The sequence below is a fragment of the Sabethes cyaneus genome, chromosome 3, assembly GCF_943734655.1.
Source record: "Sabethes cyaneus chromosome 3, idSabCyanKW18_F2, whole genome shotgun sequence".
Lineage (NCBI taxonomy): Eukaryota > Metazoa > Arthropoda > Insecta > Diptera > Culicidae > Sabethes > Sabethes cyaneus.
This window is the reverse complement of record NC_071355.1, coordinates 38729918-38802006: the sequence shown is the minus strand read 5'-3', so window position 1 is coordinate 38802006 and position 72089 is coordinate 38729918. Positions and strand designations below refer to the sequence as shown.

The 72089-nt window shown below is 37.7% G+C and overlaps 2 protein-coding genes across 2 annotated transcripts; one reads left to right on the top strand and one right to left on the bottom strand.

The window, feature by feature from the left end:
* The first annotated feature begins 15441 nt into the window (after window positions 1-15441).
* LOC128742239 (UDP-glucosyltransferase 2) lies at window positions 15442-44250 on the top strand. The gene is made up of 6 exons (XM_053838530.1): window positions 15442-15581; window positions 22767-22950; window positions 23026-23322; window positions 43220-43881; window positions 43946-44068; window positions 44124-44250. Exons 1-6 carry the CDS (start codon window positions 15442-15444, stop codon window positions 44248-44250), a joined length of 1533 nt encoding a protein of 510 aa, XP_053694505.1.
* Window positions 44251-56057: 11807 nt separating this feature from the next.
* Window positions 56058-65128, bottom strand: LOC128740904 (sensory neuron membrane protein 1). Its single transcript, XM_053836480.1, has 7 exons — window positions 65009-65128; window positions 57741-57898; window positions 57275-57671; window positions 56924-57220; window positions 56666-56869; window positions 56428-56606; window positions 56058-56358 (listed from the first exon to the last, which is right to left on the bottom strand). Exons 1-7 carry the CDS (start codon window positions 65126-65128, stop codon window positions 56058-56060), a joined length of 1656 nt encoding a protein of 551 aa, XP_053692455.1.
* Window positions 65129-72089: the final 6961 nt, after the last annotated feature.

Below are 72089 nucleotides of genomic sequence, written 5' to 3'. Positions count from 1 at the left end.
GTCGAAGCCGCAACATATTTGCTTGTTAAATGTTGCACCGTATACTCTTTGCCGAGATTTCGGTTGCATTTCGTAGAAGTGCACAACGCGCTCCCGAAATGCTTCTTGTTTCGACGCCATTTTTAGCAAAACTAGACAAGCATAAACAAAACAAACAATATAACAAAAAGAGGAGAGAGAGAGAGAGAGAGAGAGAGAGAGAGAGAGAGAGAGAGAGAGAGAGAGAGAGAGAGAGAGAGAGAGAGAGCTAACACATACAAACTCTCATTTCTCTCTGAACTCGTTTGTTGTTGAGCATAAGGGCCACGACAAAAAATTCAAAATTTTAGTTGCCACCCGTTACTTTCAACCAGGGATGGCACAATCACTTTGACTCAATTCACATTCATTTGAAAGTACCGTCTCAGCCAAGCCGTATTTGAAAAAGTTATATATGGGACGATTGAAGAACAAATTATTATCTACAACTTTTCTGAATAAAGTTGGGCTGTATCTTTTGTATTTACGAAATTAGACGAGAAGTAATACTGGAAATTTGAATTAACATTTTTCGTGTTATTCTCTTACACGTTTTATATCTGATTAATTCTCCCTGAAACGGAGCCACTACTGGACACGAGGTGTTCAAATATTCGAACTTTTGCGATTAATTGGTTGAAAATGGTTAAAAAATAAGAATTACACTCTTAATACCTCGAAATAGTAGACCCTCGTTCGCCATGGGGCCTAACAGTTTCAAGAAAAGTTGAATTTTGAGCAAACCTTGAGATCTATATCATGTGATATTTCATAAATTTGCCATGCCAACAACTAACAAATGGCCCGCTTCTGTAAAGAAGAAGAACAGGGCTTTCAAATGTAGTAAAAAATTGTTTGGCGGCCATCTTGGACTTGGTCGCCATATTGGATTTAATCAAAAAATCGCTGTTTTCACCATGAGTTCCCCCAACCGATTTTCATTTTAAGACCGCCATTGGAAATCTGAGAAAAAATGCTACATGAAACATTCATAAAATTCGGTGTGTAATGGCATTAACTGAATAAAACAACCAATTATTTGTAGCAAGGTTCACAATTTTCATATAATTATTGTGATATTTCCAAAATTTGCTCTGAAGCAAACTACAAACGACACTAGTTTGTAAAGAGGATAATAGGGTTTATGAACAAAGTGGAAAAAAATTGGCGGCCATCTTGGATTTGGCCGTCATGTTGGATTTTATCAAAAAATCGCCGTTTTCGCCATGATCCCCCCAACCGATTTTAATTGCAAGATCACCATCGGAAAGCTGAGAAAAAATAATATAAGAAACATTCATCAAGTTAGGTGTGCAATGGCATTAACTAAATAAAACAATTAATTTTCTGTATGAAGATATTCCATTATATGAGAGTTCTAAACCTCAATACAGATAATTAATTGTTTCGTTTATTTAATGCCACTACACATGCAATTTGATGAATGTTCCTTATAGAATTTTTTCTCTGCTTTCCATTTGTGGTCTTAAAATTAAAATCGGTTGGAGGGATCATGGCGAAAACGGCGATTTTTTTATAAAATCCTACATTGCGGTCAAATCCTAGATGGCCGTCGATTTTTTTTCACTTCGTTTATAAACCCTATTTCTCCTCCTTACAAAACCGTGTCGTTTGTAGTTTGTTTCATAGCAAATTTTGTAAATACCACATTAATTATATAAAAATTGTGAACCCTGCTACAAATAACAGGTTGTTTTATTCAGTTAATGCCATTGCACACCTAATTTTATGAAACTTTCCTGTATCATTTTTTATCAGCTATCCAATGGTGGTCTTAAAATGAAAATCGGTTTGGGGGGCTCATGGTGAAAACGGCGATTTTTCGATAAAATCCAATATGGCGACTAAATCCAAGATGGCCGCCGGAAAAATGTTTACTCCATTTGAAAGCCCTGTTCTTCTTCTTTACAGAACCGGACCATTTGTTAGTTGTTTCATGGCAAATTTACGAAATATCATATAATATACATCTCAAGGTTTGCTCAAAATTCAACTTTTTTTGAACCTGTTAGGCCCCTTGGCAAACGAGGGGTCTACTATTTCGAGGTATCAAAAGTGTAATTCTTATTTTTTAACCATTTTCAACCAGTTAAGCGCAAAAGTTCCAATATCTGAAGACCACGTGTCAGTAGTGGGCTCGTTTCAGTGAGAATTACTCATCTACTTCCGTTTTTTTCCTTTTCCAGCTCCATTGCTCCACCTTTTCCTCCGTTTTTTATTCCTTTTTCATGTCGTCTCTTTTTGCTCTCACTTTTCTTTCGTCTTCCTCTTTTTCTATCCCGAATTTCGTGTTTCATCTTCATTTCCTATCCCATTTTTTTTTTGTTTCCAGTCCTTATTTATCTTATGTTTTTCACTCTTTGTTCACTTTTGTTATTTTATTTCCCGTTTTCATCTTTTCTCTTCTCTTTTGCTTGAACCCTTTTCGTTTCCAGTACTCATCTATTCCTAGCTATTTTTATTTCCTTTGTTACTCGTATTCGTTCTCGTCAATTCTTTTGTTCCTCTTTTCAATGTTTCGTCTTTTCTGTCACGTTTATTCTTTCTGTTTTTGCCTCCCTCTTTTCACTTTCCCCTCAGGCTTTCCTCGCTTAACTCTGGTTTTTCGTCTTTATCTGTTTTACATCTTGTTTAGTCTGTTTTTCATTTCTTTTTTTTCTGTCCCATATTTCCCTTTTTGTCCCGTCTGTCTCCTTTTCTACCACGTTGACCTTTTTTCCTCAATCGATTTCCTTTTTTCTCTCTCGTAATTCTTCTTTTCCATTTTGGATTATCTTGTTTTCTGTTCGTTTTCGTTTCTCTTCTTTTCCGCTATCATTTTTCCTGCCAATTGTTTTCTCTTTTCTTTCTCCCTTCTTTTCCTGTCCAGTTTTTCGCTGTTTTACTGAGCGCTATGTCTTCTGTTTTGTTTTTTTTTGTTCTACCGTTTTTCCTTATTCTCTGGACAATTTTTACTTTTTCTGTCATGTTTTTTGCCATTTTCTGCCCCGTTTTGATGTGTTTTCCGTCCCGATTTTCATCTCTCTTGCTCTTTTAACTCTTTCTCACTCCCGTTTTTCATTTTCATCTCATTCGGTGTCAATCTTATTATGTCCTGCTGTTCCTCCTTTTCTGTCACTTTCTATTTTCTTTGCCGCTTTAACCCTATTGTCTTCCGTTTTGATTTTTATTCATTCCATTTCTTCAGTCCTGTTTTTTCTCATGTTTGTTCTCGTTTCTTCATTTTCTTGCTTCCGTGTTTTTTCCTTCTGTCTTTTTTCTTTCCTATCCCGTTTTTCCTGTTCTGTACAGTGTAAACTAATTTTCTTTGTTTTCTTTATGGTTTTTCCTTCTTCTCTATCATTTTCCTTTTTTGTCTTCCGTTCTTCAGCTTTTTCTGCCCAGTTTCTTCTTTTCTTGTCTGGTTTTCCCTCTTTTTTCACCCGTTTTCTGTTCTTCCATTTTTTCGCATTTAACGTCCTGTTTATCGTTATACCCTACATTCCGTCTTGGTTTTCTTTTCTTTTATACCAGTTTTTATGTCTTCCCTCGTGTGTTTTTGCCTCTTTTTTGTTTAGTTTTTGTCCCGTGTTCTTTCACGCTCTTTTCTGTTTCTGCTTTTATCCCGTTTTTCCATTTTTCTTCTTTTCCTGGAGAGCAGTATGAGACGAACTACCTCTATATCCATTAGCAATCCATCTGCGAATATGTTAAGCAAATTTACTAACATTTTCATAAGAATCAAACAAATCCTGATCAAAGCATCGAGCATTAGGCAATTAAAAACCGAAAGAAATAAAAAATCAAAATCAAAAACTCGAATAGTCATGCTGTCAAATAACTAAAAATTAGAACGCCGGCACGTCAAAGTGGAAAAGTTAAAAGTTACAAGCCACACGTTAAAAATCAAAACTCAATTCAAAAGTAGAGTGAAAAGCCGAAAATCACAGGTCAAAAGACAAATCAACAGTCAAAAAGTTGAAAGTCAAAACATAAAACTCAATTCCAAAAGAAAAAATCTAACCCCGAAAATCGAAGGTTAAGTTAAAATTCGGAAAAGGAATGAAATAAGAAGTTAAAAAATCATGTCAAAACTCTATTTAATATAAATCTCGGCTTCCAGATTTAGTTACCTAAAGTCAAGAACCTTAGAACCAGTTTAGAAACCTAAAGTCAAAATTCAGAGGCTGAATAGTCAAAAAGACGAATGTCAAAACTCAAACCAAAACGAAAAAAATCAAATATCCAGTCAATAACAAAAAGCCACAAAATTAAATTTCAAAAAGGAATAAAATCAGATAATTTAAAATAATGAGATACAAGACAAGCCAAAAGCCAAAAGTGCTATATGAGAATCAATAGTCAGAAGTTTAAAAGCAAACCTTCAAAGGCAAAACTCAAAACTCAATTCAAAAACAAAGTCGCGAAATTGAAAATGGATTATTAGAAAATTGAAGCAAAGTCAAAAATTCAAAATCAAAAGTCAAAAGTCAAAAGTCAGCAGTCAATTATCAATAGTCAACAGTCAACAATCAACAGTCAATAGTCAACAATTAAAAGTAAGAAAGTCAAAACTCAAAGTCAACAGTCAAAGGTGAAAAGTCGAAAGTCAAAAGTCAAAATCCAAAAGCCAAAAGTTCTTTCGCCCTATAAATAAAAATCAAGGGACACAAGTACAAAATCAAACTCAATAATCAAAAGTAAAAAATCATAAGATCAAAGCCAAGTATCTAAAGTCAAAAAGGTGGAAGTCAATTTCAAAGTAAAAAGTCGAAAGGCAAACATCAAAGGTCTAGTCAATAGCAGAAACGTGTAGAAGTAAATATTATAAACAGATTCATTCCGAAAGTTCAAAAATCAGAAAACAAAATGGAATCAAAGCAAAGCAAAACCTACGTACATTGCGTTATCGAAACTTAACTTTCTGACTTCGCAGCCAGCTGTTAGAGTACAGAACAATTGTGGGGCAAGTGCTACGACCCTATTGACTCGTAACAGCATCTCCCAGCCGAGGGGGAGGGAAAATTGAATCACTCAAGTCAAAAAGCCAGAAAATTGAAAAGCTGAAAAGTTAAAAAGTTGAAAAGTAGAAAACCTGAAGTGTTAAAAAGTTGAAAAGAAAATACAAATAGGGTACTGTTAAAAAATAGAGTGAAAGGCAACAAGTATAAAGTAGAAAATAATAAATGCAAAGTAACAAGCAAAAAATAAAAACTGATAATTTGAATGCAACTATGAAACGAAATTATTCATTTCCTTTAACGTTTCCCTTTACCAACACGGAAAGTTCATTTTGCATAGCATATTTACTCCGCTATTTCTCTATTCAGCAATCAAGAAAACTACCTTGAAGAAAATTTTCTTCATTACTATCGACCACAAGTTTAAACCGAGCACTGTTTCATTCTTTTTGTTCCATTCAGTATCAAAGAATAAGGACTAAATTGAAACCGGTTCTACTGTAACAAAACCGAATTAATTTTGAGCACACAAAGACACACCAATCTGATGAAAAATGATTTCAAATCCCGGACAAAAGTTGAGTAAACATGCAATAAAAATAAATCAAGTCATTTCGATTTAATTTCAATTCAGTTTTAATTTGATGTGCTAACAATATTGTAAAAGAAATGCTTTTCAACAAATCTAATCGGGAGATTTTAACACGTAAATAATGCCATTCTTTCACCGACTTTATGCTGACTAATCCAAAAATCCGATGATATTCATCGTGGCTCAGATTTACAGACCTGACTGAGTCCGGTAACACTGAAGACGGCTGGTATAGTTTCTGTGTCAAGGAACCAATGCTTTTACTACCGCTCCACCGCACACCGCTGGCGCTGCCAGGCTTCCATCGCCATCAGGTGGCACGCGGTTACAAATGAGATGCTGGCTGGTTTGGTGGGTGCCAAATTCCGCTACCCAGACCTTGATAATGAGCGGCAAAATGTGCAATAAATTTCCTTTCTTGAATAGCGACCACCATAATCGGGCTGACGGCCACGGGTGGGTGGGTTGGTGCGTCCGGCTGCAATGGACCAAAACCCGGTGAAGGTTGAACTGGTCTGGTGAAGTGAATCATGGCGTGGTTTGACCGGTGCGGTTGGGAACCACTTCTGTTTAAGCGAATTTCTAAAAATCTTATAATTTTTTCGAAACGATTTCTGAATAATTTAAAAAACATAAGTTTTGGTTCTTACAAAATGTTTTTCTCCTTTTTGCAGAAATCAAACCCTAAGCATTGAATTGGTAAGTAGGTACCAGAGATGCGTTCAGCAATAAATCATGAACTTTAATAAAAAGTAGCTCAGAAATAAAAAAAACCGACAAACTCACCATGAACTGAACTGAACTTCCTTCACTGTGCAATTATCTACCATTACTGATAACCATTTTGGGTTCATCGGAATCAACAAATCAATTACGAACTGATTTCCCTTGCGTTTTTCGTCCTCAATTTTCCCTCCTTGGCCGCTATTGGCAACGCACAAACCAAAGGGCCTCTTGACTTTAAATCCAAAGAGCCGCTTCAGTCAACTTCAATCGGTTCGTTGCTGCTGCCCGGAACCGTTTTGCCCCCGGAGGAAGGGCTGTTAAGGTTCACTGCCGACCTTGATGATGGAGTTTAATAACATTCGCCCAACAGTCAGTCACCGGTGGATTGTTTCTGACTTGTTTGTGCTCTGCGGAGCTTTTAGCGAACGTTGCGTAGCTCTTCCCAGCATAACCGGTAATCATCACGATAATTTCCTTTTCCTACACAGTCACCGCCCATCACGGTGCTGCGGCCGGTGATGCTCCCGGTCGTTCGTAAATTGGTAAGCTACCAAGCTGTCTACTATCCAGTCATAAACGATGAACATCATCAACCCTCTAGGGTCAATTGGAGTGAAATACCTATCAACGTACAGCAACTAATCGAGTTTCATAATAAAAATGCAACTTAGTTTTTGAATTGTTTACACCTTGCATACAGATTAATTAGCAAATTCTACACCATGCCGGCCGCGGCCATTAGTCTAATTAACTCTTACCCCAGCAACCCAGTCGAGCAGAACGTTGCCTAGGCTACGATTATCATAATAGTAATATAACGGCTTTCGCTGGAGTTGATTATCGTTTCTACCAGCGTTTGTTTATTTTTCATATTTTTCGCCAAACAAAACGACCACCGCGCCGCGCCGTCAAGAAGCCGGTCCAACTGTGCTGCCTGTGGCGGGCGGCGGCACGTGAGACAATCACTTTCGCTTTCCGTTGCCCGGTAACGTCACAAACGGAGTCGGCGCGGCACAGCACGGCCGGCACGGCGCGGCGGTAGCCCGTTCGTCGATCGTCTCCACCGTGACGGGAAAACCGGTTCCGGTGGCGCTTTATCATCGGTGTTTGCTTTTGTAGGTATTTACCAAGCACAGATACCGCCGAACGTGACCTAGCACATTATTCAACTTCTTGTACTGTTAATATCATCAGTCGACTGTGACCTGCTTGGATGCAGGTGAGTCTGCGGTCTTAAGATTATGGGTCTTTATGCGGAACAGTTTCGAAAAATATCAGCTATTTTCATTCTGGAAATTAAATATGCACATGGATGCGATAAAATGCGCCGAATTCTGCAGCAACATTCGGCACGGTGTTTAAAATACCGTTTTACTATTTATGGTCTTCGGCACTTTTGTATTTATGAATATCCCCCTTAATCTAAAATGGTCAAAAGTTAGTCATCGCTTACTATAATGAAAAAAAAAATAACTTTTTTATGTTAGGAAATATAGACATAGTTTCTTTGGCAAAGTTGTAAACAATATAAAAACAAGCAACTATTTTGAAGAAATAAAATTTCTGTCTTTATCGAGTGCTGAACTACAGGGCATATTCTTTAAAACTTCTTCAAAAATTGGTTTTTCATTCTTAGCTTTTCTTAGATGTGTTTTACAAGAATAGAATGTTCTAGGCAATTATCGAAGCAATCAAAATACACATTTTTGCATAAGTCCGCAAATCTCTTGGACCTTTACTTGCTAAATTATCGCATATTCAAGCTTTAAATTTCCATAGATTTGCGAGCCCATGGGGTAAAATGGGGCAAATGGATTCATGAAATCAGTACTTCATCTTAAAGCTTAAGTCGAGTACAATAAACTTGTATGGGTTCCGCTTGTCACCAACCACCCAAATGAGAGTTCGGCAACCATAAGTTTTATGTGTTTCGCGTTCGCTAAAGGCTCGATACACGTCCATTATTTTGTGTTAGAAGATAGACACATGGTTTCTTCGGCAAAGCTATAGAAAATATAAAGTTAAACAAGTTTGCTAAAGAAATAACATCTCTATCTCTATCGAGTGCAGAGCTATAGAGCGTTTTCCTTGGGAATTCTTTAAAAATTAGTTTTTCATACTTAGCTTATGTTGGTTGCATTTTACAAGAATATATAGTTCTATGCGATTATTGAAGGACTCAAACTACATGTTTTTTCAGAAGATTGCAAAACTTTAGGACCTTTCCTGACAAAGTTATCACTTATTTAAGCTTTTTTTTCCCTTAACTTTACAAGCCAAAAGTGATAACTTTGTCAGGAAAGGTCCTAGAGATTTGCAATCTTCAGCAAAAACGTCCAATTTGAGCCCTTCAATAATCGCCTAGAACTATATATTCTTGTAAAATGCACAAACATAAGCTAAGTATGAAAGAGACCACAAATATATAAACTCATCGACCACTTCCAGCTCGTCGCCGTCAATAGTCACTGTCCGTGGAACTGGGAGGCAAACGTTGCTTTCTCTGGAGCCTTTACATACCATATATTTGGTTTTTGACGCATTGATTTGTAATCCAATCTTCCTAGCCTCCACTTGTAGTCTGACGTAAAGTACCTCCACCGGTTCAAAGTTTCTTGTAATACTATCAAGGCCATCTGTGAAGGCTAAGAGTTGGCTATTTTTACCGAAAAACGTTACTCTCGTTTCGATACCGGCTCGACGGATCACAGCTTCAATAGCGATTGAACAACATATAGGGGAAGTCCATCCCCTTGCTCCTCTACGCGATTCGAAAGAACTCAAAAGTGCCCCCAAAACATACGTTGCAGAACCTACAACGGATGTTTCAATGTGTGGGGCGTAAGCCAGCACTCTACAGCATAGTGTAAAAGTCAGTGTTAGTGCCTACAAGTAAACTGGAAAACTTTTGCGCAGTCAATTCAGCAGATCTCTAGTTTTATTTCATCTGCTACTTATGACGTCAAAAAAATCCTACCGCGATCTGCAATATCTCTGGGAAAATGGAAACATAATTTACCAGCCCAGTTGTTCATTAAAGGTCAATCTAATGTGGTTCTTTTAAGACTAGTTGCATAAAAATCGATTGAAAATCAGTGGATATAGAGCCAAAAGTGTAACTGAAAGTACCTTCATTTATGTTGTCGGGGACGTAAAGAAATGAAATAAAAATGTTGAGTACTCAAAATGTAGGTCATTTATTGTATTTAAAGAACAAATACGGAGTCAACCCTAGAGTAGGGCCCAGCATTCACGTTTCTCACGCCGAGAACCCGGGTTTAAATCCCAACCCCGCAGAAGTCACAAATGATCCAAGCGGTTAAAGTAACTCTAACAATTTAAAAAAAAATAGCGAAAAAATTATTCCGATTTAGTTTTGATAAAATCTGAAACTTTTCTTAGAGTACCACCCTTCATTCTTCATCTCTGCCGCATCCCGGGTCACCTTTTCACTCTTCTTCAATAACTGTTTGACAATTGCCCAATATTTCTCAATTGACCGGAATTGAAGATAGATGAGTGGATATATTTATAGAAGAAATCCACATCGTTGTTTCGATACCACTGTAGTACTTCCCCGCTGTCGTTGCCAAATCAGGCCAAAACTTCTCAGGTCCATTGTGAGTCCATTGTACGGAAGAATATGTTTTTTTCAGGCACTTTTGTGCAAGATTTCTTAGAAAATCTGGGCTTTTTGTCCGAAGCTGCAAATACTCTGCCAGATCGTGAGCTTTCTTGAGAAGTTATCGCCAAAAATGCATTTGAACTGAAGCTAGAGACAACACTTCGACCCAGTGATTCGACCAGAGATTTTATAGAACTTTTTTCCGGGAAACTACCCATAATCCATTTTCACGTGTGCTTCGTTGTCCATGAGAATGCATCCTTTGTCCTTTGTATAGGAATCTCGCTGTCCAACTTTCGAGCACATCTTGTTGTCACTGGATTCTGCTTCAGTGTCCTGGTTGCTTACTGGCCCAGAAAAATGACTGACATTCTATTTCGTGGCGATATCTGAATCAGACAGTCCTGCGTTTTTCCTAATTGTTTTAAGCACCTTAAAATGCAGTTTCCGATTCTTAGTTTCACTACGACGCTTGCTATGCGGAAATGTTTGAAAATTGTCAATTTAGCCAAATTCAACTACCTCGCGATTTTTGAAAGCTTCTTTAATACAAAATTAAACATGACGAACTTTTCAGCAGTGAAAAAGTAAATATTTCAAAAAAAAATTGCTGGAAAAATATTCTATATCCGACCACTACAGTAAAATAAACAGTGCTTCCAGATGTTAAATGGCTCGAGCTTTGGCATAATTAACAATTTAGGTATTTCCAGTTATGGCCACGTGAAAGCGCTAGGTAGGAGCTTGGGATGAGCAGAGCGATGTAGGGCACCCCTTCACAGTTTGCACATCGTCAGTTTTATGCGGCGGAGCGTACTCCTTGATCGAAACGTCACGGTGAAGGGAAAATCAGGTCCAACTTTCAGTGTTATGGATCCTTAGCTGAAAATCGCTAAGAAACCCGCTTGCTATATCACATAAAAGTGTGATGTTATAAGGTACAGTACAGTCCATCCTCCTGCCGCAACTTTCTGCGCGTTTCGAAAAGTCCCGAAACACGAACGTAGCACGATACTTGCTCTAGAACAGCTTTGAACAGCTGCGTCAGTTTGTCCGCAAAACCATTTTCGTGGTAAAGCTCTTTGCGCTCGATTGTATCATATGCTGCCCTGAAATCCAGGATTACATGATGCGTGAGCTTTAGTTGTCAATCTTTCCACAAAGAAGATCATGACGTGGATATGGATGACGTGGTTTCTAGCATAGTTTCATATGAAAAGTCCGTCTTAATTATTTACACATAGATGTAGTGACGATGGCGATAATTGAAGAAAAAGTTTGTTTTCTTACATTTTATTCTGCACCGGCTTACCACTGTAAGGTATTTCAACAGGATATTTTACAATGATATCACGAATATCTTATCCTTGGGGCAGAAGTGTGGAAGACTCCTGAATTGTGAGTTGTGCTACTCTAAGGTTAATAGAACGTTACAGAGGTTATGAAAAATACAATCACCAAAATACCCATCAAAAACAGGCACTGCCAAGGTTTTATAGCAAAATTTGTAAATTTGTAAAAATTTAAACAATTATGTTTGAATTTATAGTAAAATTGGGGTTAACGTAACTAGTTGTTTTTACTATTTTATAACTACTTGATCATTAGCATAAGCTCAATTGAAGTTCAAGAAAAAATTATGCAAACAAATCCCTGTATGCCTGTTATATAGCAGTCGTTTTCAGTCTAAATTCGTTAACTCTAGCTATAATACGATACGACAAACTCTCCCAGTCACGTTTTAACTAGAACCGCCATCACCACACTTTGTCCAACTGCGGCGCGGGTCAAAATAAGTGGGCGAGCAAACAAAAAAGTTGGATTCGACAGAAATTTGCCGCTGGCTTCGCTATTATTCTCCGCTTCCCGAGTACTCTGGTAACACAGATCAGCAAATCAGCGAATGTATAAAACAGATTTCGTCTTAAAAGTTACGCCGGTGAAAAAAAGACCAAAAGTCTTATATTTGAAAAAATAATTGGCATTTAATGAAACAACGAATATCAATAAATTCCGTAGTGAAACCGCAGACTATAAGATTTATTTGTAAATTAACGGGTGGCAACTAAAAGTTTGGAAATTTTTTCTCAAGCTGTCAAAACAAGACAAAGATACATGAAGAAAATCTGATTTACCGAAGTTAAAGATACATTATTCATTGTTGAAAAAAATAGTGTATATTTGAAAACGGTCCGTTATCGGCTGTTCGACGAAGCTTTCGTTTGACGTCGAAACAGAAACGTTGTACGGCCGTCATGTCAACTTTGCGAATGCATATCTTGATTCTACCAATCAACTGTTTGCAATTCGTGGCTCTCCTGTTATTTTTTGTACACCAAGGAACTCATAATCCCGAAGAAATCTTTAATTGGGAACACTGAGACAGATTTTTCGGGTCGTGGTTTTTGAGTAAAAATGGAATCGAATGAGTATTCAGGAACAATTCTGTTTTTTTGGTGTAATGCGATGATGCTCTATCCGGCAAAACACGCGTTGTCCATCTGCATGATGTTTTTGTAGAAACGAGATCAACATTTTCTTCAAACATTCGTCTGGTGCATCTTAATTGATAGCCAAACCAGAGGGCTTCTTGTTGAAGAAACGAGAAAGAGAACGATGTCTTTCTGCGTCCATAATTTTGGCTGGTCTTCCACTATTTTGCTTGCGAATAGTTGTTGGGCATCTTAGGATATGGTAAACAGTCGAAGCCGCAACATATTTGATTTTTAAATATTGTACCGTATACATTTTGCCGAGATTTCTGTTGCAGTTCGTAGAAGTGTACAACGCACTCCCGAAATGCTTCTTGTTTCGACACCATTTTTAGCAAAAACCATAAACAAAACAAAAAATATCAACAAAAAAAGGAGAGAGAAAGCTAACACATACATACTCTCAATTCTCTCTGAGCTCGTTTGTTGTTGAGCATAAGGGCCGCGAAAAAATTCCAAAATTTTAGTTGCCACCCGTTACAGCGACAGCCGTAGTCGAAGTCCTTGTTTTCCCTGTAGTAAATCATAAAACGCCTCCATTGAGTTCCCAATTAGTAGAAAGGATAAAAGTTTTAAATTCAAAATATTGAACTCGTTACACTAAAAAATTCAAGGTCAATCATATTTTGAAAACGTTTACTTGCATTTATCCTCAATTGGTGTTACAAAACATTTGTGAGTTTTATATGACTCAAACTACGAAAAAATGTTTTGTAACAAGCTGAGAAATCAATCAATTTGAATCATTCTTAGGAAAAGCCACAGAAAGTTTAAATACAAAATTTAATATTAAACTCCTCTCGGGTTTTCAGCGCTAATCCATAGGTTATAACGTACATACGAAAGTCGAATTAACGAGTGTACTTTGTTTGGATCAAAACTGTGAACGTATTTTTTGTAACTATTTTGTTTTTCGTCTGACAGAGCTTAACGCAATCACCTTCATGATTCTTAGAATTTCACACTGGTACCAATTTACAGGCCTGTTTAAAATGCAATATTTAACCAAATAATGAAACGAAATTTTGATACTACTCTCAATACTAGACCCTGTCCAATTGCCAAAAATGTTTTGTTCTGAGCCTACGTACCCATATCCTTTTAAATAATCCTAAAACTATGACTATGCATAGTTGAGAAATTATCGTAAATCGATAACGTAAAAGATCATGTTTTGTGACATCCCCGATATCCCGGAAAATTTTCGCAAAAGGGCACATCAGAAGAGTCACGTTGCTCTGACTAACATAGCACAACCCGTGAGAATTGCATTACACCAGTATGTGCTTTTGAGTTTTTTTTTCATCCATTCGTTTAGCTTCCGGTACATAGGTAGGGTTTATTTCTAATTCCTGTCGTAGTAAGTAAAGCCATTCTAATTTTCATCATTTGTTGGATGGATTTAATGGATAATACTCCAAAAGTTCTTGTGCTGATTTGACTAAAACACACTTACCTTCCGATCCGTGAGCTTTGAAATCACTGAAAAGCGATTTATTGAAATTGCGCAACTGACTTTCTTTGTTAAATTCGTCGTACCGTTTTAAAATCCATCAATCAAAATTTTTCAAAAGTTTTCCTGTCTGTAGAATAACGACAATGCCTTGCGTGAGTTATTTTTATTTATGAATGACGGAAATTAAAACGCTGAGTCGACATTTTCTTCTTCGTCGCACGAAAAAAACGTAGGAAATTTGGTAGTACTTCTTTAATGATAAAAAGCATTTAAATAGATAGAGAATAGAATAGAAATAGAAAAATAGAGAAACTTTAAAAGTTTCCATAGCATCGTCCGAGACAACCTTTCGATGCTTTTAAGGACTATTAAAGATGACCCAGGATTAGCAATAATAAAAAAAATCGTTGATATTTTCAATGAAATTGATAATTGCTTGATGGCACAGTGCTGCAATTTTTGGACTGAAAATTCAAACGCCGAACATTTTTTAATCTCAATGTAAAGGATTACGTTTGACAGAATTATTTTTTCCCTCTCGACTGCTTGCATCTGTTTCACTTACACACAAAGCCTTATGAACATAGCTGCCATTCCTATAAATTGAGCAGTGATTGACATACAATACCAATATCATTAAGATCCTGTTGATATTGAAATAGCAATATCATTGAGATGCTGTCAATATCATGAATGTTTAATATTAAATGCAGAAAAATTATTGTATGATTCAATAATTGAGTTAGATAATATCAATGAAAATGATAATATTTGACTTTTTAATTTCAGGCATTCAATATCATCAGCGTATTAGTGATATTGACAGCACCATTCAATACGTGATAAAACCTAGTGAACCTAGTCACTACCAAAATAATTTTGACGGATTGAACTGAAATAAACCTTCACTCGGGTTCAGCGCGTTATTTTCTTTTTCGATTAGTGTGCTATGATGCCGATTTTGACTAACAGTTGCATTCATTTTCAGCGGAATTTTGATGTTGAAATTGAAAATTTGCAGCCCTGAGCACAACAGTCTGATTGCAATTGTAAACAAAAATGATTTTATAATTTACACCGCTGGAAAAAGTTTTATTTATTTATATAAAGTTTTGATTGCAAATAAAACGGGTTTGGTGCAATTCGATTGAAACAGAAAACAACCCGAGTAGGTAAAAGCAAACACCAAACCAACTGTGTTTATCATTCTGGAGAATCAGAACACTATGAAACCGTACAAATCATGCCATTTGGCGGAGCGTAAAACTGTTATCATTTCCGACGAGTTCGCACGCTCAACGGCCAGGTAATTGACCGCGATTGGCGATTTTCGTTTTCGGCCAGCAAAAACCAGAACCATGCAGGTGCAACCGTTAAATAATTTTGCTTTTTGAAATGGGTTTGCTTTAGAAACAAATTGTACGTGCTGAAGCACGCAGAACAAAGACACAAATAATTATCTGCTTAGTTTTGAAAGCTTTGAAATATATATACCGTGATAGTGACTTACTATATTTACTTACCTATCGTTATTGTTTCTCTCTTGTAGAAAAAGACACATCCCGTACGCGATGCGGGTCCTAACGATGTGGGCGCTGGTGGCGCTATGTTCGTCGCTCTGCTCGGCGGCGGACATACTGATGATCACAATGGGTGGCACCAAATCACACAAGATCCCGTTCTGGGAGCTGGCCAAAGGATTGATACCGAGGTGAGTCTTGAACAATGTAAACTGTTTCGATCTACCTTGAACGTACCGTATTCTGCGCAGTTAAGACATTTGTATGATTCTTCCGCTATTCTAAGTATTCTAGATGTAAATTAACAACGTGGATAGCAGCAACGTGTAGTGCTACGGTCTATAATATCTGGTAAAAAATAAGGGAATTATAAGTCGACCAACAATTGAGTATATTTTTCGTTTTGTAAACTTATCCATGGTGCCTAGTTCTGCGCACTTCCTTGCCCATGTTCCTAATTCTGCGCATGTTTGCTCCTAATTCTGCGCACCCAAAAAGTAAAAATAAATACTCCTGCCATGCTGTTTATGTCTTTATACGCTGAAAGCACACCAAAAAATCCAGCATTAGCCATTACCATAATTAAATCCATGATCCGGCCTTCTTGTGCTGTCCGGGTGGCAAAGGAATATTGTTATCATTTTGATTGCCTCATTTTAAATATTTTATTCTCGATAACGTGAATAGCGAATTGATTCAGGTTTTCTGCATACTGAACATTACACTTTAGCCTAATACTAAAAATTGTGTTTTCATATAGAAACCACTTCCCCACTCTCTGACAGCCCCATGAGGTTGGACATTCAAAAAAATAGAAGACTTGGTTTCATGAATTGGCGCTCGTAGGTTCGGACCCCGAGACACGGCACAGGATTCCAATCAATGCAAGTTAAAGATTCTTCTTGAATTTTCATGCCTCTATACCTCAGCCATTTGGATGAGATTGCGTATTCTTTCGCGATTTCTTCGTATAATATATTACTGCGCAGAATTTGGAACATGAATAAAAAATCTGTGCCTAAATCTGCGCATTATTGCATCGCATTTTTCTAAGGAAAGCAATGTATGCAAACACTTTTTGCCTAAAACATGACTAAAACTAATTATTCTTTCTAATTATGCTGGGTAATTTGATCATTGCAAAGAATGTCGATCATAAATTTGTTAAGTTTCTAGAAGGACAATCTTAGCGTTGGTGCTAACGACGATGTTTTCTGCCATATAAAATACTTTCAGTTTCACGTTAAATTATTTCGCTCTCAAATATTATGGCCCGTTTGTGAATGATGGCGTAATATTCAACAGACATTTATAAAAAATAACGCAATGATGAGTTATGCACAATGTTAAAAAAATACTTATATAAAGAAAAATGCGCAGAATTAGGAGCGGTCACGGTACAATATTCAAAATGAAACTTCAGTTTCTCCCGCAATGATTTCCATTTAACGAAGCATCACTTAATCATAGATTAAATTATACCTAGTAATTTCAAATCGGCTGCACGTTGAAATGCTATATCATACGATTACGAGTCAAGAGGGTTGTTTTACAGCTACTGTCGCTGGTTCTCGTGAACCGAATCCAGGCAATTACTCGGAAAATGTATGGCGAAATGGATGTTTTCAAAATTATGGTAGCGGGAATGAGCCTGTACGGTATTTCTGAAAACTGCCCTCAGTAAACTGCGAATTTGCAAACTACGGTATTTTAGTTGGCTATATATTCCATAGAAAACAATGTTCGCATCTGATTTCACTTCACCTGGATTAATTTGTTACCACGCTTCGCAAACGAGCGCATGGTTTATGAATTTCTCAACTATTTCAAATCGTAGAGGTTTAACTCTACCTCGACATGAATAAAAATTGGACAACCACGTTATCTACCAGCTACCATGTATGTACTTCTTGGCAGTGTTAGTGTTGTTGTCAGTGTTGATGATGAGCCTCAATTTAATAGACCTGCACTTAATTTGAACCTATTCAATGTCAGTTTTGTCAAAAAACCGTTTTCAAACATTATTTGGCATTACACATTTTGCTTGACTGAACCGTATGCTGCCTTGAAATCTATAAACAGATTAATAGTCCGTAAGTTGTACTCCCGAAATTTATCTACGCAGTCGGTCAAATAAACGAAAATTATTTAAGAGTGTTTAAGCAAAATCTCCTATGTGAGAAAAAATTTTTTTGCTATTATCATTATTTCACAAAATATTAACATGCAATTTGTTGAGCAATTTGGTCTTAGCCGTCAAATATCTCCGGCAATGATATGAATCTTAAAAACGGGATACTGTAAATGGCAAATTTAGCAATGTAAATGCCTCGATTGATGCTACTAAATTGATACCCATTCTAATATGACCTTCCAAATATTCGTTTGGCAGTTGTTCATCCGTCGCAATTTCCAGAATTATCCAGTGGATTGCACCTTCACAAGTTCGGTTGGGTTCCTTCCCAGCAGCTTTTCCATTCTTCAGCTCACTGACAAAATTTTTAACCTACTCCTGTGTTGGTAACTCCACAACTCCTGCTATTCTCATTGCCACATGAGAAAATTTCTACTTCTGTCACTGTTTTTGACTGTTCTGTAAAACGTCGTTCCTACCGAAACTATCTACTGCAACCGGTTTGCATTTGCTCGTCGTGCTCATGCTTCTTTCAGCGATTCAATGTCTTCTATTTTAATTTCCCTATATATCGCTCTTTTTATTCTTACGCATAGCGCTGTAAGCATTTGACTCTTGACCAGTGCTTGAAAAAATTGACAATCCTGCATGAGGGCGAACCTAAAACGCATTCAGCGCATACAGTTTTACCCCTGGTAGTATTCTTTTATTTGTTAGCCCATGGACATAGCAACTGAACTGCTGACAGTGTTTGTCTTTCTCAATTTTCTACGCGTCAGAACAATTCATTTATGAGTTGCAGTGCTGAATTATTGCTTGATTGATTGATATTTCAGATCTCAAAGTTTGGGAGCAACATTAACGTTTATTGTAATTACATAGTCAGCAGTTCAAAATGAATGAATGATTCACATTTGATTTAATTCACTATTATCGAGAATGAGTGAATGTAGAGAACAACCAGGTTGACCAGGTTCTTCTTACTTGTCACTTCCTGGCATTCCGCAACAAATCAGCTGTTCCGCAGGCTGGCAAGCTTGGCATGCAGGTATTTTTACCATATCAGATGATTTGGCTGGGCAAGTTGCTGGTAGCGTGTAACTAGATGAACAGTGAAAAAATGTCGGAATTGGTTGACAGTTTCCCGCAAAAATAAGGCTGGGAGTAAGTGGTGCTGATGGCGAACCACAGAGCATTACATTGGCGATCCCTTGCCAAATTGAACCTTTGGGGTGAATTTAGAAGTAAAATACGAGGTAATAAAAATAGAATATATTTTGCAGTGCAATATACTGGCCATTCGGGTGGAATTCTGAATGCAAGTGAGTATCGTCGAGTATGGAAAGGGATAGATAATTGCATTGGCAACAATAAATGGAACTGGAGGGATTCCATTAGGGTAGACGCACCATTAGTGGTGGTAGTACCAGTAGTGGTGGAAACTCGAATTATTCCATTATTTTTGCAAATTTTGGTACAAGCTTGATGCTTATCAAAAAATACTATTACTAGTAGTTCAATATTTATCAAACTTGTACCAAAATCTGCAAAAATAATGGAATGATTCAAGTTTCCACCACTACTGGTACTACCACTACTACTGGTGCGTCTACCCTAGTGATTAAAATTATACATGATAATAGAAATTGCCAGTAGGTAGTTTTCAACGTATATACATGTATTAAGATAAGCCCAAAGAATTCATATTAAAGTTGAGCAGGTGAAAGGCCATGGTCAACGTATAATAAGATTGAAACGAGAAAAGCCTATCGTCGTCGTCGTCGTCGTCTGCAGTCTAGAGCCGGAGTGGCACGTGCTGTTTCAAGTAGTCGTCTCAGAGATCGCAAATCATTTTCATCCTGGTCGAGCTTTCTTGCACGCCCCTGTCTTGCACCCCCCCTGTTCCTACTCAACAAACATTTTTATTCAACAGTAGCTCATTCAACTATTGTATAGATAAAACCAATTGAATAAACGCTTAATAAGCTGCTATACAACAAAAATGTTTCTTGCGTAGTGTCGATGGGGTTGTTGAAGAGAACTGTTTCCGTAGCGCTGTCGTCCGGCATCCTTAAGCGGTGTCCGGCCCACCGTAGTCTACCGACTTTCACCAGATGTACGATGGGAATCTCTTCAAGCTGACTGGCAGTTCGTGATTCATAAGCCTCCGCCACTCTCCGCTTTCAGTTTGTACTCACCCAAATACCATCCGCTCGAACACGGCAAGGGTGCGTACGTCCTTCGTGAGCAGCGTCACGGTTTCAAGTCCATAAAGAACTACCGGTTTACTAAGGGTTTAGTGCATTACATTGTCAGCTTCGTACGGCGGGAAGGGAAAAGTAGGCTGTGTCCACGAGATGCTCACGAAACACGTCACTCGGTCTAGTGTAGCTCTGATCAGTCGCGTCAGTTTATCCGGAAACTCGTGTTCGTGTATTATCTGCCATGCCTGGTCTCGATCGACTGTATCGTATACTGCCTTGAAATCAATAAAGCTGTGATGCGTGGACACGTTATACTCCCAACATTTCTGCAAGATCTATCGGATGGTAAAAATCTGATCCACAGCTACGCGAGCCCCTAATAAGCCTCTCCCTGTGCTATCGGTGACAGCCGGCGTAACAGAAACTGGGAGAGTACCATGTAGGCGGCGGCTACCAGCGTTATGCAGCGATAGTTGCTGCAGTCGAGCCGATCACCCTTTTTGCCAATGCACATTAAAGTTGAGCCAGCAAAAGGACATAGCCGACATGTATTAAAGGCGCGTCGAGAAAAGGGCCTGGCAAATGCAAATTACGATTCAGAGAGAGAGGGAAAGTCCATGGCAAAACCATATTAAGGTTGAGCCAAGAAAAGTCCACAGCCAAAGGTATATTGAGGTTGAGTTTGGAAAAGCCCATAGCAATCATTTGTGAGGAATCAAGAAAGGGAAAAGCCCAAACCCAGCACCTTTGAATATTGATTCGAAATAAGTCTAAGGTCACTGTTTAGAAAAAGAGATAGATAGGTAGAACATTATGATCATTAACTTCAGAAAGGTAAGGACCATAGATCCCTACTAGCACAGTTGTTATAAACTAGTTGTGGTAACCGATTAACGACTAATTTCAGTCATAAATAGGTTGCAGTAACCAGAAATGACGAAAGAGTGCTACTTGGAATGTACGATATCAATGCGAAGATATAATAGATACTGGGGCGACTATGCGTATTCTAACAAAGATCTTAGGACAAGAAATATTTTCTATTTTATGTCGTCGCCTTACAAAACGTAGATCAATTTCTCTACTGCTTATGTATAAGAGCCAACAATGTAAATAATCTAGAATTTATCTGAAATAACACCGCACATTGAATTCAATTCAAATGAATCAATTCAATGAATTGTTCATTTTACGCAGGGCAGGGGGAGGATGTGGCACCCTGGTATGTGTGCCATATTAGAGGATTTGCCTGGAATGTGTAATGTGTGATGTTTACACATTATTTGGATAGTTGCCGGCGAGACAGTATTGAAGTTGGCTGACAGCTTCCCGCGTAAATATGGTCGGAAGTCCGGTGCAGATGGCGAACCATAAGATATAGCAGCAAGCATCATGCTTGCCACGACTCTCGCATGTCTCAATGCACAATTCACAAAAGGGTGAAAAGTGAAACTTTTTTTCCTAGCGGAAAAAACTTTTACTTACGTTTCAGCTGTTTATAAAATTTTCTTTCTCCATCAGATGCAGAATTAGTGAACATTTTCTTTGAACATTCCTTAAAAATTATTTTTTTTTACTTAACTTTCGTCAGTTGCATTTTACAAACATACATTGTCCTAGGTAATTATCGAGGCATTCAAAACGCCCATTTTTGCAGAAGGCCGCAAACCTCTAGAAACATTTCCTTGCTATGTTATCGCACATTTAAGCTATATTTTTGCTAAACTTCAAAAACCTATAATATGGTTAGGTGGAGACAGGCGGCACCTATACAAGTTTTAGTAAAGTAGTTTATAGTGGTCCAAGCTTCAGGATGAAGCACCGACTTGTTGTCTCCACTTGCCTCATTCTATTGGCTGAACTAAAGTTAAGGAAAACCAAAGCAAAACCTGGGTGCAACATTTCGTTCAAAACTTGATCTTCTGTTTATATTCAACAGACTTCCTTGGGCAGCTGTACGAATACAGAACAATTCTTTTCCTAATTAATTTACTAGATTGAAATAGAATCACAATCAAGTGCAATCATTTCTTTTATTTTTCGATGTTGCATTTTATCGTCAGTTTATTTGTCATTGGAACATCTACACAAACGTAGGCTGGTTTAACTAATATAGAACGACCTCAAAAAACGTCCATCAATAAATCATTGCCCCTGCAATGTCAACCCGAAATAGGTGATCTTCCGAACTATTTATAGATATCAAAAACCTGTTAGCCCAAAAAAACCAACCGGATGACCAGCGATCACCAAAAAAGGCTATAAAGACCCATTTAGCTGCTTCCACGTACCCATCGTTAACGGGAACGATTAATTAAAAGTAAATTATTATTTTTCGACTCCACTGAAGGTTGTACCTCTTGCTGCAAAGAAACAATGTGCTACTTTACAATTAGCACCGTGTCGGTGCAGCGGATGATAAGAATAAATGGCTTTAATAACAGTGCTGTGTTTCGAAAGATAGCACCGTCATCCGAGTAACTAAAAGTCTCACGACGTACCTGCTCATGGGACACATGCAATGGGCTGCGAATCCGACGGATTAAATGCCAATGTCAGTTCAATGTCGAGTTCTTCGTTAAAATCGGATTCCTTCCGCAGGATCACGGGTGAAACTCGATTGACACACGATAGTCACAGACTTGGGTACAGACGTAACACACTTAAAATCACTGGCAAGGATTTGCTTTTTGACTACATCATGCTAACACGTCATTCCAAAAGGATTACGACTGCAGCTAGCTACGGACTAGTCATAATTCGCTTGTATCCTCGGCATAAGCATCGTTACCTCGAAAGCTTTCCCCAGTTGGTGACATTTTTTGTATTACGAATTTTCACTCTTGTCAGTCGATAATCCGGTAGACCTACATGGCTACATCCGACTGCCAGATTTATAATCCAAGTTCATTGTCACGAAGCGAAACCCGCTGTTAACAAAAGGGATTTAATCTCCTGCTGGTCTGTTGATCAGTAAAAAACTACATTTTTAGGCGTCTTAACTAAAGCTGACTATTATTTTTTATGTTTCATTCCAGGGGTCACAACATCACTTTCGTAAGCGGCTTCCCGGCCGATTTTGCCCTGCACGGTCTGCAGGAGATTACCCCGTCCGGCCTGGTAGAGTACATCCGTAACTACACCAACTGGGATTTGCTGGGGGCTCGCATGCGAGGCGATCTGCCCCTGTCGATGTGGGACGTCTTTCGGTACGCGTGGCAAGTGAGTGTTCCGAAACGATGCAGCGCTTCCTACCAATGTTATGCCAAGCTAGGATACTATTTCTTCCACTTGCAGGCCTGCGATGCAACCCTAGAGGACAAAGAAACGATGGACCTACTGGGGCGGAAGTTCGATTTGCTCATTCTGGATGGAGCCTATCCCGAATGTGCGCTCGGACTGGCCTACCGGTTGGGTACTCCCTACATGTACATTAACACGGTCGGTTTCTACACCGGAACAATGTCGCTGGCTGGAAACCCTTCACCTTATTCGACAAATCCGGTTTTCTATCGACCACTCACCGATGACATGAATTTCTTCCAACGGGTCATGAACAGTTTCTTCAGTGTTTTCATCCTACCGGTGCAAATTGTAAGTGTTTCACGCTAAATTACTAGTAAATGCAGCGTGCGGAACCAAATCAAAAATCGCTTTATTACAATCCAATCGTAAACTGAGATCAAAGTGCAAATTCGCACGACCATTTAAACCTCACCATCAATTCAAATTAATAGGAAGACCACGTTTCACATGCACACACATCGTTGTCGTCAGTCGATAATAGTCCAATCACAGCACCAGGTGATGGTACCAACGCAGCGACAGGACCAGCGATGGTACCGTCATCAAAGATATGCAATTTCCCTTCAATCAATCGGTCGGTAGCCAACGGGGGGACGTGGGCAAGTGACGATGCTTGCTGATCATGTAAACAGTGCAAAAACGTCGATTACGCTTATCACCCAACAACAGAAATGACAACAGTACGAACGAAAAGGAAACAGTATTATCATCATCATCATCATCACCATCACCATCATCATCAACGGCATCGCAACGTCGAAATGATAAAATTGTAAATGTCACGGTTCTCATCTCTGCCGGTCACTAGCCGGAGTGATTCCTAGAGTGATATGCAAAACCCTAGGGGAAACGATTGTATCGCAGTTTGGCGATTATTTTGCGATTCTCCTGTTTGGCAAACTTAACAGTCCTATCAATCCCTACTGGTTTCATGATTTTATTTGGTTTAGACTAACGACTAACCTGCAGTGTCAGAAGTTCTACAAAAAATCATAGAAAACTGGAGTTTTTTTATTTTTGATACCATATTTCGTGATAAAACATAATAAAATGACGTTTTCTTAAAAAACAACATTTGTTTATCGATTGAATTACATCTTTATTTAGCTTTTGTATAATGTTCAGCTTTCATTCAACAATTGTTTATATCCAATGTAAAAAGATATAAAAATAGAAGATATTATGTATCAAAATGAAAATACTAAAAAATTGATACTCTTGAACAATCCGTGAGAAGATAAATTGCAATTGGAATTTTGATTTCATTACCGTCAAACAGGGTAACTAGCAACAGTTCTCAACTTTGAGTGCAAATAAAAACTCATGTGCAACGCATTTGAGGACATTGAATTACTAGGGCGTTATTAGGTCTAGGAAACAGCAATTCTCTGTAACAAATAACGCACTTTGAAGCTGCTGCTGTCAATTTTCTTGTTAGAAAACTACTCAGAATCAAAGTTTGTACACTCTAAGGACATTTTGAGTAGTTTTAACCACGTTTTGAGTAAATCCATTCTATTTATAGGTTAACTCATTTATGAGTGCACACTGAACTTGCCGCTTCGATTGTCGGCAACTGACTGCTTGCTTCTGCCGCGCTACAGTTGATAGCCCTCTACCTTCTCGGTGATAGAAACAAAAGGTAATCATACCAAAATAAATAATTACCGGCGGGGGAGCGGATGGTACGAATATGGAATGATATAAAATTGGGTAGCAGAGTGGTTACTGGTCATTGTCCAAGCAAATATCATCTGAAGGTAATAGGAAAGCTTAATGATGATAAATGTCGTTTCTGCAATCTAGAGTGTGAAAGTGCTCATCATATACTGTGCGAATGCACGGCATTATTCAATAAAAGGCGCAAATTTCTTGATAAAGGACTGTTGGAGCCTTCGGAAATATGGGCTAGTTCTCCTCAGAAAGTAGTACAATTTATTCTCAACATATTACCGTGTTGGGATGATGCCTTCAATTAAAATAACAATTACTAAACAACATAGTAGCTGTTCATAAGTAAAGGCATACAGCAAAAAAGGACACAATAGATCAAAGAACTGGTCGTAGTGGTCCAAGGTCCCCAACAAGGAAAAAAATATAAAATTGGGAGAACAAAATAAGATATCAGACTATCTAATATAAGGGTGCGGCAGTAGTTTAATTGCATAAAACCGTTGGGTACCAACCAAAAGCGTGTGGGTTGGTGTCCCACCTGCCATTGAAAGACCCGATATATTTTTAGCCCACATATTGTAATTTTCCAGTTCATCCAATTTATCACTCTTCACACCAAACAAACTCTTAAAAATCATCGATACATTGGTTACGTAATATATGAATTCTAATTTTATATTACGACTGGTCCATTAGACCAATGCACAATGGGCAAAAACGAGATCGTAATCCCAAGAATTAGAAGCCGCTGGTTTGGAAGCTTACAAGATACCTATTCTTATGTAAAAAAATGCAGGAGATCGATTGGTGATGGTTTCATACTGCGCAGACTTCGGGAAGTGGTCAATTTTGCCATATTTTCCCCAAAAATCATGTTAAAAGCTAAATAAACAGTATAAAAACTTATTTACCGCCCGTGAAACAAACTCAAATAGCTTCCAAATGTTGTCAAAACAACTAAAGAATCAATTCCTATCCATTCCATACTGTGCGAAATGCAGGTACAGTCCGTTTTGCCCAATTCACCTCTAAGTACATAGCAAAGCCTAATTGAAGCGATTAAAAGTAATTCAAAGACAGGGGAATAAACTCGAATAGTACCAATTTACTCGAAAGACATCAGGAAAGTTGATTGTCATCGATTTAGTACCGTGATGAATTCACAATCGGTTCGTTTTGCCTGATTCTCGCTTCAATTAAGTTATCTATGTATATGGGGGTGAATTGGGCAAAAAGGACTATTCTTGCATTTCACACGGTATGGAATGGATGGAATTTGATTCTTCTCATGTTTTGACAAAATTTGGAAGCTATTTAAGCTCGTTTCACGGGCGGCAAATAAGTTTTTATACTGTTTAATTAGCTTTTATCATGATTTTTGGGGAAAATAGAGCAAAATGGACCACTTCCCGAAGTCTGCGCAGGATGAAACGTTCACCAATCGATTGCCTGCATTTTTTACAGTGAAATAGGTATCTTGGGCTTACGAGCTCGATTTTGCCCATTGTGCAATGTTGCGAATCGAGCGAGAAGTCAACCATGCCTACTTACACCCGAAAGAGTATGAAAAAATAGCATTCAATTCACTTACGCCGCATACGCAGGTGTAAAAGAAACAACCACCGGTGCTGTGTGAGATATTTTGTTACCCACACACTCGCGCACGCTCATCCTCACATCGTCTTCCTGTATGGCTTATTCTCGAGGCAAAAAACTCGTGGGGAATCGAATGCCCGTGAGGCTGGTGGCGCACCGTGATTTTTTTTTGTATGCCAGAAGGGCATTGGGTTAAAAGGCCACTGCGACAGTCTTAATGATCGTCTTTTGTGGCAGGCCCCGATTGCTGTATAAAGTTTACGGATCGCTCATACTCATTGATGGAGTTGAGCGGAATAGTTGTAATCCTGTGCCCCAATTCGGTACTACATGGTTTATAAAACCAATGACCGTTTTGGGATTTAGGCTCCATACCTGATATGGAGTAAGAAGGAAACTTCCTAAGAAGTTGTGCCTTGATAATGCAAGAGCTCCGCAATAGCAGAGCAGATGCGCTGAACTTTCAGGTTCAGAGTTACAAAAGCGGCAGGTGTCGGATGATACCTTGCCGATATTCTTTAAATGATAAAGAGCGGGGTTGTGTCCTGTTAGGAGTCCCGTGATCGTGCGTAGTTCACTACGAGTTAAATGGAGTAATTTTTTAGCTACTGCAGGGTTTGGGTAGATAAACAGTTTAGCTTGTCTACAACCCTGTGTTTGATTCCAACGGGATACTATTTCTAGCTTTTTCTATGTCGTCAACTCGCCTTTTACGGCGGATGTGGAGGTGCCCAGAAACGATTCAGGACCAACAAATTGCTGAGCTGATCCTTGTCTTGCTAGGTTGTCAGCAAATTCATTGCCCTCGATCCCGCAGTGACCGGGCACCTAAAGTAATAAAACTTTGTTTTGGCGGGAAAGTTCCCTTAATGCTGTGCTGCACTCCCAAACTATGACCGGGCGCGTGGTGCGATTGTATACCAGACAATACTCATGGCGCACTGGGACACACATTTTGCATTACTTTTTCTTCTTCTTCTTCTTCTTCTTCTTCTTCTTCTTCTTCTTCTTCATCTTCATCATTTCCCCCTCGATTCTACTCACGAGCGGGAGCGCGAGCCCTCGCGTGTAATCGGCATCAGCAGATCGGGCTGCAAGGATGAACGACGAGCGACAACTATAGCTGTTAGCTAAACACATACGCTCAAAATCTAGTTGCACTGCATGGTGAAATAAAAGCGGAAGTTTTAAAGGGATGTTCATGCCGGCGTGTACGTTAGAATGAGTACGCGTGTGTGAGAAAATTAGACCACACGAGTGCGGGCTTCGCAACACTGTGCTAGACACAATGACAGATCATATTGCTTTCGGGCCTCTTCAACCATTTTCAGTGCCTCCCGCGACAAATTGGCATATAGCGGGCTCTCTGGAGGCGTCTTACACTTTCAAACTATATGGTTTTAGTATTGCTTGGTGCATTTTTACCGAACATTCAGCTGTTTAGATTTCGGTAAAATTTTACCGAATTCGGTGCTTTTTGTTAAGTGTGTAGACTCTATCCTCTGTCTTCCTCTTTCTCTCTCTTCCTATTTCTCTTTCTCTTTCATTCACTTTTCATCTTTCTCTATCTCTCCCCTCTCCTCTTCTCTGCCTGCACCCTTTTCATGATTTCTCTTCTTCGCTCGCTCCTTCGTGCTCTCTTTCTTTTTTCCTCTCTTTCCTACCTCCTTCTTCCCGTCTCCTTCTACCTCCCTCCAAGCGGGAAGACGTCTCTATCTCTCTCTCTTCTGTCTATCCATCCCACTTCCTTTTCCTCTTCCTTTCTTTCTATCTACTTATCCCTTTCTCACTTTTACATCTATCCCACTCTCACTTCTCTCTCTCTCTCTCTCACACACACACACACTCTCACACACACACACACACACACACACACACACACACACACACACACACACACACACACACACACACACACACACACACACACACACACAGAGTCTTACTCTCTCACTTTTGCTCTATCACCCTCGAACAATTCCAGCTCAACTAGCAAAACGATTTGACTCGACTATTTTTGATTAGAATGAAACTTTCCTAACGTGTTGGATACCACGCAAGAAGTCATTTTCCACAAAATTTGATTTTAATCGTCAAGAGTAACTTTTCAAAAGGGCGTATTTAGAAATGAGATTACTTTTTTTCAAAACATATCTTGAAAACTAGTTATTTGATCAAAATGGCGTCAAAGGGAAAGTTGTAGGAAATTAAGTGTATTTTAGGAAAAAAATACACTGAAAGAAAAAACTTTTGAAAACCATGATAAAAATTATAAAATGTCAATAATATCTCAAAACCATCCCCTCCGATTTGCATAATTTCTTTTTTGAAGATAGCTTAAACTATGCCCTAAAATCTGGTGAAAAGCTATCGATGGACACTCTTAAGGATTTAATTTTTAATTTTTGAAATTTCAAAAATATCCAAATTCCGCAGTTTTTGGTAAAACTCAAACAAAATCAAATTCTACGCATCTTTTCTTGAGCCCAGCCGTTCTTAAGTTATTGCAAATTTAACATCTAAAAAGAAAAAACCATGATAAAAATCATAAAATATCACTTATCTCAAAAACACCCTCTCCGATTTGCCTAATTTTTTTTTAAGAGATAGCTTAAATAATGCCCTAAAATCTGGTGAAGAGCTATCGATGAACATGGGATGATTTTGAGATAATTGACATGTTATCATTTTTATCATGGTTTTGAAAAGTTTTTTCTTTCAGTGTAATTTTTTTTCTAAGAATACACTTAATTTCCTACAACTTTCCCTTTGACGCCATTTTGATCAAATAAGTAGTTTTCAAGATATGATGTTTTGAAAAAAAGTAATCTCATTTCTAAAAACCCGAATTAATCCACCTAGCGGCGTGACCTAGCCTTTCTACTGTCACAATAATCATCATTTAATTTCTCAGGAACATCTATGTATAATTAACTTGACTATATTTTTAAATATCCGTTCCGTATTCCTCAAAATCCTTATTTGCCAGTAAAATTCACAACGTATTGCGTAGAATAATTAAATTTTCTTTCCTTGTGTGCGTAAATACTTGTAACACCTTATTTAGTTTTATAATCGGTCGGCCTAAACTTTCGGGCTTCAGAGCCACAGGAAGGAAACTTGTTTTGAATTGACAATATGAAATATGTGTTCAGAACAGATTTTTTGATAATTAATTAATACCATGTGTTCAAAAGTTAGCATCTTTGAAAAACAAGAGTTCAGAAAAATTATTATTATACTTCGCCTTTGAAGACAAAGAATATCGACAACAAAATGATTAATCTCAAAATTTTACTATTAGTTTACTTGGCTTCAATTTTGCAGTATATCTGAATTAGAAAAAATAACTGAATAGAGCATTAGATATGAAAAAGAGAAATTGAACTTTTTCTTAGCTGGCGCTCCTTCAGATAATTATTTTTGCATGAAAATCAAAACTTATGCTTTTTTTTAATGTACTTTCATGAAAAGATAGTCATTAGCTTGATCGCATCGTTTTTACAATGTTGGAGGGTTAGGAAAACAAGAGGGTTGCAAAAGCTGCGCCTTAAACATGCTTGAGAATGGGAAATATGATCGATATGATTTTCAGTGCTTGTCATTTTTGATTTATTTGTTGAAACATGATACATGACATAAGACATCTGTTCTTTAAAATGTCATTAACGAAAACAAATCTTACAAAATTACTACCGTGCAACGTTTACTTCCTATTTTTCATATAACATTTCTAAGCTCTAGTATCTATTGATTGAAAAGAGCATCTATTGATGCGCAACATTTGTTTGAAATTTGTATAAATTTATTTGGAAAAATCAACTCATTTTTAATCCTATACACCAGCATGAAGGTATGCTTAAATTAACTGCTTTTCTTCGCTGTTTGCTTTTCGTGTACAATTGTGAGTAACAGCAAGTGAACAAAATGACAATTGAAATCTGAAATCAAAGAAAAGAAAAAGCTTTTCGATTGAATCCCATTATTTAATATTTATTTGCAACAGATACGTAGTTCGCCTACGACGTGCAGGCTTCAACAGCGTCTTATTTCAAAGCGTATACGTATCTGTTGCGAATAAATATTAAATAGTGGGATTTAGTCGGTAAAAGTTTTTTCTTTTCTTTAATTTCAAATTTCGTATTCCACTAAGAGGCTTCAAAAATTTCAGACAATTGATTCAGAAAAGTGAGAAACATCTTTTCTTGAATTTCAATGCAAATTTAAAAATTGCAAATTGTCATCCCAAGTAACAATTTGAGTTTTATTACACTCATACATCATACATTCAAGACCAAAATTGGTCATGAAAACCACCATAAGAGTACAATCAAACTCACATTGCTGCTTGGGATCACATACACACACATAAATACATACATACATACATACATACATACATACATACATACATACATACATACATACATACATACATACATACATACATACATACATACATACATACATACATACATACATACATACATACATACATACATACATACATACATACATACATACACACATACATCACACACATTGAATACAATCAACATTTGTTTTGAATTCACACGTTTTAACGGTTTAATATACGGTGCTTAAGTGTTAAAGTTTAAATAACTTTTGAATGAACTGTCCGATTTTAAATAACTCGGTTTCGTTTGATAGATCTCAGTAGTAATTTTCAAATAATAATAAAATGTGTGATATTTTTCATTGAATTAATGCTTATATGTTACAAAAATATGTTTTAAATACTATTTTTTCACATTTCTTTATGTAACTTTCAAACTACAAGCCCAATCGTCATGAAATTTGGAAGTTAAGGGTTTGCAAGGCTCCTCTTTCATATGCAATCAATTTTGTTCAAATCAGTTAAGTGACCTATGAGATAATGAAGTCCCATATTTTTCATATTTTTATACATAACTTTTGAACTAAAAGTCCGATCAGTATGAAATTCAATAGCGACCAATGGGACACCTAGACCTTTCATTTGACACTAAGAACATTAAAATCGGTCCAGCCATCTCCGAGAAAAGTGAGTGAGATTAAAAGCGTCACATACACACACACACACACACATACACACACACACATACATACACACACACAGAAAATGCTCAGTTTTCGAAACTGAGTCGAATGGTATATGACATTCGGCCCGCAGGACCTTCTTTCCATTTCCGGTTTTCCAAGTGATTTCTATACCTTTATACTATATATTTATATAGTAGAAAGGCAAAACGCCCTTTTGAAAAGTTACTCTTGACGCCAAAAATCAAAATTAGTGGAAAATGAGTTCTTGCGTGGTACCCAACACATCAGGAAAATTTCATTCCTATAAAAAATAGTCGAGTCAAAAATGGTCTTTTTTCAGCGTTTTGAGCTGGAATTGCTCTCGCTCTTTTGTCAGCTCACTCATTTTCAAAAGACACTTCTTGCTTTTTTTATTCAGTTTGTTCAAAGAGACATTCTCTTTGTGATTCCTCTCTTCCGCTTATCACGACGACTTAAACTTGTATTCCAAATTCCAATGCAATGTTTCTTAATCAGAATCATTATATGCAAAATAGTCCGTTCAAATGCATTTGCATCGCCGTTATAAGCGGAAGAGAGGAGACGTGAAAAGAATCTCTCACTTACACATAAGCCCTTTTCCCATGTTGCTCGAGAAATGTTTAATTTTCTTTTAAATCGTCTTTCAATGCCTTTTACTAACACCTTTTTGAAAACAATAATCGAGACTTGTGATACGGAGTGTCATAAACTTTGATAATTTTGGCTCCATTTTGTAATTGTTTTGGTCAAAAATATTTTCGCATTTCATGTACCGCAAGCACGCCTAATTCAGCGTATTGGGACAGTTTTCGGACCACTGCACAGTGGTGCCGTTTCGAAAATACGCGATTTTTAGTATTTACGCAAAAAACGCTTAGTTTTAGAAGGTTAGTGTCTTTGAAGAAGTTTAGTAATAAAATATAGCGCATCTTTTTGCACTATTAGTATGATCGTGAATCCACCTATTAGGGTGACACAAACTTTTGTTTTTTTGATAGAGCCCAAAACATTTTTGTTTTGGAAAACTTGTAGAACTTGTGCGGTGATCTGGTGTGCTATGCGTGATGTATGAATTCGTACAGTTTTCAGATAGTAAAGTAACACTCAACATGTTGCGTTTAAAATTAAATTCCAACGAAACTAAAAGAGGTAGGCGTTTCATGTCAAAGAACGAATTGTACAACAGTACCAGAATTTCAAATTGGTAAATATAAGCGAACATCTTTATCACGAATTTTTAGACGAAAATTGATGAAAACGCCTTGAGAAACACTTGTTTCAAAGTTTTTTGCTTCTGAAAAGTTACTAAATTTTATGAAGTAGGAGGTTTAAGGAAAATTTTCATTGTTAAGTTTTCCCAGCTTTCAAATTAAAGCAGCAAAATTGAGCTAGCTAGCATGCTTTTTGTATTAGAGCTAATTTAAGGAGAACAGAACCGAAAACTAAATTAGTTTAATATCTCTATAACGATTGAGATTTGATCATGTACATAGAAGGATTTTTTTCGTCAAATGTGGTCTTCTATCTTCGCCTGAAATACTTGCACTTTGCTACCTAACACCCAGTCAGTCGACAATCATGGGTCACACACAATTGTGGGTCATTTTAGCTTTAACTGCTAATTTCCGTTTCAAAATCACTCAATGACTATTCAATTTATTAGTGCTACGTATAAAAACAATTTTATCAAGTAATTAGTATAACATTCACGCATTAATCGGCAGATAAAACTAAAATGACCCATGATTGTGGACTGACTGTATAAAGAAGTCCATAATAGAAAATGATTTTGGATTGAAAAAAAAACACCAAAAGAAATCCTTTAGACATAAAATGACATTTCTATGTTCGACAATGTTGTGTGAAGATTGTTTTTGATTAATTTAATATGAGAAATCAGCCTGCGGCTGGTTTACTTATAATTGATCACTGACGATTTATTGTTTAAAAGTAAGTAATATAATATTTGAAATTTTTTTCTGGGGGAGAATCGAAGCCAAACTTTTGAAGAAATTTTGTTGCATAGAGAAAAATTGACACAACAGTAACAGTACAAGTAAACAAAACATTTGTACAGTGTCCAATTGGCATCGTACAACGGTAACATTCATGTCATTATCAGGATCCCAACCCCAAAGTTCTAGAACTAAAGCTTCTGGAACGACTTCACCATCCCCTAAGTACGCGGTAGCTTCGCCTGCTGTGATGAGCTTCCAATTAAAAGAAAAATTGTCAACCCTACAACGTGTTTGACCTTAACCGCACGATAGACCATGTTTGTGGTCAACATACGTGTCCGTAGTCCGTGGCATGTCGGTGCGTAAAATCAGCGTCCTCAGCAGCCCTGAAGGTTGGATGCAAAGACCAAAGAGCAACTATCATGGTGCGAAAACACTGGGTGTAGGAAGGTCCACTTCGAGTACGACAGGTACACGATTACCGGACGGTTCTAGAGCATTGGAGAGCTCAGAAAGGTAAACCGGTCTTAAATATGCTTGAAGCCTGATTAGATTTCATAAATAAAATTAATTGCGATACGGTTTTTATAGCAACTTGCATGGTAATGATCCAAAAAATCTCTCGGATGCCTATCTCACATCATATTTCCCTACGCGACAAAAATGGTCGTTCTGTAAAGTGGTCAATTTTCTAGACCACGGCGTTCCACTATTTTCCAATCTCTACCCAAACCTGATGAGGCACACGTATCTATCTGCCTGCACAGTTCGGTGCTGTTTAATGTAGCAAATCTGTTTAGCCGAATGGCCGCTTCTGAGTCAAGCGGCTTTCGAACGCGACGAATGACGAGATAACGTAATCAATTTAGATCGTTCTAGTTGGTTGGTAGCTATGTGGCTTGCCCGTTCTCGGTCAAGCCAGCAGCTACCCCTGACCGAGCGAGCGCGAAAAATCGTTACGCATACCGCGTAACCTAAAATCAGTGACGACGTGGCGGAGACATATAATTGCCAACAGGTTGTAGGCACACATTTATTACAGCCCCATAAAAGTGGGCGACAGAAAATAATTAGTAATAATTGGCCGGTAAAAATAAGCAGTCGAAAAAAAATTCTGTAATAATGTCAGCATTATTGCAATTAAAAAGTAGACATCAAATTACGAAAACCAAAACAGGATAATTACCAGATGGTATATTATTTTGATCGAATTGATCTGAACGATGAAGACTATGTTTTGATAAAACATTTTTCATGTTTAGACTTGACCGCCTTTAGTTCAGAGTTGAATTATAATGTTGGTCTTGTTTTCTTTTAGGATTTTCAACGTTTCGACTCACGGAACATAGACTTTGCGGGATCCGTTCAATTACTGGAAGAACTTTCACGTTTCATGAGAACGACCCAGCCGTGCCACCTCCTCATATTGCTGCTCTTCCAGGCAGCGCCTTTTCTCCCGGAAGGGTTCACTGCAACTTCTTCTGTCTGTGTCTTTCCACGTGCTGACCTGTGGCATTACGCACCTTGGTCGCCCGCGTAGTGCTCTAACAAGCCAGTCGTCGTCTGTTCGAATTTCGCCTAGGCGGTGCTGCCAGATAGAGTCAGTAGGATTGTTGCGCTGGCCCCGTAACTGTTCTGTACTCTAATAGCCGGCTGTGAAGTCTGTCGATAGAGATGAGCCAAGTCTTATAAAGACATTTAAGCCCAAAGCTTGCTTGCTCAAATCCTATTCCAACAACAAAGTTCAATTTAATGTCCGATATAAATCCCATATTAAGTCCAATTTCAGAAATGTCTGCTTCACTAATGCCAAAAAAGATGAATCGGAAGAAGTTATGCCATTCAACACAAATATGATAGACGGCTGATGTTCATCTGGCGAAAAATTTATTCGAAAGCGACCTACAATGATTCATGGCAAGCCCTATTCAATGTCCCAGATTAAGTCCCATTTTTACTTCTATTGCAATTGCAACTTCAATAACAGCAAAACCTTGGTGCTACATTCCACTTAACTAATAGAATTCAGGACAATTGCGAGGCGAGTATTACAATCCTCACGACTAACTCTCACAGCCTCTCGTAGTTGAGATTCGAATCTACGACGATAGGCCTTTTATATCGCTGACCGGACGATAGCTATTTCATATCCAATTGCAAACCGAATTTAATTCCAGTTTCAAGTTCAATTTTTAAGTCCCATTTTAAGTCCGACTTGATCCCATTTGAAGTCCTGTTTCAACTCCCCTAAGGCTGTGAACCTAAAATTCAAAATTTGGCATAAAAATGAACTGGAAATTGAGCTTAAAGTTGGATATTAAATATGACTTGGAATTGGACAAAAAAAGGAACTTTACACCGCAGTTGTTATTAAAATTAGATTATATTAGAATTTGGGCTTGAAATTGGACTCCCAAGTAAGAATTGTAAATTTTATTCCGTTTCATGAAAGGTTTTCATGACCAATTTCAAAACTGCTTATAGAACTATGAACTCCACCAGAACCTCCTGATGACCGCCTTAAAACTGCCTTACGACCAAGGTGCCCACTTTTCAGAATGTTTTCACAACCTCTTAAAGAGGTTCTCAGCTTATAAGCTTAAAACCATAAAATCGATTATACTTTTCGCTGCTTGACAGCTACTGCAATAAATTAATGAAGCCTATCGCTACAAAGCTGTAAACCGTTGCAGCTTGCTCTGGTAAAAAGCTAAATCAGTCCGCCAGTTTTATTAACTTCAAAATAACTTCGTGGGCAGAAAAGTTTAAATTTTACTGTCAGATGTCAGCCGTCTCCGCTGGTTTGCAGCATATGCGCATTAAATTTTGTCGTGCATATCGACAAAATCAGGTGGATAAAATCAACGCTCCATCGAAATTTTGCAATTTTCGAAAACTGGTTGTTTAAAAAAAATAAACAGATTCAGTTAGTCAATCTCAATTTCCAGCAACATCATTTTAATTGCTTCCTGTGACAGGAAAACTGATTGATAATCACCTTTATTCTTGTTTACGGCCGTATCCTGCATGCGTACGAATAGTTTGCTTCGAACGAATTGGGAAGCACTATTCTCATATTCGAATAAACAAAAGGAAGGGGAGCTCGAACGTTCGAATTGATTCGGACGAAAACAAGAATACGAATCGTCTTAACTTTCGAACGAATATCATTCGAACGAAAACAAGAATAAGGGTGAATAACTTTCTTTCAGTAAAACAATTTGCTTTGAAGAATTTTTGTTTGCGAGCTAAGTCAAAATACTAGAATATAGCAATATGGCCTCGCATAAAAAAAATGATTTCGGTGTTGAACTCTAATATTCCTTATAATCAGCCTTATTCTTGTTTTCGCTCGAATGACATTCGTTCGAAAGTTAAGCCGATTCTTATTCTTGTTTTCGTTCGAATCAATTCGAACGTCCCTTCCTTTTGCTAATTCGAATATGAGAATATTGCTTCCCGATTCGTTCGAAACAAACTATTCGTACGAATGCAGGATACGGTCGTACACAAGAATAAAGGTGAATAGCAGCAATAAATTTGAGTCATGTTACCGTTTTAATGGCGCTATAAAACTAACAGATTAATTGCAGTTTGCCAAGCAACCGTAATAAGATCAATTTTAAATGGTGCATCATATTGTATTGCTACGCCCCACTTATAGAAAGTTTACAAGAGATGTTTCGCAGCCAACCAGTTTTTCGTCAACTTTATTCTTGTTTACGGCCGTATCCTGCATTCGTTCGAATAGTTTGCTTCGAACGAATCGGGAAGCACTATTCTCATAATCGAATGTACAAAAGGAAGGGGAGCTCGAACGTTCGAATTGATTCGAACGAAAACAATAATACGGATCGGCTTAACTTTCGAACGAATATCATTCGAACGAAAACAAGAATAACGGGTGAATAACGGGTGGCAACTAAAATTTTGGAATTTTTTTCTCAAGTTGTCAGAAAAAGACAAAGATACATGAAGAAGATCTGATTTACCGAAATTAAAGATACATTCGAGAGGCGAACCAGCCGCAGGCTGAAAACCTCTCTAATATAGAATTAAAAAAAAAAAAAAGATACATTCACCTTTATTCTTGTTTACGGCCGTATCCTACATTCGTACGAATAGTTTATTTCGAACGAATCGGGAAGCAATATTCTCATATTCGAATGAGCAAAAGGAAGAGGCGTTCGAACGTACGTACGAACGAATTAATTCGAACGAAAACAAGAATACCAATCGGCTTAATTTTCGAACGAATGTCATTCGAACGAAAACAAGAATAAGGCTGATTATCCTTGTTTAAAAAAAATTAGTGTACATTTAAAAACGGTCCGTAATCAGCTGTTCGGCGAAGCTTCCGTTTGACCTCGAAACAGGAGCGTTGTACGGCTGGCATGTCAAATTTGCGAATGCATCTCTTGATTCTACCAATCAGCTGTTTGCAATACGTGGCACTCCAGTTATTTTTGTTCACCAAGGAACTCAAAATCCCGAAGAAATCTTCGATTGGGCGTACTGGGCGATTTTTTAGTCGTGGTTTTTGGGTAAAAATGGGATCGAATGGGTATTCAGGAACGTTATTTTTTTTTGCGTAATGCGATGATGCTGTATCCGGCCAAAACACGTATTGTCCATCTTCATGATGTTTTTGTAGAAACGAGATCCAAATTTTCTTCCAACATTCATCTGGTGCATCTTAATTGATAGCCAAACCAAAGGGCTTGTTGTTGAAAAAACGAAAAAGAGAACGTTGTTTTTCTTCGTCCATAATTTTGACTGGTCTTCCACTACCTTGCTTGCGAATAGTTGTTCGGCATCTTAGGATATGGTAAACAGTCGAAGGGGCCACATATTTGCCTTTTAAATGTTATACCGTATACTTTTTGCCGAGATTTCTGTTGCAGTTCGTAGAAGTGTACATCGCGCTCCAAAAATACTTCTTGTTTCGACGTCATTTTTAGCAAAACTGGGCCAACATAAACAAAACAAAAAATGTTAGCAAAAATAGGAAAGAGAGAGAGGTAACACATACATACTCTCATTTCTCTCTGAGCTCGTTTGTTGTTGAGCATAAGAGCCGCGAAAAAAATCCAAAATTTTAGTTGCCACCCGTTATATGCAACCACAATAAATTTGCTTTATTAACAGTTTTATTATGATTTTATAGCTGGCTATAAGTGTGTTTTGACTCGTATCCTATTGATATTGCGTAATACTATAATAAAACCAGTAATAATGATTAATACCACAATAAAACCTTTGTAAAATTCAAGTAAAACCAAGTGGCTGAACATTGAATACCTCAATTAGACTTCAAATTGTGCTTGAAATATATACTTTGGGCTTTAAATTCCACTTGAAGCTATACTTGAAATTGGGCTTGAAACTGCACTTGAAATTAGACTTGAAATGTAATACGAAATTGGACAGCAAAACTATGTCGAAATTGGAATTAAATTCATATTTGATTTTGATATGAAATCGGACTGAAAAAGGGACACTATAGTGGACGTACTTTTATCCAAAAACTGGACCAAATTTGATAAAACTGTGGTTCAAAATTTGGTTCAGACTCTGATGGAAGTTCATCTGATAATCTGAGTTCAGATCAAAATCTAATCGAAAATGTGGCCCTGAATCTGATTTATAATCTGATGCAATTTGAGAATCTGGTCAAAATCTGATAAAAAATTTGATCCAGGCCCAAAATTTCATTTTGGCCCAGAATGTGGTTCAAAATATGGTCCCACATCTGATCCAAAATCTGATAAAAAATGTGGTCTAAAATATTATCTAAAACCTGGTCCAAGTTAGAAAAAAATGTGGTCTAAAATCTGGTTTAGAATCTTATGGAGGTAGGTCCTATGTCTGGTTCAGGTCCAGCATCTAAAATACGACCAAAATCTAACCAAAAATGTAATCTACAATCTGGTTCAGAATTTAGTTAAATTCGGTTCCAAAATTTGTTACAAAATCTAAAACGAAATTTGATAAAAAATGTGGTCCGCGATTTAGTCCCGATCCAAGTCTATAAACATGGTCCAAAAGCATTTAAAATGGTTAAAATGTAATGCAGGGCAGAGCGTTCACAGTCCAGTACAGATACAGAATCTGGTCCAAAGTTTGATAAAAAATATGGTCCAAAGTATCGACAATCTGGTACCAATCTAATAAAAATGTGGTCCAAATTCTTGTCTGGAATCTGATGCAGCTTCAAGATCTGATTCAGATCCAGAATGTGGTCGAAGTTCAGAATCTGATCAAAAATGGGGTCCAAAATGTGATAAAAATGTGGCTAAAAGTCTTATCCAAGAGCTGGTCCAACACTGATAAAAATGTGGTCCAAAATATGATGCAGGTCCAGATTAGGTTTGGAATCTGGGTCCAAAATTTAATTCAAAATCTGATCAAAAATGTGATTCAAAATTTGGTCCAGAATGTAGTCCACATTTGTTCCGAAAACTGAAACAAAAATTGATAAAAAATGTGGTCCAAAATATAGTCCAGGTCCGGAATGTTTTTCAAAACCTGATCAATAATCTGATTGGATCTGGTGGAAAAAACTGTGTGGCCCAAAATCTGCTTTAGGTCCGAATCCGAATCCAAAAGGTTTAAAACAAAATCTAGTCCGAAATGTGGGGATCAAAATATAGTCCAGAATCTAGTCTAAATCTGTTCCTAAATACAGTCATCCCAGTATTATGGGCCAGTTAAGCATGATGATGCTATAAAATTATTGGTAGAAACACAGATTTAAATAATTTACAGTTTATTTTTAACTTAATTGGTTATAAATATTTCATAAATTGATGTCCTGTAGGCAATCTTGTTCCAAAACCCCATACTTTTTTGCAGAACAACAAAATGTAAGCATAATCTATTCCCAGTATTATGGGCCACTTTTAAACCTGGTCAGAATTATGGGTCAATGTTCCCAGTATTATGGGTCAGTGAAACAAAATTGGTTTTATTTCGAAAAAAACGCGCGCGCTCGTGTGTGTGTGTGTGTGTGTGTGTGTGTGTGTGTGTGTGTGTGTGTGTGTGTGTGTGTGTGTGTGTGTGTGTGTGTGTGTGTGTGTGTGTGTGTGTGTGTGTGTGTGTGTGTGTGTGTGTGTGTGTGTGTGTGTATGTGTGTGTGTGTATGTGTGTGTGTGTGTGTGTGATTCTCGCGATTTAGGGATCTTGATGTATCTTGTACTGAACTCAGCAACTGTCTGAGTGAGGTAAGGTTAGATTCAATTTTAGCTTCTTTTTCAGGAAGCTCATCAAACTGATTCAATCTATGATGGATGGTACTAAATTCTGTGTTCAGATTTCGAATGGACTGTCCAAGTTCATTCGAATCACACAGAGGGCTTCATCAATGTGATGGTCTCTATGGCAAACCAAATATACAAAAAGCGACAAGCTAAACGGACACGATAGGCAGGACAAGTTGCAAGAATACCGAACAACTATTCTGTAAAGATGGTATTTCCTTTAAAACCGGTAGGAATAAGATGACCAGGGGCGCAGTAAGCAAGATAGTCAGACTAGGTGGAGCGAGATGTGGCGGAGAGTACACGGTGTCCGAAGAATTGGAGAGCGTTGGCCCGCAACCGAATGCATTGGAGATTCGTTCATCAGGTTTTGTCTTAGGACGGCTAGCCAACTAACAATAAGTAAAGTAAGTAAGTTCAGGAAGAGGAAAAGTATTTGGTCCTAGCGTATTAGTTTTGGATAGATTCCAAAATTAACGCGGAACTGTACTGTACGGTAGATTGTGATCCCTTGCAACTTCCTGAACTTTGTCAGTTTGTCTTGCTAGATCAAGAGTGTGATGCAATATATCAGGATCACAGTGCTTCGATTTCTGTATATTGATTTTCCTTGCACGTTTTTTCGTTTTACTGAAAACAAATTACAATTTTAGTCAAAAACAGCGAGTACTGTTGATTTATATGCTTGACCCATAATACTGGGAAAAGTTAATTTTGCTCCCAGTATTATGGGCCATTGTTTAACTTCGTATATTAAAGCGGAAAATGAATTTTTCTAGGTGGTTTCACCATCATTCAATGAATACATACCCATTCCCTCGATTTCCATCCATTTTGCGCCCAGACATAAAAATGTACGCCGCTATTCAGCTTATAATTCACTACTGACTTTTTATAACAACCGCAAAAATAACAACAAATCGACGGTCGATTGGAGCCTACTGACAATTTTCGGAAAACTAGGAAAATTAGCGCATTGGAACTAAATGTATTGCTGTCAAGCATGCAGCGGAATGTTGCTTCTGTCTATTAAACTCATACTCGATGGTTAAATATTAGTTTTCTATGTATAAAACTAACGTAAAGTATAGACTGGCCCATAATACTGGGTGGCCCGTAATACTGGGGTGACTGTATGTTACAAAATTTAAAATAATATCTGAAAAAACTGTGGTCCAGAAATTAGTTCAGGTTCAGAATCTGGTTGGGGGCTTAAATCCTTAGCAAAAAAAAAAAAACTTGGAAGGAGCACTGATTTAAGAGACGAAGGAGTGTTAAATCGGGTCTTCGCCATGGGCGCCACAATGTCACGCTTCGGCACTGAATTTACTTCACGAAAACATACTAGGCTATTGAAGATATGACTCCGGAATTCCCTTCCTGCTTCCACACCTTGAGGAATTGTTTTGTTATACATTAATTTTGTATAGAAGGTGGGGCACATGCCCCACACGCCAGAGGGTTTAACCCGCTTAACCCTCTAACGTTTACGTTATTTTCATATGATTTGGATTACTTTTCTTTTAGGAGACAGAATCTCCTCGTTCCAATAAAATGAATTCTTCACGATGATTTAAGTTAGGCCAATTTGATATTTGTGCTTGGGTAGTGCGCCAGAAAAAGTGAGAAAATTTCCTCGTCCCAACAGGTCGAAGATTTTTTACGTACGGCAAATAAACCTAGACTAATTTGATGCAAGTGTGTCAGAAAAAGCGACAAAGTTTCCCTGTTCCAACTGGCCGAAGGTTCTTTGCGATGATTAAACCTAGACGAATTTGATGTCTGTGTTCGAATGAACAACTAAAATCGATTAAATCGATTATCAATAAAGAAAAAGATTGTTTCCATTAGTTCTGTTCCTGTATTATTCTCTTATTTATTATAATTTATTTTAATTTTTTGAAATGTAGTCATAAATTGCCATTAAGAACGTTAATTAATAGCAACAATATGCAGGCACGGAAACATTTTAAAACCATCTGCTATGTAGGCACTGACATGTTCCGAGTCAATCCTTCCTACTGAGTACCAAGCTACGTTGCCAGCTAATCGACAATCATTTAACTAATGTCACCCAGTCACTGACGACCATCAGATCAGTTGACCTAGCGCCCAAGCAACTGCGGCATGTTATCTCAAAATCAGCACTGTTCCGTCCTGAAACCACCTACACCTCACTGATGCCTCCCTCTCTCTCTCTCTGCCTATGTTTCTTACATCCATCATCCACGCACGTTTACGATGACCGCATCTGAAAAATTGTGCATCCAATGCACGGTCACACGGCTAAGGCTGGCGACGTACGTAATTAGCGAGACCGGGGTGGAAAATTCGCATGTTTGCCTTAACGACCATACTTTGCATGGCCGCCCGCTGAAAATGACCGACTGCTTCACCTTACGTATGTGTTTTACTCTCCGCGCGTTGATGGCCGGTTCAACTTGAACCACTTGTTTGTCGATAGACGGTGAATTTATTATTGCAAAAATGCGTCGCTTTTGGTCATGTTTCGCACTGAATACTCCAAACTAAGGGACAAGGATTTCGCACCGTACACTTCGAACTTGTTTGATGTTGATTGATAATCCAGACCAGCAAAAGGTTAATCGATGCTTTTTTATTTGTTTTCCGCAGTCTAGTCTTGCCGTACTGCAGGCGGTTGTTCGACGACATCTCGGAACGGACGTTCCGAACGTTTGGGACCTCTCGCGGAATGTGAGCTTCATCCTACAAAATGGACACGCCACAGTTACCTATCCTCGTCCGAACCTGCCGAACATCGCCGAAATTGCTTGCATTCACTGTAAACCTGCTGGACCGCTGCCGAAAGATTTGGAAGATTTCATCTCCGGGTCTGGTGAATCGGGCTTTATCTACGTTTCGATGGGATCCTCCGTCAAAGCAGCTAACATGCCGGACCAACTGCGTCAGCTGCTAATACAGACCTTCGCTCGGCTTCCGTATCGAGTGTTATGGAAGTACGAAGCTAGCGCGTCGATCAAGGATCTTCCGTCGAACGTCAGACTCGGTCGGTGGCTACCGCAGCAAGACATCCTCGGCCATCGAAAACTGCGAGCTTTCGTGACGCACGGTGGTCTGCTCAGCATGTTCGAAACCGTCTTCCATGGCGTTCCGGTGGTCACGATGCCCGTGTTCTGCGATCACGATTCGAACGCAGCCAAAGCGGAAGCCGACGGTTACGCCCTGCAGCTAGATCTGACAACGCTGACCAGCGAACAGCTGGTCCGAGCCATCCATCGGGTGATACACGATCCCAAATATAGGAACGATGCCAAGTAAGTTGCTGTTCTTTGTGACGTTGTTTTGAACGATTATTTTTTTTTCTGAATTTATTTTTAGACGCCGTCAGATGTTACTGAAGGATCAAAGGACAACCCCGCTGGAGACGGCCATCTACTGGACGGAGTACGTGCTGCGGCACAATGGAGCCTACCACCTGCAAACGCCCGCGAGGAATATGACGTAAGTTAAATCCTTTCCTCGCATAAACAAACAATTATAGGATTTTCCTTTACAGTTTCTTCTCCTACTACTGCTTGGACGTGATTTGTTTCTTCCTGGCGGCGGGCTACCTGTTGCGTCAGGTTATCCGGCGGGTGCTGAAACCGCAAATCTTCCAACTAACCAAGGAAAAGATACACTAAGCGCACTCTTCACAGAATACAAACGCAGCTACCGCTAATAGATGATAGTCAAGCTTACGAGTCAAGAAGTCCCAATCCAAACGTCCGAAACATCACACCAAAAGCAACCTTAAATGTTAGTGAGTGAGAATGCGTGTGTGTATTAGCAGTCAGTCAGGATACCGAGCAAACGGTCAATGCCAAATTCTCCTTTTTTAATCACATGCAAAAACTATTAAAATTACGAAACTGGATTGCAAGGCTAGTTTCGTAGGACACTGTAACATGTTGGCTACAGTACAAGCGATAGGATAGGTTGAGCGTGATGCACATTTTAGATAGTACACAGTAGGACAACTTCCAACCTTGCGTCTCCATCGAACAAAGAAAAAACACATTTCGTACGCTGAATAATTTACCATTACTGTGAGACAAATATTCCAGGCAGCTCTGCTGTGACTAAAAGATTGTTCCACCAAACCAACAAAGGGTAGAACACTTCAACCGAAAAGAATCGGAAAGCTATGCGAACGGGTCACGTAAAACCAACAGCATCCAGCTTGCAACAAATTGAATCATGTGTGTACTGTACTGACCGAGGAAGCTACTGTAGATAGGTACGTACCGAACCAACCGACCGACGGACGAACGGACGAAACCATGGCACACCGACCGACCGCAGCAAGGAAAACAATTTTTCGGCCACACTGCTGGAACAGGAGTGAATTAGAAACTTTACAATCGACATACCACCCTCCTGGGGGTGTGGTCCTACCGGATGACAAAGTGATTTTCCATGCTAGGAATATAGAGAGCATGGCAAATAGAAGACATTTTCGTTGATTTTTTATTCCACTCTTCAGTTCAGCTGGGGTTGACAAAAAAAAAACAATTCTTTTACTATCGAATTTGCTCAAACTTATCAAAGACACAGCAGGAAATGAGTGCCTGCTGACCTTAAAACGATTCAGTCCACCAGAAATTGTGATACGAAAAAAATACATGGTTTCATCACATGCAATCTAGTTCGAGTATAATATGTTTTTAATCCAGTGTAGTAGTTGGTAAGGCTAGAAAGTGTGGGTTTTTTTGGTTCTTAGTCTATTTTTTCATAGAGAACGGGTAGTCCCTAAGAAGTCGTAAAATCGCTAATTTATTTGACCCAGTCAGATTAGTAAGTTTGCTGTATATGTCCTATAGAGCAGTAGAATCATTGTACAACTAGTTCAGACCGGTGTTTTAACAATGTTTTGAGCTAGTGTAGGTTTTCGAGTGTGTACATACGATAATCGGTATGCTTTAGTGTAGTGAACATGAAACTGTAAATATTAGGTAAATAAAATTAATGAATGGAAAGTTACACACTGTTTATTTTTCTACTCCATGCGGATTCAGTCAATATCAACGAAAATGAATGCACCGAAAATGTTTCAATTGGAGCCAACAACACGAGCAATACAAGCACATACAGCGAAACACAAATTGATTAAACATCCGTATTCTCATATTGTATAGCGTAAGGCATTTTTTAGTTTCCCGATCTAGTCCATTCCTTTCCTGCAACTTCTGTCCGTTTCGTTTCTGAAAGCAATGCAAACTGACCTGACCTGTTGCGTCATGATGCAGATGTTCTGCACAGGAAATCAGCCGGTTTTAACGGGTACGAAAGTTTCAAGAGGGATGCTGTATCTAACGTTTCCGTCCGTAGAAATGTACCGGTAAAATTGTGCTTTCCAAAATTGCTTCACTTTAAAGGAATTACGGCTAGGCACTAGGACTAGAGAAAGACGATCAACCAAACCACGATAAATTGTTTTAAGTAAGCAAGTAATTTGACTTACGTTCGTTGGTCGCGGTTTACTTCGATCTGATTGCACCGATATCACGCGTCCTTTCCTTAGTCAAGAAACATGAAACTAAAATCGAAAAGTATTCAGACCTAATTCATCAATTAGGCTTGGAATTGGAATTAATTTTGGATTCGAAATCAAAGTTGAAATTGGATTTAAATTTTTGCTCTAAATTGAATTTAAAATTGAAATTGAGATTAGAAGTAAAACGGATTCGAATTGAACTTGAGATTAAACTTGAAATTACATTTGAAATCAGTTTTAGAATTGGAATTCAAATAATTGCACACGAAATTAAACTTCAAATCAGTGTTGAACTGAGTGTTGACGCAGTTTTACTTAACGGTCGCTTCTGAACGTTCACAGCCACATACAAAATTGGTTTTGAATTGAAAATATAAAAAATCTGTTTCGAACAGATTTTTTGTCATTTTGATATTAATATCACAACATTCTGACCATGCGTTCAAAAGTTATCTTCTCTCATAAACAATAATTAGGGAAAATTTCGAAAAAAAGTTGTGACGTGAATATTCTCTTTTTTACTTTTAAAGATAAAGTACATCTATTACAAAATGATTGACATCAGAATGTTTCTATTGGTAGTTTACATTCTGTAATATAGGGTAGATGATCCATTAGTTGCGCTAATAAAGGTATTTGTCACAAGGCAAGACAATTGCTTTCGTTGTACGAGAAGCTTTATAAAGAAAAAATGAATTTTCCGATTCAATTATATTGTACCAACAGTTGCGCTAATGTTTCCTTAATTAAGTTTGATTCCTTTAATTGTGGTATTCCATATACATTGCTAGGTTGCTAAGTGAAAAAACATCGTAGCAAAACAATAGATGAGCGCCTATATTTGTGCGCTCCAACTGCGCGTTGGATTTTGGAAAATTGGCATTTTAAATGGTGTATTCTAACTACCAATACTTCTAAAAACCTGTTTTATATAATGAATATAATTGTTTTATCTAAAATGCAACGGTGACAAAAATATGCATTAATAATTAATAGTAGCGCAACTATTGGTACTACCACAACTATTGGATCGAGTACCTGGATTGAAAAAATATCTGAGTAAAGCGTTAGACGTAAAAAACAAAAAAGGGAAATTGACTATTTCTTACTTAGCGCTCCTCCAGATAATTATTTTTGCACGAAAATCAAAAATTGAACTGCTTTTCAATCTACCTTAATTAAAAATAGTCATTGGCTTAATACCATCATTTTTACAAGGTTTCTCGTTAGAAGGTTAAAATTCGGTTTGACATACATATTACGTCTTACTCTCCCACACGTTTTACCTACTTTCGGTTCCTTTTTAAACCGTTTTCAGTTCCGTTTTCCACATCTTCTGACATTTTTCTTCGTTTCCTGTTCCATTATTGTATTTTCAGTACTGTTTATCCTCTCATTTTTCATCATTTTTTGTAACTTTCTTCCATTTTTCTCTTTTCCGTTTCCAGTTTTAAACTTTTTCTAATTCTTTATCACATTTCCTTCTCATTTTCGTCTTAATCTGATCTGTTTGTCCTCTTTACATTCCCCGTTTTTTCTTGTTTTCTGTAACGTTTATTCGGTTTTGGCTTTTTTCACTTTGTTCTGTGATTTTCCTTTTATATTTCCCCTTTCTTAGTCTTTTTCTTTTTAGTTTTACCTTATTTTTTGACCGTTTTTTCTGTTTTTCTTTTCTTCATTTTCTGTCCCATTCACTCAGCCCATTCTAATTTCCTACACCCATTTTGTGCCATTTTTCTCCTTTTATATCGTGTTTGACCTGTTTTTCTCATTTTCCTCGTTTCTCCTATCGGTTTTCTTTTCTCTTCCTTGTTGTTTTTCTTAGCCCTTTCGGTTTCTCTTGTTTTATGTTCCGTTTTTCTTTTTTCTCTTTCGTTTTCCCACATTTTCTGTCACCTTTCTTCTTTTTCTGTCCCATCTTCCCTCTCTTTGCCACGTTTCCCCTCATTTTCTCGCTCATTTCTCCTTTGTTGTTGCCGTTACTAACTCTTTCTCTTCCTCTTCCTCTTCCTGATCCCGTTTTCGCTCTTCACAGTCCAGTTTTACCTCTTTTTTCTTTCGTTTTACCGCATTTATTCATCTTTTACAGTATCGCTTCATCTTTATTCATTTCTTACAGTGTCGTTTTTCGTTTTCTGTCCCGTTAACTCCTTTTCTATTTTTTGTTTACGTTTGTTCCCTTCTACCTCATATTATGCCGTTCTTTTCCTACTTTTCTGTCACTGTTTTTGCTTTTATCTCGTTTTCATTTTCTTCTCCCCATTGTCCTCTTTTTCTGTTTCTGTTCCGGTTCATTTTGTTTTTTCTACTTTTCTGTCCAGTTGTACTAGTTGTACTAGTTTTCTTTATCTTTTTTCCATCTTTTCTCTCATGTTTCTTCTTTTCTCTACTGTGCTCCCTCATTTTCAATCCCGCCTCTTCCTTTTTTGCCTCGTTTTTCCTTTTTTCTGCCGACTTTTTGTTTTCCACTTTATTCCCCTTTTGCGTTCCGTTTTCCCTCCCATTGTGTCACAATTTTTCTTTCGATTTTATCTTTTTCACGCCGATTTTTCTTTTCTTCTCTCGCATTTTTTCTCTTTTCCTATCCAGTTTGTCCAGTTTTACTGAAGTCCAGTGGTCTGAAGTCAGAACTTGGATCTAAGCGCGTTGATTTTTTGCAGGGAAAAATATACTTGCTTGAATCGAGGAATTATTGATCGTCCATGTTTCAAACCAGATGGTGAAAATATTTAGGTATTAAAAGTGCAATTCTTATTTTTGAACCATTTTCAACCAATTAAGTGCAAAAGTTCCAATATTTGAAGACCTCGTGTCAGTAGAGGCCCCGTTTCAGCGAGAATTATTCTCATGGTAAACGACTCTTTTGGTAGGAACCGGAAGCATTTGACATAACTTTGTTTACATGTTTATGCAGAACAACTGGTGCAAATTTTGTTAAATTACAGTAATGTTCCGATTTTGTCTACCCCCGATTTTGTCTACCCCCGATTTTATCAGCTTTTTATCCCGATTTTGTCAGCCTATAAATTTTGTGTAACTTTTGTGCCTTTAAACATGATTTATAAAAATTTTCAGTCAGCATGAAACTGTGCTGCTTCACTAGAGAGAATTTTTGAATAAAATGATGCCTTTTTTGCGAGTAATTCGGGTCAAAATTAGGGTATTTTAATATTGAAAGTTCTACAGTTTCTAAACAAGCAAAGATAGAGGTATACTATATTCAGCAATGTTATGTATTTTTACAATTTGTACAACTTTGGAAAACAGGAAAAAGTCATATAACCATTACAAAAACAGCTAGAATAGAAAAAACTTATCTAAACGATTTTTCAAATATGAGAAATAGGAACACGAGGTTGATCTATCCCATAGGAACGGAGCCTTCAACCCGAAGATCCGCGTTGAGAATCGCGACTAACACGCTAACGGACGAACAACGTCACGTCTCACGTGCAGTGCCTTGTAAGTCGCAAGTGCCTGTACAGTTTCGACGTCCCGTGAGTAAAACGAGTTAAATTAAAACTTTGTGTCAATAAACACTCCAACCCACCAGATGGTGGAGTTTGAAGATTAGTCGCGCGCTTATTAAGGGGGTTGCGCAGTCTCCTTCTATCCAGCGCCTCTATGGTTCAAAGGTGCATTAGCACCAGCGAGCCACAAGATATTGTGGGTTCGAATCCGATTATAATCTCAGATTATAGCTTGGTTCGACCCATGCACTTTTTCCAGCATTGGACAAAAGGTAGAAGTCACAACGACTACTTGTTAAGCGTACCTACTAATAGCCCCCTTCCCACATTTCCGCTCTTTCTCCTTCACTCTAGAATCTCAGTACTTTCTTCTACTGTCCCTTCTCCGCAAAATTTCTTGTAATAATATGCTTTAAAACTTTACGGAACATATCAATGTGTTATATTGAAACTGACGAAAAATATTTTTTTTTGTTTCACTTTCAGGGGGAAATAAATTAATAAAAAATTTGAATTCCGCTGGACGATACATCTTTAAATTTTAAAAAACTCTTCCAAAGGTTCTATAAACCTAAAACCAAGTTTTCTCGCTCAAAACTCTAATGCGCACCAAAAAAGGTTCTGGACCAGTGTGCTGTGCCGGGTTGATTAGATTGAATTGAGCTTTCAGTTGATCAATTGAGGATTCAAATTTAATTTTTAGTAAAAATCTTCGATACTGCAAGGTCAAGCCATGAATTTTGAAAAAAAATTCCTAAAAAAAATTTCCCGCTTTTGTCAGTATCCCCATTTGGCAGCCCAAAATTCAACATGGGGCTGACAAAATCGAAACATTACTCTATTTCACCACGTTGCGGAGCAGTACAGAATAGAACTTGAACAACGTAAAAAATCTTGCACAGACTCCTGGGAATTCCAAAGTGATCTGGATCAAAGTTGGCTAAAGTGCTCAAAATACCAAAATCAACAATAGGTAATGTTCTGAAGGAGAATTTGGCAAAAGGGCGACAAAGCACTTTCAAGAACAACGGAACTAGAGACCGAGTGCTGAGGAAGAAAATTGAGGACCATTGAGCTCAATCATGGCATCTCCATCCGAGATAGAGCCATAAGGTACGATATCAACTATCAAATTCTCGTTCGATAAATCTATCTATCTCAAAGTGCCAGAAAACATCCGAATCGGCTCTTGAGGAGGAATTTGATAGCCAACAAGCATTTGTACGAGCAAATTTTGACGAAATTCAACGGATATATTTTGATGCACGACGTAACCTATGTGAAAACGGATTTCAAGCAACTTCCCGGTCCAAAATTTTACATCGCAACTGGGCGTGACGAATGTGCTAGGCAAGTATAAGTTCGTGGAATATGTAGCTGTGTTCTAAAGACTGAGCTATTTATCACTTTCTTAATAATGACTTAAGTTTTGCCATACATTCGTAAACATAGAGCTAACGTTATATTCTGGCCTGATTTAGCTAAAGAGGTGCTAGAGTGGTATGCAACTAATAATGTCGATTTTGTGCCAAAACAGATGAACCCTTCTAATTGTCCGGAGTTTCGAATTATTGAAAAAATTTAGACAATGGTCAAACAACGGCGAAGCAGGAGGACAGTCAATCTTTACCTATGCAGGATATGATATTATGAGGATAGTTCTATTAAGCAAAATGATCGAGATTTTATCAGAACAAAAAAATGCAATGATGTAATACTGTGAAACTAAGAGCTGAATGAAAATACTGAAATCCATTCGTATATGTTATAGGTTATTCTGTACTTCTGGAATAACTTTTAGCCGGGATTTAAGATGGACGAAATTTTTGATGAATTTTTGGTTAAACCACAATGCCTTTGGGTCGATATACGCAGTACAAACGACAAAATTCATGGATGTTCCATGTCTCTTATTGATGATGAGAATAAATAATCGATCCACGGTCTTCACGTCTATGTATACTCACCCTGGGTGTACCCATTAAAATCTAAAAAGGCCAGATTCTTTCTGCGATTTTCTGAATGCGGGACAAAATGCCAAATTAGTTTTGTAATAGGGTATGTTGCTGCTTCGTCGTAATTGCCTATTCCCGTCCTATCCAACACAATTTATTAAAAATATCAGCGATTTTTATGACACACAATGCAAAATTAGTTATTCCCTAATATTTTAGTTTGTTGACTATCATACGCGATCAATCAAAGTGAGCTGAGATTTATTTAACCCTTTATAAGGCAGTGGCAACTATATTGCCACCAACAAAAATTTTTTATTTTGCTTCTATAATTATATTGATGTCATTATAGACGCAAAACAAATATTTTTCGTTGGTGGCAATTTTATTGCCACGGCCTTATAAAGGGTTAAATCCCACTTTTCATTAAAGAATTCCTAGCAGCCAAATTTTCTACGTTTTTTCGCGCGACGAAGAAGAAAATGTCGACTTTTCGTTCCAATTTCCGTCATTCATAAAATGAAAATAATTCACGCAACGCATTGCCGTTATTCAGAATAACATTTGTCATGCTGTCCCAAACAAATACATGCGCGCTAGCGTAGTAAACATTAATGTGATTTTTAGTTCGGACGATGAAAAATTTTGATGGTCGGATTTTAAAACGGTACGACGAATTTAAGATATAAAGTCGGTTGCGTAATTTCAATAAAATGCTTTAATAACCGCTTTTTAGTGAATTCAAAGGGCACGGATCGGAAGGTAAGTGTGTTTGAGTCAAATCAGTAGCAGAACGTTTGAAGTATTCGTTAAATCCACCTAAGAAATGACGAAAATTGCAGTGGCTTCCCTTATTACGACGGAAATTAGAAATGAACCCTACATAACAAACTTATTTAAAGACAACTAACATAAATTTTTAGCTCAATGTAGGCAAATGGCCAGTTTTCAATATGTATAAAAATGTCAATACCAGCAGCAATATATGTTCATTTTAAAAGTGTTATTAATTTTTTTTTATTCAATTTAAACGAGTAATCAGCCCTTTAAAACTTCGAAAGGGCGTAACTCAAACAGTTGTTCAACTATTTGTCTAAAATTTGGCTCAGAAGTGTAGAATGGCACTACAAACCAGCTGACATTTACTGATGACTTTTTTTTTAAGTAACGGTTAAAGTAGCAACGTGGAGCATCTACCCTAATAATATAACCGTTTCCGAAAATCTCAGCATCCCCCAAATAAGATGATGGGCGGTGCTCTACGTCCAGCGGGATATCTCAGCTGTTCGATAACCAATAAAGATTATAGCAGATATTGACAAGGTACCAAAAATCAACTACAGCAGTCCCCCGAATAACGCGGTTTCGAATAAGGACGTTTCCATTAAGGACGGTCTCGAGTGATTCCATTAACGCGGTCGAACGTCCTTATTGGAGTCTACGTAGCATATAGGAATTGACCTAATTGGTTCCAACATGGAATAACTCGTGATCCTGACTTAATAGACGGTTGGTGTCTCAGACAAAGTTGTTCAGTACATCAACGGGTTTTCATTGGGTTATAGTATTGCGGAATTGTCTCTCAACGTGGCGCTAGCGTATATGTAATATTTTTGTATAGGCTGTATCTGGCGCTGCAGGCTTTCTAGAAAGTTGCGGCCTTCGGGAAGGTTGCTCAAATGACTGCCACCTTCAAGATGGCATGGAAAAAAGCGCAGAACTGACTCACTACGTGGCGCTAGTGTATATGTAATCCTCTTATGCAGGCTGTATCTCACGCTGCTGACTATCTAGCAAGTTGCGGTCTTCGAGAAGGTTATTCATATGACTGCGACCTTCAAGAAGGGATGGAAAATATTGCAGAATTGCCTCACTACGTGGCGCTGGCATATATGTAATCTTCTTAAGCAGGCTGTATCACGCGCTGCTGATTGTCTGGAAAGTTGCGGTGTTCGGGAAGGTTATTCATAAAACTGCCACCTTCAAGATGGTATGAAAAATATTGCAGAATTGCTTCACTACGTGGCGCTAGTGTATATGTAACATTCTTAACCAGGCTGTCTTTTGCCCTGCAGGCTATCTAAAAAGTTGCGGTCTTCGGGAAGGTTATTCATATGACTGAGGCCTTCAAGAAGGGATGGAAAATATTACAGAATTGCCTCACTACGTGGCGCTAGCATATATGTAATCTTCTTAAGCAGGCTGTATCACGCGCTGCTGACTGTATACTAAGTTGCGGCCTTCGAGAAGGTTATTCAAATGACGGTGAGATTTTTCTGACCATTTAGGAAGTAGCATTTACGGATAGATGGTAGACTAACCCGATGGATTATTTTTGCGAGGACTGTGGGAGATATACGAGTTTCTTCTAAAAAAAGCATGCTGAACATAATAGCATAAACATAAAGGTCAGCATTGATTTGCAATTGCGGAGCCCCACCTCTGGGCACGCCGATGAGCAGATGCGTTCCATGTAAAAAAGTTGTAGGGACCTAAACTGCCATTTTCAAAAGATGATTAGATCACGATACTATTTCGTGGTTACCGTTGAACCACTATTATGAAACTGGTTCATCTCTACCAGGATGCTTACCAGGATGAGTCGAAAAATTTTGCTTTGTTAGGTTTCAACAAAAATTTAAGTAATGTACAAAATTTTTGTATTTAATTTTTAATATATGGAAAAATAAACACTGGTTTTTTTCTTTTTTGTTTAGTTATTGACGGTCTGATGTTATTATCTTTTTCTTGCCCCCCTCTTCAAAAAAATTTCCAGACCAGGACACCTAAGTAGCACACTTTCGTCACTTCTGGTTGCTGCAACCTATTTATGACTGAAATCAGTCATTAATCGGTTACCACAACTAGTTTATAACAACTGTGCTAGTAGGGCATAAACTGTTTTACAAATTTGTATAAGCTTTATTAAACTTATTATTAGAATGTGAATTGGTTGCATGGTTTTATCAGATATTTTGTATTCACTGCAGCGCAACATAAAGCCTTCACAAGAAGATTACATATACACTAGCGCCACGTAGTGAGACAATTCTACAATAACTTTCTCGAAGGCCGCAACTTACTAGATAGCCAGCAGCGCGAGATACAGCCTGCCTAAGCGGATTAAATGTACACTAGCGTCACGTAGTGAGACAATTCTGCAATATTTTCCATACCATCTTTAAGGTGGCAGTTATATGAACAACCTTCCCGAAGACCACAACTTGCCAGATAGTCATCATCGCAAGATATAGCCTGTATAAGAATGTTACATATATGCTAGCGCCACCTAGTGAAACAATTTTGCAATATTTTCCATACCATCTTTAAGGTGACAGTCATATGAATAACTTTCCCGAAGACCACAACTTTCCAGATAGTCATCATCGCAAGATACAGCCTATATAAGAATGTTACATGTACACTAGCACCACGTAGTGAAGAAATTCTGCAATATTTTTTATACCATCTTGAAGGTGGCAGTCATATGAATAACCTTCCCGAAGGCCACAGCTTTCCAGACAGTCAACAGCGCAAGATACAGCCTATACAAGAAGTTTACATATATGCTAGCGCCACGTAGTGAGTTAATTCTGCAATATTTTTCATCCCTACTTGAAGGAGTCATATGAATAACCTTCTCGAAGACCGCAACTTGCTAGATAGTCAGCAGCGTGAGATACAGCCTGCATAAGAGGATTACATATACACTAGCGCCACGTAGTGAGTCAGTTCTGCGCTTTTTTCCATGCCATCTTGAAGGTGGCAGTCATTTGAGCAACCTTCCCGAAGGCCGCAACTTTCTAGATAGCCTGGAGCGCCAGATACAGCCTATACAAAAATATTACATATACGCTAGCACCACGTTGTGAGACAATTCCGCAATACTATTATCTATTGAAAACCCGTTGATGTACTGAACAACTTTGTCGAAGACACCAACCGTCTATACGGTCAGGATCACGAGTTATTCCATGTTGGAACCAATTAAGTCAATTCCCATATGCTACATAGACTCCATTAACACGGTTTCCATTAACGCGGTCCCTATTAGCGTCCTTATTGGGGGGACTACTGTATATTGGTTAAAGGGCAACTAGGAAATCGCCGCGGGCGTACTGTACCATCCGCCACCTTATTCAGAGAACTGCTGTATTCTCTCTCATAGCCATATGATACGCCCAGTAGTCTGGCAGCAGATACAATAGCATCGATGTGCGCCTAGATGTGCGCAAAGCCAAAGACTTGCTAAGCCAACGCGTTGCAATGCTCAGGATTGCTCTTTCCTAAGAAATTATGTCTGCTACTTTGGTGGATAAACTTTATTATTTTAATCTGAAATCTACGACAATACTACTGTGCTAATTTGCTTAAATAGGGCATCTAAATCTGTTCACACTTCTAACATATTCGTTTTTAATACTTCATAATGTGCTTAAATCACAGCTATATTATAATATTTCTAAACTATATCATACTCCAACAATAATTCTTACCAACTAGACTAGCAACAGACAAACTGTACGAATTTAATACCTTTCCTGCTGCATCTCAGTGGGTATCACTTTCGGGGGCCTATTCAACCCATCGATTACGGGTGGCAGATTGCGACTGTTATTAATACTGACCAGATCCTTTGTCGTATCACCACCCCCTGTACCTGCACTGCCATTCGGCCGGGCATCCCCGTTAGCGCTTCCAACCGTCACCGGAGTGACATTCACCGTTTGTGACGTTGTTCCCTTGTAGTACATATAACCACCGCCAATCGAACCGATCGTTCCAATAATGATCGTAATCCATTTTACGGCTGCGTTGAATTTTAGTCCCCTAGTTTTCATTTCAGGGCAAAAATCGGTTATGAAAAACTACGGCTTCACCTTTTGTGATAGTACTTACAGAAACAATTGGTATTTCAACTGATTGGTCCAGGTTTTATTTAGCGTGACACCTTCCTCTACCCAGAACATGGGAAGTATGACCTCCGGTAGTTGACCGAGAACTTCGTGATCTCTGATGGGTTCCAATTGTAGACTAAACTGAAGTCGTTTCGTTCCCGATACCGGGGTTCCCGACATCTATGAAGAGTAAATAACTGTTCTCAAAATTATACACCATAAAGCTTGTTACTTGATACCAATTCGTAGTGAATGTAAAGGTTATGTTCTTGATCGTTCGGTTCAAGTCCGTCAACATCCTGTAGTAATTTCGGGTCTCCGTCAATGAAATGTGGCTTGGAACCAATAATAGGTGCTCCCAAACAGGGACCCAGATCCATAGTTCCTTTCGGGGGACAATCATCCGGAGGATCACGGCAGAAACAATGGTTTTCCGGTTCATTCTAAAGATATTTAAAACTATCCAATAGCTGTCTAACTTCAATTAATCATTGTACCTTTAAGTCTCCAAAATCCAGCTTGAACAAACTCATTGGCATTCCGTCAAACTTGGACTTGCCAATGTAATGAGCTCCCATCGATCGACAGATATCTGGTGACCAAGCCCACAATTTATCCTTCTTTGTCAAAAATGGAGGAAAAATGGTCGAATCAGTACCAATGTACTGATTGCACGAATCACCATCGTAAATCTCCATTTCAGTCTCATCGTTGAAACTCAGAACCTTTCCCAAATCTCGAATGTTTTTAACTCCTCGAGAGACGACCCACCGACCAGCGTCCGTACCGTTTCTCTGCAAAAAATAAGCTAGAAACTATTATAAAACTAATATACAACCTGCACTTACCATTCCAAACATCGAAAACCGGAAATGCGTTTCATTCAGCGGAGCCATCAGTCCTTCGGACTCCAGCCCGGAGCAAAGCGCCTTCGACGCAAAGTCCTGACTGCTACAGTCGACCGGAAACCCATCGAACAGGAAATCCATTGCCCGCAACGTTTGAAAACCGTTCATCGGCGCAAATATTATGCTCGCTCCTTTGGAAACCAGCGGCATCATGGCTTCGCGATCTCTTTGAACCGTCAGCAGTGCGCCCAGCAGCAGCAGGTTCGGTACCGTTATCATCTCGTTGCCTGTTAGTGGCGCCGAAATATCAGGCCGAAAAATAAAGGTATTCTTCAGCGTGAAAGTCAACGTATCCTCCTCCACGTCATCGACCGTGTCGTACTTCTCCTTCCACTCCCTGGTCGAAAGAATCATGTTAAACGGTAAGGGACAGTAACTTATTGTAGGACCTTTCGTGTGTACTCACTCGAAATAGAACGGACCGATGTCCTTGACGCGTGGTTTACCACCACGCATTATTTCGTCCGGGTTGGTCACGTTGAAGATGTGGATTTTGAAGTCCAACGGGAACGGTATCTTTTCGAACATTCCACGCATCTGGGTGCCTGGCTTGAGCATTACATTCTGAAAGTTAACGAAGATTAATCTTGTAGTTTCAATTAAAACGTTGTTGTTTATATTTAATGTAAAATGTTTCATGCAGCTGTTGCCAAGGTCTTTTATGGATTCAAACAGAATCTTGCGGTTCAGCTGAAGCAGCCGGAAAATTCGACATTCCATCAAACCCAAACTAACCACAATGACTCTCAGAGCACACCTTTCTATATTTGTGCAAAACTAAACTTCGTTATTCTAACCTCAGCTACCTCGTTCATCCCCGCATAAATAGCAAGACAAAAATATTAATTTCACAAACACACCGAAGGTTCAAGTTGGCAGGATCGCCATTGCACTGTGATCCAAAAAGGCAAAAGCAAACTTATTTCCTAGCGTTTTCCGCTTTCATTTAAGTAATACAGTGCTTTCGGAACATTTTTTCGTTTAAGTATCCCCCATAATCTGAAGGTGTCAAAAGATAGTCATCGCGTGTTGTGACACAAATCAAAAAACAATTTATTTTGTGTTAAGAGACATAGGCATGGTTTCTTCGGTGGTTGTGAAAAATGTAAAAACAAGCAGCTTTGCTGAAGAAATGAAATTTCCATTTCCAACAGGTGCACATTTATAAAGCATTTTCTTTGGAAGTTAGCTAAAAATTAGTTTTTCAGACTAAACTTTTGCTAGTTGCATTTTACAAGAATATATTTTTAAACAATTATCGCAGCTGTCAAAACACACGTTTTTGCAGAAGATCGCAAACCTGTAGAACCTTTCCTTGTAAAATTATCGCAACCTTAATCTCAACTTTTCCTTAGTTTCACGAACCTAGAGGGTCGAATGGAGCATACATGGAGACCAGTGATACCAGATCTACAGATTTATCTGTAGTTCTACGGACTTAGGTATTTCTGCGGACCTACGAAACCAATGCCCATATCTATGGATTTTCGTAACGTTACTGAAAAGGTAAAAAAAAATCAGCTCCCTGCATTACTAATACGCTGCCCTCAGTGCATAATTCCCGTAAAGCATAACGTTATTCTTTAAAAGCCGAGTTAAATACTTTCGTTTATATTTCTACGCATATTTTAAAAGTTCCTAATAGAATTTCTGTAGTGAGATTGACACTACTGTCCACAGTTCACAGTGGTTTGATTGCTCGGAATCGTGAACTTTTTTAATAACTGTTTTCATAGTGTTTTTTGTTTAATATGATGTCTTCGGAAGAATTCCTGTATATCAATAAACGTATCAACTGGTAAGATCAGTTTTGAATGTACTTTCACTTTAATTATATCTCGGTTGCCAGTTTTTGCAACTTTTTAATCTATAGCAGTACAAAATATGGCTAATTACGCTAATTACGTGTTTAGTTTCTTCTGCAAAAGTGTGTGTTTTTAAGAGATGCAAATGTTTGCAGAACATTATTTTTCAGTAAAACACATAGTTTTGAAGCTATAGTGAAAAAACCGATTTTTGAGGGTCCGTCATGAAAGACGCTTAATATCTCAAAAACTGCGATACTTAGAGGAAAACTGTTTTCAGCAAAAAGCTTCATAATAAGATTATCTACAACTTTCCCAAGCATATTATAGCTCTATATCATCAAACAAGAAAGTTAAATTTTGCAGCGCCACTCGTGTTTGAGTTCCGAACTAATACTAACCACCAGTCGTTGCGTCTATTGATATACAGAAATTCTTCCGAAGACGCCATATTAAAAAACAACACTATGAACAGAGTAATTAAAAAAGTTCATGATTCCAAGCAATCAAACCACTGTGCAGTGGTCCGGTTTCGAAAAAGTGCGGACATTAGCAATTGGGTAAAAAATGCGTAGTTTTTGTAGGGCAGTGTTTTCGGAGAAGTTTAATAATAAAATATAGCGCATCTTTCTGTACTACGAGGGTGACCGTAAATTCACCTATTAGGGTGATACGAACTTTTGGGTTTTTTTAAATAAGTTTTTGTCACCCCCCCCCCCCCCTCCTTGGAAATTGGCTTGAAAAATCGGGGGGCAAAAAATTAATTTGTAAGACACGAGCTATTTTTTTTATAAAATCAATTGTCTGTGGGCTCTACGGCTCTATAGCCTGGAAAACTCGAAACATGAGTGTACGAATTGAGTTAAAACTTCTAACACAAAATAGAAATGAGAATTCAAACAATGGAATTTCCGAAAATCTGCCAAAAAAATTTCCTTTCGTGTTTGCCTTTTGTCGTAGATCCTTTCGATGCTGGGCGACTGAAGTGGTGGGGGCGGGAGGGGGGTCAAAAAAACACAAAAAAAAATTTTAATCACACAAAAAAAATAAGATTTTTAGGAATTTTTACTTAAAGTTTAATCGTGAATCCCGAATCTATTCTTGCTTTTCATTTATACGTTATTATTTTCCATGCAAAAAGCTTCCAAAATAGATTGAAAATCGAAAGAATTTTTTTTTGGCCGATTTTCGGAAATTACATTATTTGTACTTCCATTTTTGTTTCGTGCTAGAAGCGTTCCGTGAACTGTAAAGGCTGTAATTTGCCCCCCGATTTTTAGAGCCAATTTTGAAGGGCGGGGGGACAAAAATAATTTTCAATGGTCTAATAACGTATATATTAAAAGCAAGAATAGATTTGTTTTTGGCGCTTAAACTTTAAGTAAAAATGCCTAAAATACATTTTTTTTTGCTCAATTAAAAAAAAATCTCCTTGTTTTTTTCGTCCCCTCCCCCTTCAGTGGCCCAACACCGGAGCGACAAAAACTTTTTAAAATATTTTTAAGGCCATTGCAAATTATTTTCAAAGTTTTGTCCCCCCGCCCTTCAAAATTGGCTCTAAAAATCGAAAGGAAAAAAAATTGTTAAACCTAAGTAAAATTTTTTTGCATAAAATCAATAATCTGTGGGTTTTACAACCTAAAGAACTCGAAAAAAGAATGTACGGAGTGTTGACGCTTGTAGCACGAAACAAAAATGGAAATGTAGCTTCCAAAAAACGGCAAAAAAATTTTTTTTCGATTTTTAATTTATTTTGGAAGGTTTTTGCATAGAAAATAACAGTGTACCTATATATCAAAAGCAAGAATAAATTCGGGTTTCACGATTAAACTTCATGCAAAAATTCTTAAAAATCTTAATTTTTTGCGTGATTAAAAAAATCTCTTTTTTTCGCCCCCTCTCGTCAGTTGTCTAGCATCGGACGGACAAAAACTTTAAAAAATATTTGTAATGGCCTAATTTCAAAAAAAAAAAATCTCCAGAAAGTTGTAAAACATACTAAAATAAGCAACTTTGTTGAAAATAGTAGCTATCTATCTCTTACCGATTGCGAAATATAATGAAGTGTTAAAAAAGAGCACTTAAAGGCAACGAAATGTCGACAAAAATACGCCAAAACAATAACAAAAAAGAACACAAAACGACAAAAAATGCCGAAAGCGTCAAAAAACGACAAACAGACAACGAAAATACAATGAAAAAAAGACAAAAATACCATGCAAAATAACACAAATACGACGAAAAAATGACAAAGAGACAACGAATGCGAAGAAAAAATAACAGAAAGATGAGAAAAAGACGTTGAAAAGGCAACAATACGATGACCAAAGAACATGAAAATACAGCAAATAGATGACAAAAAGGCGACGAAGAGGTGGCGAAAGCGGACGTAATGAAGACGAAAATGATTACGCAAAAGCTATGGAAAGACGGCGAAAATACGATAAAAAGTTGACGAAATGACGAAGGAAAAACAACTAAATATTGATATTTTTTGAAACGATGGTTCTACAATTGATGAAGGGACGGTAGGGGAAAGAAATGAAAATTTTTTGGTGAAGGAGGAGAAGAGCGGCAAGGAAAGGAGGGGGGGGGGGATATTGGTAGCTACGCTTGACAAATAATATGCCTACTAAATATGCCAATATCAACGGAAGAACAACAATAATAGGCAATAATAAGACAACTGACAACAAAAAAGATAACAAAAGAAATCCAAAATAATGACGAAACGATAATAAAAAATACGAAACAACTACAAAAGGCGATAAAAAGATGCAAAAACAATGAATAGAAGCAGCAACAAAAAAGGCGACATCAAAAACCGTCGAAAGAGCTTCAAAACACAGATTCAAGAACAGATGACGAAAATACGATGAAAGCACAACATAAATAACACAAAGAGATGACAAAAAGACGAACAATACGTAGAAAAAACAACAATAAAATGATCGAAAAACAACGAAAGAACGACAAAGAATAGCAAAACATGCCAGCAAGTGATGTCAAATATGCGTACAGCCCATTGAAACAAGACATAAGACGACAAAACTGCGATGCAAAGCCGCCAAAAAAAGCTATAAAAGACGATAAAAAATGACAATGAAATGCTAAAAGAGACAAATAAACGAGGTAAAGATGGTGATAAATGATAACAAGAAGCCAAAACAGTAAAGTGAGAAACGATGAGAAGGGTTCCAAACAGTAACAAAAACACGTAGGGAAAAGCAACAAAAATTGCAGAAAGACAAGGCAACAAAATTACGACAGAGAAATGACAAAAAGACGACAAATAGACTGCAACTAGAAGACAAAAAGCAACCAAGAAGCAGCCAAAAGAAAGCAAAAAGATGATGAAAAAGTGATGACAAGTAGCCACATGACAATGGAAAATTATGAACTACGACAAAAATACGATGAAGAGTTGTCGAAAAACACCAAAAAAGCGACAAAAGACAACAAAAAATAACGAAAAGGCTATAAATAAAGATAAAAGACGCTAAAAAGGCACAACAGCAAAAATAAATGCAAGTAAAAAGTACAAGTGACGACAAAAAGACCATCAAGACCATCGCGAGCAACCAAAAACGCCAAGAAAACGCTAAAAAGAGACCAAAAAAACTAAATAAAGATGCCAGAAAGGTAGAATAGAGAAGTCAGGTCTCCACTCGTCCATATTAATGTGCGGCATGCATATGGTTTATGCAGCTTGCTTGCACCATAAGCTGTGAAAAACTATTTAAATGAAGTATTATCTGGATTTTTCGCATTCTTTCTCTTCCCTTTTTTCTCTTTTTGTCTACTTCCAACTCTTTTTATCTCCTTTCCTTCTAGATTTTCGTTTTCACCTGTTCCGTTTTTTCTCTTTTAGATGCACCGTTTTGTCTTTTTTGTACCGTTGATTCTGCTTTCGGTTTTCGTTTTTTCCTTTGCTCACCGGTTTTTCATTTTTATCACCCGTTTTTCCGCCTTTTTCTCTTCCGTTTTACCTTATTTGGTCCATTTTTCGTGCTTTCCTTTTCTTCTTTTTCTGTTTCATTTTTCCACCCCATTTTGTCATATCTTTCTTCTTTTATATCCTGTTTAACCTCTTTTCCACTATCGGTTTTCTATTATCTCCCTCGTTAGTCTTCTTTTCCCTTTTGATTTCTCAGGTTTTATGTTCCGCTTTCCTTTTTTTTTCATTTTCCCAATTTTTCTGTCGCATGCTCCCTCCTTTGCTATATTGATTCTTCATTTTTCTGCCCACTGTTTCAACTTTCTATTCTTTCCATGATCCTTCTCCAGTCCTTCAATTTTTCCTCATTTTCAGGCCCGTTTCTATTTTATTTTCTGTTTCGCTTTTATTTTTCTGTTCCGTTCAATAATTTTCTATTTTTTTTTTCGTTTTCGTGTGTTCCGTTCATCCTCTTAATATGTTCTGTTTTTCACCTTTTCTGTCCCGTTTTATCCCGTTCATAGTTCGTTTTGCATATTTTCTCTTCATTTTCCTTTTTCCATGTTCTCGTTTCTTAATTTTTATGTTCTTGTATTTTCTCCTTATCTTTTCCTCCTTTTCTAACTCGTTTTTTTTATTTTTATTCCATTTCTTCTCTTTTCCTGTCCAGTGTCTCGTCATTTTCTTTCTTGCTATCCTCGTTTTCCTAATCGATTTTCCTTCTTTTCTTTTCTGTTCTTTTTTTTCTCTTCTGTTCTCTCTCTTTTTCTGCCCAGACTCTACTTTTTTGCCTCCGAATTTTGCGCTTTGCCTTTTATTCCTTCGCGTTTTTCCCATTTTCCCTCCCATCTTTCAAGATTATTCTTTCGTTTTTCTTTTTTCATGCAGGTTTTTCTTCTTTTTCTCCGTCACGTTTTCCCTATTTTTATTTTTGTCACCTTTTTTCTCCCGTGCTCTTTGCCGTTTTTTTCTCCAGAACCACCAGGAGACGAATTACCTCTAGATCAAACAGGAATACTGAGTTCTGCGGCCATATAACGGTCAGTAACAACAAGAAATGTTATCATTCAAAGATTAGAAATGGACAAACAAGTAAAAAAATATTTCAACAAATTTTCACGTAACTAACAGAAGATAATTTTTCGATTTTTCTTTGAAGTATCTAACTAAGTTGGTGATGAAGCTTGAAATCGGACTATAAATTAGAGATGAATTTTATTTGGTTTTAACTTGATTTCAAGTCGGAGTTTGAGTTGAATTTGAATTGAATTGGGCACGAAATCGGACTTGCAATTGTACTGGAAGTTACACTCAAAATAAAAGTTGAAATTGGACGGGAAATCAGACTTGGCAATGGACATGAATTTAGACTTGAAATTAAACTCAAGGAAGGAATTGGAATTGCACTTGAAATTATGTTTGAAATTGGATTTGAAATTAGACTTAAAATTGGAACTGAAATCAGTGCGGAAATTGGACAGAAAATAAAAATTGATTATGGACTTGAAATAAAGCTGAAATGGGGCTTAAAACTAAACTTGAAATGTAATGTATTTACGAAATTAATATACTAATCGCAAAAAAGTGACAGATAAAATGCTACTCGGTGGATTTCTGGGTCTTCTGGGCATTTTTTCTTTCAGAACTATCCCATCATTTGCTACATTTGGATTTGATATTTGATCTTCCTGAAACTTCCTGAAAACAAAAATGAAAACCTTTCAGCCTTTGTTCACCGAGCTTCGTACAATCCAAATGTTAGTATGCAATTGGTGAATTTTTAAGCTTTATAGGCTGGTTTTAATTTCTGAGGAATGAGCTAACAAATAGTGATTAATCCATTATATTCGTTCGTCCAAATTCATTAATACGTCAGTTCCTTTTATCACATTTTTTAATTTCTTACAATAAGCCCAAAATCACCGAACTCACCTGTTTCAACATGAACTTCAGCAACGCTGGAAATATTCCAAAACTAAATGTTAGTCCCCCAACTAGAGTGGCGGCACAAATAATGGTAATCTTCCGAAAATTCAAATCTTCCAGCTTCATTTTGCCTAAAGAAGTGTTGTTTTATTTTTGTCTTCGATTTTAGTCACTGAATGTTTTTTTTTCTTTAAATTTATTTTGTCTATACGTAGATTTTTATTCACTACATCTCTCATTAAATAGTGAATTTCTTTAAATTTTTATATTAGCTATAATGTTTACTTTCACTACTTAATAACCGATAATCTTGTTTCGTTTACACTGGAATGTTATAAAGAGAATATACAAATATTACAAACTGTCATCAAAATTGATTTCACAAATTCAACCCAACCTTTCACCAACCGAACAGTTTTTGTACGTTTAACTATCCCGACTTCCGAACGATGACTGTTTAGCCAATATTAAACTAATCATTCTTCCAGCCGGTCGGTGCCGGATAGAAATTGCAAAAGTGGTTTATAATTTTAGCTTAACTATAGTTTTTTTTTTCAAGTTCAGCGTTGAGACACTCCCTAAACACCGTTTACCGTTTCTCCGTACCTCAGCACTTCCACGTCCCATCCACTCGGATATATATATATTTTTTTATTCTCGGACCTATTTTCACAACCGCATGTATGACGACGTGTCAGTCAAGGGGAATCTGCTAGAAAATGCACTTTCATGTGGAAATCCGAACCGACAACCGGTGCACCGGTTCCCGTACGCTTATCGCCAAGGGTCGACGCAGTTTGCTGCAATTTTCCCGCGACCCTGCGATAGGTATCGATACATTAATTGGCTATAATTATTGCTTCTGCCTTACCCCGTTTCCCTGTGTACCTTCCAGTGTAAGACCCCTCAGAGCTAAATAAAATGAAGACATTTCGTCCGGATCAAAGACGGCTTCGAACAAAATTGACAATCATAGTCATCGTAGGAAATGGATAATTACAGTCTAAGTTCAATGTTGTCACTTTCAGGTGGAATTTACCGTTTAGGATCAAGTTAACTCGAAAATATTGAAGGGCATGCTATGCTTTTGCTCGCAGATTGACCTTCCGTACCAGCTTAATAGTAGAAATTTAATCCTCATCAAACTCATTTACAGCAAATTTTAATGAACCCAATTTCCAGAAATTCTCCGTCCAATATTCGACTCTCTCCACCCGAATATTTCCGAATCAATCTAGCCAACAAACGCTAGTGTACCCAGTCCTAAACAAAAGGTGGGGTACCAGACCTTTCAGAAAAATGTTTTGGCCTGGAGAATAACGTAATCGTAGGATGGCGAATCTATTATTGCTTCTTACAACAATGCCGACCGATTAGGTTAAAAACTTCAAATTTTTGGATACAATTGGATTTAAAATAAAAATTGAAATTGAACTAGGACTTGAAACTGGACTAAACAAAGACTCTTAAATTAGACTTGTATTTGAACTAAAATTTGGGTTTGAAACTTTATTGAACTGGAAATTAGACTAAAAATTGGATTTGAAATCAGACTTACATTTGGAGTAATTTGGAACAGAAGTTTTACCTAGAATTAGATATGAAATCGGAAGATTTGAAGATTTTATTTGAGTTTTGGACTTGAAATTGGATTTGATAATAAAGTCAGAATTGGACATGAAATTGGACTTGAAATTATGCTCGAAATTGAACCTAAAATTGAAAATGAAATTGGACGTAAATATGATTTAAATTGGACTTGAGATTAGACTTGGCATTACATTTGCAATAAGACTTAAAATTGGAATTAAACTAGACTTGAAATAAGGATTGAAGTCGGACATGCAATTTAACTTGAAATGGAACACAAATGCCAAAAATCGATATCTTTGAGACTTGACCTTTCTATATCGACAGCCAGTCATTAGAGTACAGGACAATTACGGAGCTAGTGAAACAATCCTACTGACTTTAGCAGCACCTGGCTTGTTAGACCAGCATCGTACCTCGAAGCTAACTAATTTAATGTCATGGAACTTGGCATTGGACATTAAATTAGACTTGAATTTGGAAATGGATACGAAATTAGAAGCGATGTTTTACTTGGAATTAGGCTTGACATATTTCGTTTTACCTCTTTTCTATTCCTTTTTTCTTTTTCTACAAAAGTCCCGTTTTCCTACTTTTTCCTTTTTTCCTTTCTTTCTTTACCGTTTTCTTTTACTCTCACTTTCCTTTTTTTATTCTATATTTGAGAGGTTTTCAGCCTGCAGCTGGTTCGTCTCTTTTCTCACTTTCCTTCTTTTCTATCCTTTTTTCCGCTTTTTCTCTCATTTTTTTTCTGTCTGCTTTCTCCTTTATTGTTCCGTTTTTCTTTGTTTCCTGCCCCATTTTTCTACTTTTCAGTCCTGTTTTTCCTCTTAGTTTTCACTCATAATTTTGTAATTTTCTTTCCCGTTTTCCGTTTTTCTTTCTCCTGTTTTTCTATTTTCGATTCCAGTTTTCGCCTCATTCTAACCCCTTCTTTTGGGGTGGCGTCTTCGTCTGGCCGATTCCGATTTTACACTTTTAGATGTCCTGTTTTCTCTTCTTTTCTATTACTTTTGTTCTGTTTTAGCCCTTTCTTCTGTATGCTCTCCGAATTTCTTTTTTTAACTCTCTTTTTTCTTCCTTTTCGCTCCAGTTTTAACTTTTTCCTCAGTCCGTTTTTCTTTCCACGTGTCCGCTGTCATCTCTCTCTCTCTCTCTCTCTCTCTCTCTCTCTCTCTCTCTCTCTCTCTCTCACACACACACACACACACACACACACACACACACACACACACACACACACACACACACACCCCACACACACACACGCACACACACGCGCGCGCTATTTGTCCCATTTTCACCCAGTTTTTCTCAGCGTTTCCTTTTTCTCAGTATTTTCTTTCCCTATTCCGACTTCCCTTTATTTGTCTCGTTTTCGCTCAGTTTTCTCTCTCGTTTTTTCGTTCTTACTGGCCCCTGTTCCTCTTTTGTTATCTTTGGGACAGGACCATTTTTGACTCTTTTCAGTCCAAATTGTTCTCTTTTCTGTTTCGGATTTCTTCTTTTTCTCGTATTTTCTGGCCCGTTTATCTCTTTTTTTTTCATTTCGTTTTCATTTTTGATTTCAGTTCAGTTCTTCCTCTTGTTATGTCCTCCTTTTCTGTCACGTTATGTTTTTCGTTTTATCCTGTTTTCTTCTCCTTTTCTTTTTCTCTTTTTCTTTCCAGTTTATTCCCTTCTTTCCGCCGTTTTTACTACCTTTCGATTCAGTCGTCTCTTTTTAACTTTCCTCCTTCTCGTTTTTCGACTGTTCCGTTTCTTTAAGTCCCAATTTCTACCACGTTTATTCTGGCCCTTTTTTCCCTTTGCTTTCTAGTTTTCCTATTTTATCGCCCGATTTTCGTCTTTTTCGTCTTCAATTTTTTCTTCTCTTCTTTTTCTGTACTATTTTCCAATCGCATTCCCATTTCCACTCTGTCCCATTTTCCAATCCCATTCCCATTTCCATTTTTTTTGTCGGGACATTCTATTTCGTTTTCCTTCCATCTTCAGGCCCGTTTTTATTCTTTTTCAATCTCTTTTTATTTGTTTTGTCCCGTTAGCTCTTTTTCTTTCTTTTTGTCTTCCTTCGACTTCCTCTTGTTATGTCCTGCTTTTTCTCCTGTCGTTTTTACGTTCGTTCTTGCTTGTCCTCAGTTTTCATTTTTTTATTCCCTTCTTTGCTCTGTTTTTACTCCTGTTCAAGTTTTCGTCTCTTATCCTCCTTCTCGTTTCTCATCTTCGTATTTTTCTGTTACGTTTCGTTTTCACCTTACTCTGCTGTCTCTCCCCTTTTCGCTTTCTCTTCTTTTCCCGCCCCGTTTCTTGCCCTTTTCAATCCACTTTCCCAGTCTCTTTTTTGTTCATCTCTCTCTCTCTCTCTCTCTCTCTCTCTCTCTCTCTCTCTGCCTCTGCCGGGACTTTTATGTTCCGTTTTTCCTTCCCTTTTCTTGTGCCATTTTCAGTCTTTCTCAGTTTCCTGCCCGTTTTCCCATCATTTCTGCTATGATGTTTGCCCTTTTTCTGCGCCGACTTTCGCTCTCTTTCTCTAGACTTTCTCGTTTCTCAGTTTTACCGCCCGCTGTTTCTCTTCTTTTCACGTCCCGTCCCGCTTTTCCTCTTCCCAGTCTCGTTTTCGGTGTTCTGTCCCGGTAATTCCTGTTCTATTTTTTATCTGCGCCGTTCGCTCCACTCCAAAGAAAATTCTGTTCCCTGTGTGAATTTCTGTATGAAGAAAATAGGAGAAAAAACGCAAGAAAGAACAAACCAGACAAAAGGACAGAAAAAGGGGGAGAACGGAAAAGAAAGAAGAACGATAAAGAAAACGAAAGCAATCAAGAAAATGACAACAAACCTGATATATGGCATAGAGGAGAAAAAACGGTTAATAAGCAGAAAAATAGGAAAATTGAGAAACGAGAAAAAAAAGGTAAAATAGAGAGGAAAAATGAAGTCAGAAGACAAATGAGATAAAACATAAAAGAATTGTAGAACGTGATAGAAAACAAGGAGAACATTACATAACATAGCAGAACATAACAAAACAACAAAACAAAAGAAAGACCGGAACAGACGAGAACGAAAAAAATAAAAAAAAATCTACGGAAAAGAAAGCAAAAACCGAGACAGGAAATGAAAAAAAAGGGGCTGAGGAAAAATGGGTGAAAACAGACGAATAACGAATCAGGAAACGAAAAAACGGGCAAAAAAAAAGAAAAAACAAGATAGCAAAGGAGGGAAGACGAAACAAACGGAAGAAAAGACAGAAAAAGAATAAAACGTAACAGAAAAGTTGCGAAAATGGAAGAGCGCAAAAGAGGGAAGACGGCACAGAAAGGGCACAAGAGAAATGAAATGGGAAAAGAAGACTAAAAAAAGCAAAGCCTTCCTTGGTGTTACATTCTGTTTTTATACGACAGACTTCGCAGCCAGCTGTTTGAGTGCAGGACAATTGCAGGACCAGTTGCTACGATCCTATTGACTCTATCAGCCTCTCCCAGTCGAGATTCGAACATACGACCACGACGGGACATCTGAAACAGAAAAATCGAGACAGGTGACGAAAGTCTCCTTCTCGATTTAAAAAAAAGTTGAAAAAAAACGAAAACGAAAAAAAAGGAACGAGAAAAGACGGAAAACAGGAAAGAAAATTATAGCTGTAAATATGGGGGCAGGAATGAAAACATAAGACAAACAAGATAAAACGGAAAAATATAATAGAACGTGACAGATAAGAAGGAAAATCAGAACATCGCAAGAGGAAGAACGGAACAGACGAATATGAAAAAATAGAAAAGAAGTCAACGAGACAGAAAACAACAAACAAACAAGAAGAAGAAGACAAACGGGCCTGAAAAAGAGGGAAAACGGAAGAAAAAACTAAAAACGGAACAGAAAAGACAAAAACAAAAGAAAAACTGAATTGAAAAGTGCAAAAATGGGAAAGAAAAGAGCAAAAACGAAATATAAAACAAGAAAAGTCAAAAGGGAAAAGAAGACTAGCAAGAGAGAAAAAGAAAACCGATAGAGAAAACGAGGGAAACGGGAAAAAGCTGTCAAACAGGATATAAATGGAAAAACTTCCATCTTGGGGTGGAATGGAAAATGAGACAGAAAAAGAAGAAACGAAAAGCAGGGAAAACGGATCGAAGGAAGAGGTAAAATGGAAGAGAAAATACAAAAACCGAAGAGCAAAAGGAAAAACGAGAGCCAAAATCAGAATAAACGGCGCATCTGAAACAGTAAAATCGAAACAGGCGATGGAAGGAACGAAAATCGATTAGGAAAAAGATAAAAAGAACCGGAAAAGACGAAAACTGAAAACGAAAAACGGGAGCGAAAATTACCAAAATATGTGTGAATAACAAGAGGAAAAACAGGACTGAAAATAAGCAAAACTGGGAACAACAAACGAAAAAGAAAGGCAACAATGATACAGAAAACAAGGGACAAAAAAATAAACACGAAAGAAAAAGAGGAAAGGAAATCGGAGAGGATGGTTTAGAGATAATTGACATTTCATGATTTTTATCATGATTCTGGAAAGTTTTTTCTTGCAGTGTAATTTTTTCTGAAAATACACTCAATTTCCTGCAACTTTTCCTTTAACGTCATTTTGATCAAATAAGTACTTTTCAAGATATTATTTTTTGAAAAAAAGTAATCTCATTTCTAAATACGTCCTTTTGGAAAGTTACTCTTGACGAATAAAATCAAGTTTAGTGGAAAATGAATTATTGCGTGGTATCCAACACAACCGGGAAATTTCATTCCAATCAAAAATAGTCGAATCAAACCATCTTGCTAGTTGAGCTGGAATTGCACAGAGAAAGGTAAAAGAACAAAAGTGACAGCAAAAACCAAGAAAATGGTACGAAAAGAAGGAAAATTGGAACAAAAGGAGAAAAAACTAAACAGGAGAAGAGAAAGAGTAAAGAGATAAAACGTGTGAGACAGTTAGACAAAAAATGTCCGCCCTGATTTCAAGTAAAAATGTCGTGTCTGTTGAAGTCTAATTTAACGTCCAATGCTAAGTTCAATTTTAAGTCCAAGTGCATTTCCGATTTTAAGCCTGGACACGCTAGTGCTAACAGTTCAATTTGATTATTCCTCTATTCTTGATATACAGCTTTTCCTCAGAGTGAAGCAACAACGGCTTGAATTTAGGTATATGAATAAATTGCTGTCGGTGAGCTGCTCCCAGTGGATTCAGTGTTTCGTGCTTTGCCCTAGGGAAGACCAACTATCGAATTGCTTTTATGTTTATTGTTTCCAAATGTCGGGCCAGAAAACACCCAAAAGTCGAACGTCAAGGGTGCGAAATATTGCAACTGCAGTTAAAATTCACCTTACAGTGAATTTGTAATGTCATAGTTTGAACCTAACCAGGTGTTCTTACAGATGTAGAATAGATTCCCTGACTGTCGTACCAAATTAGTTAGGTGTGTCCGTAGCAAAATTTAATTGGAATTTAGTCTGGAATCAATACCTTTCCCACCTGTTGGAGGTGAATGAC

What these genes read in the sequence shown, in the direction of transcription:
- LOC128740904 (XM_053836480.1), bottom strand. Translation starts at nt 65,128, where the DNA reads ATGAAGCTGGAAGATTTGAATTTTCGGAAGATTACCATTATTTGTGCC. An exon ending in TGAAGTTCATGTTGAAACAG is followed by an intron (nt 57,899 to 65,008) that starts GTGAGTTCGGTG and finishes GTTAACTTTCAG; the next exon opens with AATGTAATGCTCAAGCCAGG. An exon ending in TTGAAATACCAATTGTTTCT is followed by an intron (nt 56,359 to 56,427) that starts GTAAGTACTATC and finishes AATGAAAACTAG; the next exon opens with GGGACTAAAATTCAACGCAG.
- LOC128742239 (XM_053838530.1), top strand. Translation starts at nt 15,442, where the DNA reads ATGCGGGTCCTAACGATGTGGGCGCTGGTGGCGCTATGTTCGTCGCTC. An exon ending in TCATCCTACCGGTGCAAATT is followed by an intron (nt 23,323 to 43,219) that starts GTAAGTGTTTCA and finishes TGTTTTCCGCAG; the next exon opens with TCTAGTCTTGCCGTACTGCA. An exon ending in AAATATAGGAACGATGCCAA is followed by an intron (nt 43,882 to 43,945) that starts GTAAGTTGCTGT and finishes ATTTATTTTTAG; the next exon opens with ACGCCGTCAGATGTTACTGA.